General features: G+C 44.6%; 7 protein-coding genes, 1 long non-coding RNA gene and 1 pseudogene across 11 annotated transcripts; 4 read left to right on the forward strand and 5 right to left on the reverse strand.

Annotated features, from left to right (window-relative positions):
• Window positions 1–100: 100 nt before the first annotated feature.
• On the reverse strand, window positions 101–3674 carry LOC124708729. 2 transcript variants are annotated; one of them, XR_007005294.1, is made up of 4 exons: window positions 3537–3674; window positions 945–1105; window positions 519–768; window positions 101–441 (listed from the first exon to the last, which is right to left on the reverse strand). It is a non-coding gene; the product is annotated as an uncharacterized LOC124708729 (long non-coding RNA). The 2 variants fall into 2 exon arrangements; XR_007005293.1 differs by having other exon boundaries at window positions 945–3674.
• Window positions 3675–10481: 6807 nt separating this feature from the next.
• Window positions 10482–11614, reverse strand: LOC124647575 (annotated as a pseudogene).
• A 2986-nt stretch (window positions 11615–14600) lies between these two features.
• On the forward strand, window positions 14601–17105 carry LOC124706658 (mucin-19-like). The gene is made up of 5 exons (XM_047238332.1): window positions 14601–14652; window positions 14755–15072; window positions 15173–15830; window positions 16056–16585; window positions 16688–17105. The coding sequence occupies exons 1-5, from the start codon at window positions 14601–14603 to the stop codon at window positions 16777–16779; spliced, it is 1650 nt and encodes a 549-aa protein (XP_047094288.1). The 3' UTR covers window positions 16780–17105.
• Window positions 17106–21050: 3945 nt separating this feature from the next.
• On the forward strand, window positions 21051–22936 carry LOC124647576 (pentatricopeptide repeat-containing protein At3g60050-like). The gene has a single exon (XM_047187496.1). It carries the CDS (start codon window positions 21051–21053, stop codon window positions 22551–22553), a length of 1503 nt encoding a protein of 500 aa, XP_047043452.1. The 3' UTR covers window positions 22554–22936.
• A 553-nt stretch (window positions 22937–23489) lies between these two features.
• LOC124649245 (heavy metal-associated isoprenylated plant protein 39-like) lies at window positions 23490–24800 on the reverse strand. Its single transcript, XM_047188897.1, has 2 exons — window positions 24663–24800; window positions 23490–23916 (listed from the first exon to the last, which is right to left on the reverse strand). Exons 1-2 carry the CDS (start codon window positions 24715–24717, stop codon window positions 23687–23689), a joined length of 285 nt encoding a protein of 94 aa, XP_047044853.1. The 5' UTR covers window positions 24718–24800; the 3' UTR covers window positions 23490–23686.
• A 115-nt stretch (window positions 24801–24915) lies between these two features.
• Window positions 24916–35951, forward strand: LOC124647577 (valine--tRNA ligase, mitochondrial 1-like). Its single transcript, XM_047187497.1, has 23 exons — window positions 24916–24981; window positions 25131–25217; window positions 28359–28445; window positions 28609–28656; window positions 28757–28816; window positions 28924–29093; window positions 29208–29280; window positions 29520–29585; window positions 29686–29769; window positions 30038–30115; window positions 30473–30556; window positions 30660–30739; window positions 30851–30908; window positions 31019–31321; window positions 31449–31619; window positions 32496–32686; window positions 32804–33206; window positions 33528–33779; window positions 33859–34356; window positions 34593–34690; window positions 34877–34976; window positions 35255–35400; window positions 35536–35951. Exons 1-23 carry the CDS (start codon window positions 24916–24918, stop codon window positions 35690–35692), a joined length of 3360 nt encoding a protein of 1119 aa, XP_047043453.1. The 3' UTR covers window positions 35693–35951.
• A 372-nt stretch (window positions 35952–36323) lies between these two features.
• Window positions 36324–50620, reverse strand: LOC124705849 (SET and MYND domain-containing protein 4). 2 transcript variants are annotated; one of them, XM_047237544.1, is made up of 15 exons: window positions 50487–50620; window positions 50228–50362; window positions 49755–49841; window positions 49479–49550; window positions 49133–49343; window positions 48930–49045; window positions 48238–48624; window positions 47948–48082; window positions 47680–47817; window positions 37902–38057; window positions 37576–37809; window positions 37326–37489; window positions 37111–37225; window positions 36931–37011; window positions 36324–36575 (listed from the first exon to the last, which is right to left on the reverse strand). In XM_047237544.1, exons 1-15 carry the CDS (start codon window positions 50613–50615, stop codon window positions 36363–36365), a joined length of 2373 nt encoding a protein of 790 aa, XP_047093500.1. In that variant the 5' UTR covers window positions 50616–50620; the 3' UTR covers window positions 36324–36362. The 2 variants fall into 2 exon arrangements, with proteins under 2 accessions (XP_047093500.1, XP_047093499.1); XM_047237543.1 differs by having other exon boundaries at window positions 48930–49048.
• An 8-nt stretch (window positions 50621–50628) lies between these two features.
• Window positions 50629–52972, forward strand: LOC124705852 (serine/arginine repetitive matrix protein 1). Of its 2 annotated transcripts, none has more exons than XM_047237547.1 (3): window positions 50629–51641; window positions 51733–51797; window positions 52670–52972. In XM_047237547.1, exons 1-2 carry the CDS (start codon window positions 50905–50907, stop codon window positions 51743–51745), a joined length of 750 nt encoding a protein of 249 aa, XP_047093503.1. In that variant the 5' UTR covers window positions 50629–50904; the 3' UTR covers window positions 51746–51797; window positions 52670–52972. The 2 variants fall into 2 exon arrangements, with proteins under 2 accessions (XP_047093503.1, XP_047093502.1); XM_047237546.1 differs by having other exon boundaries at window positions 50632–51641; window positions 52663–52972.
• Window positions 52973–53116: 144 nt separating this feature from the next.
• LOC124705851 (vesicle-associated protein 1-2-like) lies at window positions 53117–57641 on the reverse strand. The gene is made up of 9 exons (XM_047237545.1): window positions 57514–57641; window positions 57346–57416; window positions 57156–57237; window positions 56932–57047; window positions 56628–56834; window positions 56490–56558; window positions 56356–56397; window positions 55592–55669; window positions 53117–53479 (listed from the first exon to the last, which is right to left on the reverse strand). The coding sequence occupies exons 1-9, from the start codon at window positions 57566–57568 to the stop codon at window positions 53375–53377; spliced, it is 825 nt and encodes a 274-aa protein (XP_047093501.1). The 5' UTR covers window positions 57569–57641; the 3' UTR covers window positions 53117–53374.
• Between the last annotated feature and the right edge of the window lie 12225 nt (window positions 57642–69866).

Genomic DNA, 69866 nt, shown 5'->3' on the forward strand with positions numbered 1-69866 from the left:
CAACTATGACGGGTTACCACATGTAAGACTCACTTTAGACTGGTCAGTGCTGATAAGTTAGGGTCGATGTTTAGGTTAAAATAGGTGTATACCTCTTACAAAATGTTATAACGGCCTTTTAAAATTAACAATGATCAATTTCCCATACAAGAATAAACAAATTGTGCAAAATTATTTTCTTGATTGTGCAACATTGACTACTCAATTCTGCTAAACTTAACATATTGTTTTTGCGAAACTGAACTTAACGTTGTTAATAAGTTATTTATTCCATGGAAGCAAAAAAAAAGGGAGTGACTAACTAGCAGCTGTCTGTTTTCCAATTCGTGGACAGACACATTTTTGCCCAACGAACTGTAGCCAGCTGTTCTCAGTTTTCCCTTGAGTTCCCACCACCTGACGCACTTAGTTTCTGAAATGAGCCCTTGGCGCACTCAGTTCCTGAAATGAGCCCACGAAAAAATGAGTCCCATCCTAATTTTATGTCAAAGCCCAGAACAAAAAATAAAAAAGCCCACCCCGATTCCCCATCTTCTTCTTCATCAAGAAACCAACAACCTCACGCCGTTCGACCCCCCAACCACCCACACCAACTCAAGCGGATCCATGCCTCGCACAGAAAACAAATCAAGAAGAGGATAGAGAGGGGAGGTGAAAGAAGATCTAAGATGGAAGACACAAACAAAACGAAAAGCAAGGAAGATCCCCTGTATGAAAAACCTGGAGATGATACTCGTTCACAGGTGTGCTCCCAATCTATGTATTGATCTGTTGAAAATGGAACTGTTAGATCAAGAAGTTTTAGAGCATGCCAGTAACAACTTATAATGCACCGAATATTGTCAGCAAATTTTAACCCCTGAGTGCTAACCATGAGACAATGTCAAGGCCGAGAAAGAAAAGTACAGAGCAGGAAATGCATATGATCTTTAAACAATCATGACCTGAAACTTGAGGTTGCAGGACATGGACAATGCTTATTGGTGGAAGTAGCATCGGATAGGGATGTGCCTGGACTAGGAGAGCATTGGCTGCTGAAAGCAACTGATACAAAGCTGGCCGAAGATGAGCAACTAGGTCAGTAGGTCGGATTGGGTCTCGACATCTAGGAATACAAATGTGAAAATTAATTGTAGACTGAATAAAGAGTATATAATATCAAACTGAATGACTAAAGAATGAAGAGTTCGTGGAGAACATGAATAAAAAACAAAGACTGAGAGAAAGACTGAGAGAATCATAAATGAGATATTATAACTGATCAAAAGTAGAAAATGAAGACAGAGACTAGAAATGAGATATTATAACTGATGCAAACTAAAATACTAAGTGAAGATAGTAACTGACCAAATGATGTGGACAAGTACACACTAGAAGAAACTGAAGTGACAAAGTGAATAGTTTAGACTAAAACTGAAAACTAAGGCTCAAAATGTAACATCTCTTACTGCATTCTATAACTGAGGTACTAAGTGAAGATAATAACTGACAAAATGAAGTGGACAAGTACACACTAGAAGCATAAATGAGATAAAATGTAGGGAACTGATCAAAAGAAGCAAATGAAGATACTAAGTAAATAAAGATGATAAACTCAGTGAATAAACTAAGAAACTAATATGATAAACTCAAACTGCAGTACATAGAAAATGAAGAAAAGATAATGGCTGAAGTGAACTCTGAAAAATAAACAATGAAGAAAGAGTAACTAGAACTGAACTAAATACTGAACATGAAACTGGGCACATTTGAACGGAGAGATAGAGAGCACTGAGAGACTGAGAGAATTAAATGACATGAACATGATAGATTGAAACACTGAACTGCAAGGTCAGGAATTAAGATGACTGAATAACTAATATGAAATGAAGAGTGCTGAATAATAAACTAAGAGACTAACACTGAAAATAAAGATGGAAGCATAAGACTGAGGCATGAATAATCTGAGAGAAGAATAACTCAGCAAAAAAAGATTCAAAACTGAGAACAATAATCTGAGAGAACAATAAATGAGACCTGATGACTCTACACTGAGAACAAAGGAGATGACAACAATTATCTGAGAGAAGAATAACTGAGAGACATAAATACGAACGGCGAAGAATGAAAACTGAGTGACTGAAAGATTAAGAAAAAAAGGGAACCTCCTCCTTTATCCGGGCTTGAAACCGGCTACCATAATGAATGGTAAGCGGAGTTACCCCTACCCAAAAATAAAAAGAAATGAAATGAACAAGAAATATCAGAAGAACGAAATAAAAATCAGAAGCACATTACATAAGAACTGAACAAATTAAAAACAGGAAAATTTAAAACTTAGGTAATGAAAGATTAGGTCATTACGGAGTGTATACAGAAAAATAACTACAAAGGGCAGTACATATATCATGCGATGAACCATACTCAAAGGTGACTTTCTAGGTTAAGTTATGAACCATACTCAAAGGTGACTTTGCAGGTTAAGTTATAGACCAATTGCTTGTCATTACATGGACCTGAAGGCTAGCCTTGTCCATACATCTCATAAAAAGCAGTTATCTACTAGAAAGTGATAATAGAGCAATTGCAAAACCCCTAACTGAACTATTCACTGACTTATACAACCACACCAGCCTAAGGGCCATTCGGAATTTCAGATACATGTAAAGCTCCCTCAGCGGGACAATTCTGAAGGAAGAAACAAGCCAGCAAAAACACCTAACCGATTCAAGATTTCAAGCTGTGAGCAGACAGTTCAGATTACAGACCATGAATCAAAACTAAACGCAAGTCTAATTAAGATGCTGGCCGATGAAACTGAGACGAATGAATATACACTAGCCCACCGTGCATATACAATAGCTAGCTGTCATTACTGATTTGGTAAATGGACAGACCAATATAAGTGGTGAGGGACACGGCAAGCAGAACTTAGAAAAGTAAGATAAGTGAAATATGAAATGAACCCAAACTAAGGGGAGCTCAAAAAACAAGCATCAAACCATACACGGCTCATCAGATGTGAGCACAAAAAATGGCATGAAGCAAAAAATAGAACATAACTAAAATAATTGGGCTAATCAGGGAGAGTATTTTCATGTGAATTCATGGGAAGAACACAGCTAAAATAATCTCAAATTAACTACAAGAGCAACGTTAAACAGGGCACATAAAACTTGCTGTTAGCACATGAAAACATAGACATTATCTAATGAACACCCAATTAGGAGAAGCTACCATGTGCATAACTAAAACCTAGCTTTGTTCAAGCCGTGAGAACAAAATCAAACTAATGGTAACGCTACAACAGCCAAAAATCCTACCAAACAGAAACAACTTCTGCCTAAATTGTACTTTCCAAATTCAGACAGAACACACACACACAAACAACCATACTCTGCCCAGAAGCACATAGCAAACAACAACGTACTTCACAGATCTAATCCCCTCTCGCCCCTCTGACGAAATTAGCGGCGACAACAACCTCAACAAACACATGGGATCTACAAAACGGGACTGACCAAAGCAAGGAAAGCTATGGAATATAGAAGGCATACCCCGAACGACGGCCATGTCCTCGACGCACACGAAAAATAGCTCCCCCCGCCGCGCACCGGAGAACCTCTTGGTCAGCAGCACTCCCCATGGCCTCCTTCACCGGGTGCTCCCCATTCGAAGAGGGCAGCACGGAATCCATCGCCGCGCGCGTCTGCTGCGTGGTCGTCTCCGCGCGCGTCCTGTGCGTGGTCGCCGCCGCGCGTCTCCGCTGCGTGGTCACCACCGGGCGCAGTGGTGGCGGATCCCCCGGCAACATCTCCACCATAGCGCTCCCCTTCCTATCCTCCAACTAAACCGAGGCAGAGAAGAATGAGACAAGCGGCCAGAAAAAGAGGAAAGGGGAAATTCGAAAATAAAAGAGAAGGCCGAACGTTGACTAAACCGGGACAGAGAAAATGAGAAAGAGATGTGCCAAGATTCGTGCAACACAGGACATCGATCTGACGGACCAAAAAGTAGCTGTTCACCAATTGTAAAACAACTAGCTGATAAGTAGGAAACCTGTAAAAAAAATGAATCAACGAATGGTAACGGAAGAAGAGTTGACAGAATCCGTGTAATCAAGTTGCTTATTCCCCAATAGTAACAAAAATAATGGAACCAGGCACGAAAGAAGATGTTTAATCGAAGGACTGGATAGGCCTATATTTATGGGAGTGTTGTTTTGGCACATGGGAGCGTATGCTCCTTTTAGTTTGAAATACATGTTAGACACATTTTAAAATGTTAAAAAAATTGAAAGAAAAATTTCGCACGTACATCTTCATGTGCTACGCGCTTACAAAGTCGTTTCATGAAAAATCGACATGTCATGTGGCGTGTGTAAAAATCACAAAATTCGGTGCTGAAACAAAGACTTGTCACAAGATAAATTTTCTCTTTTTCGCTTAGACTAAAGAAAATATCATTTTTTCGTGAAACTTGACGAATACACATATATTATGGAGATGTACATGTAAATTTTTTTGTCAAAATTTTTTAACACTTGAAAATATGTTTTTATGGTAGAGGGATCATACGCACCGGGAGCCGAATTGAGTTTCTGTATATTTATGACAGACCATCAGTAAACTAACTACCACATACTGCAATGTTCGGTCGAATGTTTGCAGATATCATCTTAGATTATCTGAGGTTATAAGTTTACTGCGGAGTACGTTAGTACGTAAGGTTTATGTTTCCTACTGTCATTTGGCCTTTTCTTTCTAGGGAAGCACAGGGCACACTCCTTGCTGATTGCATGAATACGTCCATAAAATTAACAAGAAAACTTCGCGGTTCCAACAGATGGGCGAGCATCTGGACCGATCGACAAGGTTTTGCCTGTGTGATTTTGTTTTTAGAAGACTAGTACAAATGCACGTGTGTTGCCACGGGTTTTAAAATTTCATTTCTCAATGTACATATATAATTCATAACTCACAATAAAAATTCAAAATCAATAATATCATAATGTACTACAACATGATAATACCGAACACAATAATACGACATCGTTGTTATGCATCTGCGTAGTTCCAAGTTCTAGATCTTTTTATTACTCTTCCGCGATCAGTCACACATATGTGTTCAGCGTCGTCACAAACAACCTATCCTTCCAGATGTATTATTGTCTCATGAAACGTGGATGCTGCAAACACAGCTATAACTGAAGGAATACTTCTTTTCTTATTAATCCAAACAACACTTTGAAATTCATAAATATCCGAAGACAACACTGAATCTCCGTCGAAAGGTTGGTGGTGCGGATGCTATTTTTTTAAGGAGCGATGTATCCTCATAAGAGCTAGAGAGCATTTATTATGAGGATAATTAAGAGCAAGAATTAAATTAACCTATACTCCAACTGATATAGGCAGCCAAACACATGGGGGACTGTAGTTCCTTCGAAATCGTAATTATCACAATTTTTACCAATTAATGGTGATTCTTTTTGTTGATTCCTTGCTGGTATTCCAAGCAATCTACCAACGTATATGAACCGGTATGACTCAATGTGTGTAGCAAAGTGGGACTATTCACTCAAAATCCAATAGAAGAGAGAAAAAAACGAATTCCTCAACTAAGTTTTTCTTTTGCCCAACCATCTCAACAGAGGCGATCTATCCATAAAAATCACAATTTATTCTATCCATACAACAGTGTGTGAAGATGGCGGCGTTACCAGACCTAGTGCGTGGATCTGATCTCAATTGATGTGTGTGGCTGCACATGGAGGAGATGTGGAGCGGCAGGCATGCCGAGATAGCTAATGGGCAGCGATAGCAACCAGTAGACACTCGGAGATAGGCACCATCGCTACAGGCTCGGTAGCGCATGAAATGGGAGAGATTTGGGGATCCGACCAGGCGAGGGGACTTTTCGGGTTGAGAATAAACAAAAGAATCAGTACCGTGATTCCTGTGTGTATTATGTAATTTGATGGAAGAGCAAACGGTCTAAAAAATCCACCGCATGTAAACAAAGTGGGTCATAGCTGTCCTGCTATTTTCTTTTTCTATTTTTTCACAGCTTTATTTCTTTGTTTCTTCTTTGTCCTACTATTTTCCTTTTCTATTTTTTCATAACTTTATTCCTATGTTTCTTCTTTCTTCTCTCTACCGCGTGTAAGGTTGACCAAATCAATCTGCCAATCCACCTAGAGCGTCTAAGAGCATCTCCAGCCGTTGGCGCTCCCCACGGCAGATTAGACGAAACTTTCGAGCGCCGAAGTTCCAGCCGTCTCCCCGGTAGACACCCGGTGTTCGGCGTTTTTCACAAACGAGGTGGCGACAGAGCAACGAGTGGGGAGGGGGGATTTGCGTCGACAAAGTGGTGGGGTTCGTGTGTTCTCTCGCCGATAGAGCGGGCCCGTCCCCGCTTTTCTCTCGTCCGAAGTCCCCGAGCGCACCCCGGGGGGCGGGGATGGCCTGGGCTCTCCGGATGGAATAAAGGCCAAATTCGACAGAAAACGAGGAGCCGGGGGCACGGCTGGGCCGAATAACGCCATCTGGATGTAAAAAAGGGCTTCCAGGGGCCTCATCGGGTAGACGGCTCAAGATGCTCTAAGGCCCTAGGAACGCTCAACTCGCAAGGGATCGGCCGCAGGCGCGCTCGGCTCACCGGTAGGAGATGAGTGTTGGCGTAGACTGCATGTCTGCACGCCGCACCATGGCCCTGCTCGCGCGCAGCTCGCCCGCGCCAGCCCCATGCTCGCCTGCACCGGCCCTAAGCTCGCCCGCCCATCGCGGAGCTCGTGGTGGGTGCCCACCCCCAGCTCGCCCGCCCACGCCAGCAGAGCTCGCGGAGATGACAGCCTGCCCACTCGGCCCTGCAAGGGCGCCACCAGCAGGCCCTTAATTTTCGTTCACTTTGATTGATATACTTTTATAAATTGCACATGTATAGAAAAGACAACCAGATAAGTTGATTAAAAATCTAAATGTGCATGAAAATTCATGTGGAAAGATGTACAGTACCAAAAGTCGATTTGTGAGTTATTTTGAAATAACAAAGCAACTTAGAACAAGTATCATGATACCGACGAAATATACATCTTCATTACCGTCAAAATATCTCGGATATATTATTCCTCAATATTCAACATGACCCCATGCTTCCGAATTTTGGGATCTTCATCTTTCTAATTGGCTCCCTTTTCTTTGGGATGCGCCTCCGTGAACTCCAGTAGCTGCAACTGTAATTAGTCAGAAACAAATCTTGCATTTATACGACAATTTATAGCTACTCTACAATAGGAAATCAATAACAAAAATAACACAGTGAGAATTCTTTAGCACATTCTAAGGAAGTTTAAACTCCAAGTAGCTCCACAGAATGTCAGACATTATGGAGTTAAGCACGCCAACGGAACAAACAAGTAACTGGTATTGGTGTTGCACAAGCCATGTATGAGAATTCTTTAGCACGTTCTAAGGAAGTCTGAACTTGCGAGCTGAAAATGTTCAGTTTATTTGTAACTGAACTGTAGCACCAACAAACTGTAGCAACTGTATTGTCAACTATTTTCTATGGGAATTAATATTTGAATCAGGAGGCTATGGTACCAACTGTATTACGCCAGTGTGGTTCCATAACCAACTGAAATACAAATGTACGAAATACAAGGTGAACTGGTTGTATTTCCTCCTAAAGATCACTTAGATATGTATATAAATACTCTAACACGAATTGCAAAAACAGTCACAAATGTTATTGTAAACCTGAAATAGTAGCTACAAAGTATTATTGTATAGTGGTGATATGTAATAAAGAGAGCAAGAATGCTGGTGTAAATCTTCACCATCTATTCACGGAAATTATTGTCAAGAGAACATTAATAAGGATAGCTGCTTCTATCTGTATTAAACTTTGTACTCACAGTTTTTTGTTTAATAAAAGGCCGTGTGCATCATCATGATGCGAAGTCGAGGTTTAATTCCCCATTTCGAAAAAAAAGCTGCTTCTATCTCTCTTGCTGGTTAAAAAATTGCTCGAGTGAAAAGAAAAAGGCACTCACAATAACAGCTATAGTCTAGCCAAAAAATTAGTCTAGCGAATTGCTATATCCAGAACTATGTGTCATGACCTCTTGATTATATTGATTTTCTCTATGAGGCGTCTAAATGATGGAAATGGCACTCACAACAATGTGCCAGGAAATGGCTTGCACTCGGTAAGTTCACCAAGCAAGAGATGAAAAGGAAGATTCATCTAAGGTTGGGCAAGAAAATGCAAGCTAGCATCGCAAGTAAAGGAGCTTCAGTTCATACATGCCCCATCATGATTCAGTGGCCTACTTGTCTTCCTACGGGTTAGGGTTGCTAGGCTACAACCTGAAAGTATGGCATTTGGGAAGCAAAATATCAACCCTGGTGGTACATGAGTTCCATCTCCCTCATGCTACCGCTCAGTTCAACTTCAGTAAATTTCCCTATTTCGAATTTTTATTTTCAACAAAGCAGAAATAGTGGTTACCATTCACTAAAACCGAACCTATGCAGTGAGTTGTGCCATTAGAGTTTGAGTTATTCACTTTGACTGGGTTATCTATGTGTTACTGAAATATATTATTTTCATGAAAATAACACTAAAGGTATTGTACTGATTAGGTTAACCAAAGAATTCAATTAATCTAGAGAGCCATTGGAAGGGCTCACATCATGGATATCAAGTTCAGTATAACGCCGATTCTCTTCAGAATATTTCGTTGAAGATAGCTCCAAGGGCTTCTGCTACAGCTCCACCCATCTGGTACACTCAATCCAGATGATTATATTTTCACAGCAGTACTGCTGAAATTTTCAGTATACTGCTGAATTTTTTTCTTCAAGCAACGGGAGGACAAGAGAAGCTGAAGAAAAGACGGCAATTTTCTGTCATTGTAGTAACATGCTTTCCTTCAACAGTCTCACCTTAAAATGCCCCTTTGAAACAGAGGCTGGTTTGGCATGAAGCTATAAATGGTATTTATGAAAACTCCCAAGATCTAGTAACCTGTTTGAGGTGCTTGTCCTTTATCTAAGATATGGTATTGGCCTACTAAATAGCTTTAGAAACAAAAGTGGTAATACTAATCTTGTCAGAAACACATAAAAGAAGGAACAATGAGGAATAAAGAAATCTAAACAAGGACTGCTGAAAATAGAAATAGTGGGGAAGTACGTTAATCTGCAATGGACCACTCCAACCCATACTGGGGTAGTATTATATGAACCTTTGATGTCTTATCACAAGTACTATGCTTGGAAGAAACTATATAGGAACCTATGACCATGATGGGCACTAATTCGCAGGTTCGCAAAACATAAATGTTATATATTCTGATTAGAAGGTTGATAATCATGTCGGCACATATAAATATCATGATGATAACATAAATCGTAAAAGCAAATTGCATTCTCAAACACTCTCCAGTTCCAGAGAAGCTCACTTATCTTCAACTTGTTTCTGAGGAATGTATGTCATGAATAGATGATTGCTGCAGTATTGAAGTTTGTATTCATTATTCATCTTGGATAACATAAATTGGAAATTAAAGGGCACTACAATTCAGTGGAGAGATCTACAGAAATATCGAAAAACCCAAGTTAGTTTGTGTCATGTATAATGCTGTTGATGATGATTCCTGTGCACATTTAGCATACGTAAGTTGACTGGAGGCTTTGAAATTTTCGACATTCTGAACTTTACCTGAATGTGTGGTAAAGAAAGCAACTAATTGAGACACTCCTATATGTTTAGAAAACCATCCTGCACCACATCTGTTATAGGGATGGAAATAGCCAAACAATCTCCTATAATACACTAAATTCGTAGCCAAGAGACTTCAAAATCAAGTATGAAACACAATGTATGAGACTAGTGTCAGAGAAGCTAAGATCATTCGTTAATCACTAAAGATACAGATGGTTGATTTGTCTTCACCAAAGAGAACTTGAGACCATACCTCAATTTGAAGACCAAGCTCTGAACCTACATCACACATTATGGCAACCCCAGTTTGGACCACCTCTCCAAACATAAATGTTCACCACTGCAGTCTTTGATTTGGATTCCTAGCACCAGATTTTTTAGATGAAAGGATAAAGATGGGTGAGGATTTGAATGTACACAGTATCAAAATGATATTTAGAACAGAGAAAACAAATATGCAGAAATACTGAGCCGTAGGATTCCAAGTTTCTTACATCCAAAACCAATCTAGCATACTGCAAAACCTCCTCCTCTTTGGTAGCTCCACTGTACCCTTCATAATTTCCTAGCTCTGTGGCATATCCCGAATCTCGAACAAGGAAATAAGATTAATCTGTTATCATCTTAATTAATTTTTACAACTTATCTAAAAGACTTGGAAGAAAGTTAAGTTTACCGTGTCAGCAGATAATTTTTACAACTTATCTAAAAGACTTGGAAGAAAGTTAAGTTTACCGTGTCAGCAGATATGACACTCGCACCACCTGCAATCAGTGTCCAAATGCAACCTTTCAAGTTCAGAGTGTTAAATTTTAGTGATGCACCTGTCTAAAATAATGACAAATGTTATATTACATGTATCTAATAATATTCAAAGGAAGCTGACTTTAGAAGAAAAAAATGAAAAGAACAAAATATGTGTATACCTTCTCATCCAGTTCATGGATATAACCTTTTTGAAAGAGGCTCATGACTCTTCCAAAAGGCAGCAGGAACTCAAGGTTACTCGACCTGTAAATTGAAAACAATGGTCAGAATGATATGTTCAGAAAAAAGACACTACTCCATAAGCTATACTCATACTTCTTCAAGTTCTTGAAAGCAGTTGTGTCATCCTTGTTCACCTATTTACCAGGATCAATGGATTCATCTCCATGAATGAGAAACCCAAGTCTTCAGTAAGAATAAATGGTTATAAAATGATTTTGATGGAAAAGCAATAACTTCAGTTTGTGTGCATAGGCAAGTGCAGGTTACCTTGGAATATATCAGTCAACCAGGCATTCGACGGAACAAAATTCAGTCAAACATAAACAGACGTACTTAAATAAAACAGTGGCACTGAAAAATTAAATTTGGGATAACTCACAAAAATTACATATATATGAATACAAAGTCTGCACTATAATACCAATGATTGCATCATGAATTTCGGCCAAAAGGCGGGCTGTTTTAGGCTTTTAGCATGATCAACTTGGCATGGATATTTTTTTCAAATACCTTGTATGCAGATGGTTGGGACATACACCTCTTCAATACTTAGCAGGAGCCTAAACTTACGTCATCACAAGTGGTGGAGATCTAGGGATGGCTGGTATGGAGCTGCACAGGAGAACGGGAGAGGGGATAAAAGAGAGATGCAGCTCGAACGGTGCGGCCGCGTTGACTTCGCTAGCGTCGGCGGGAGCGGCGCCCTGCATTCCTCGGTGATGTAGGCGGCGACGGCGGCGCGCACGAGGTCGGCGACGGCGGCGCGCACGAGGTCGGCGACGGTGGCATCGACGCCCAGCATGACGTGCACCGGCCACAGGCTCCGCTCGAGCGTCACGTTCACCAGCAGCCGCGTGAGCCGCGACGCCGGCCTCTCTGAAAGAACCGGGTGGCCCAGCAGCGCCGCCACCATCGCACGGGATGGGGGTCGCGCGGTTGGAGGAGGAACCAGATCGCGTGGGAGGAGGCAGATGCGGCTAGGGTTGGAATCGATAGAAATGTGAAGGGGACGCGACCAGGTCGCTCGAGGAAGGAGTGCGATATGCGAGAGGTGGGCCTGGCCCATGTGGCCTATGCGGGCGAGCGGAAGGTCGACGAGCGGGACGATGAAGGTTTTGATGTATCAAGAGATGGGCAGAATAAGAGCATGTCTAACAGACCCCTTAAAACGCCCAACCCCGTAAAATAACCGCCGATATACGGGGTAGAGCTCTACCCGGCCGTCTAACATACCCCTTAAAACGCCCAACCCCGTAAAATTTTTACAGTTTTGGCTACGGGCGGCTCCTCGCCCCTTACAAGTACAGGGTGGGAGGCTGAATACGGGCGAACCCCTCACCTATGGCGCGCTGAATTTTCACCAAATTGCAACCGCTTCCGCCATGGAGCCCCGCCGGAGAAACGTGCGACCACCTCCGCCACGCCGCCGAGCGTCCGTGGCCGCCGCGGCTGCGCGTGCCGCGCGGTCTTCTCGCGGGCGGGGGCGGGCGAGGGCGAACGTGCAGTGCGAGGGCGGTCGTGGCCGGGCGCGCGGCGGGCGGAGGCAAGGGCGGCGGCCGGCCGGCCGGCGGCGGCGGGGGCGGCGGGCGGCGGGCGGCGGGCCGGTGGCGGCGGGCGGGGTGGCGGGCGGGCGGCGGCGGGCCGGCGGCGGCGGGCGGGCGGCCGTGGCGGGCGGTGGAGACGGGGCCGTGGCGGGCGGGGCGGCTCGCCCACGGCCGGCGGCCGGCGAGGCTATGGCGGGCGGGGGCGTGCACGCCGGCGGGCGGCGGCGGTGGCGGCAGCGGGCCGGTGGCGGCGGGCAGGGGCGGCGGCGGGGGCAACGGCCGGCCGGCGAGGCAGGGCGAGGGCGAGCGGGGCCGGAGGAGGAAGAAGGAGAGGAGGAAGAAGGGGAAAAAAGAAAAAAAAAAATGATTTTGCATATTCTAGGAATATGCTCTTTTACAGTTTAGGGATACGGGTTCTGCTAGCTCGTCTGAGTTTTCGGTCGGCGAAAAGTGAATACAGAGCGCTTTACTCGTGTTTTAAGGGGCGAAAATATACGGGGCCTATTAGACATGCTCTAAGGAATAGGTTTACTCTTTTTAAGTAGTAGAGATTGTTTGGTCCCCTTGCTACACCCGCGGGCATGACAAACAAATGGGCCTATCCCTTTCACCTGGGCTTGGTATGTTCTTGGAAAAAGCTACTTACTAAAAAAAAATCTTAACTTCGTAGATACAAAGGTATATAGACATGTTTTAGCTATGGAATATCCGTAACTAGAAAAAGTTAAGAAGTTTATATATAATCGTAGAGAGCGTTTATTTAAAAAAGTATGTATTAAAAAGTGTTAAAATAAATTCAAAACAAGATGACGCATGCGAAAAGTGTATTTGGCTCATGGGCACAAGTGCTCCTGTTGTTTAAAAAATTTCGAAAATCATACATATTTATTTCAAAAAAATCTGAAAATAAATCTAGATATAATAAATGACGTAACCTACAAGCGTGTAAAATTTTAATATGAAATTCTTTATATTGTAGACTACATAAAAAAGACAAAATATGTTGAAATTTGGAGATTTGAAATATGCATACCCAGATCCACACGTTTGTTATTTTTGTGTAGCCCAGAATTTTTTATATTTTATTTTAAAATTTGCACGTTTATGGGACAATTCATTGGCTACACCATGATTTTTTTCTAGTTTGTTTAAAACACATAAATATGATTTTTATTTTTTCTAAAATAGCAAGAGGGCTGGTGCCCAGGAGCACCAAATCTCTGTCCATGATGCATGTATATTTTCACATTCTACGTGTTCACAATTGTTTTAGCAAAACTTGAATTTTTGTGTAGCACGTGCGAAAAGTTAAAAATCAGTCCTAAAAAATGTTAGAAAAATGTCCACTTTCATTGAAACATTACATGCGCACATAGAATACCGAGATATACAGACCTAATTTTCCTAAATTTCTAACATTTTAAAATTGTTTTTTTAATAAAAGAAGCGAACACAACTATGATCAAAAGTTAACTTCTTTTCCAAAGAGAATGATAGACAACATTTCGTCACTTAAAAGAGGAAAACAAAGTCCATTGAAAAGAAGGAAAACAAACGGGACACGTAACATTTCCGCTGCGAAGTGGTGAGCACAAAATCACCACTTATCTAGCCAAATTCCTATTTTGATACCACTTGCGGACACCACATATTGTGAGGTTTTCTCATGAAATACCAAATGTGAATTGACAGGAAGGTCCCACACGTCATGCTAAGATGGACTTGGTCCCACTAGTAGTCCAATAAGAATTCCAACCGTCTCCTCCCTACGGTCCAGAGTTGGTCTTTTTTCCTCTGGCTCCATCAGCTAAATGCCCTCTATCTCTGGTGAATTTTCGATCTAGCCTCTCTTTCTCTGGTGCCATTCCCTCTCTCTCCGACGAGGCCTAGGTGGAGGCAGTCAAGGCCGGGTACGCTATCGTGCCCCAGGACTCGAGGACACCGACCAAAGAAGCAAAACTCGACGCGACATATCCCGGCCACCCAAAACGGGGATGCCACATGATGACACGGCTAGTCGCCTTCATTCCACCTCGTCGGGGAAACGCGCAACCGAACCATGATCACCCCGGCCTCTCAAGAACAGGTGGACCTTCGAGTCGCTTCCCCTCCAAACCCAACCGCGTCATGGCACGCAGGCGCGGCGCCACGCGTCCAGCCTCCCGCTCCTGCCCACCCCCACGTATGCGTCGAGCTGGCTTCGTCTCCCCGGCCTGCTCCGCTTATATCCATCCTCGCCGGAATCAGGCTTTCACCATCTCACAAAGCATTAACGATCGAGCAAGCAAGAAGCCAATTCGCCAAGAGACCGATCAAGGATCAAGGAGTTTCCAGTTTTCACCAGCTGCACCGACGATGGACGCGCCGGCCATGTTCACGCGCAAGCACGTCCCCGAGAACGTCGCCGGTGAGTAGTGCGACACAGAGTCTCGTTTCTTGATCCGGCACGTCGCTAGTACCTGTTATGAATTCTTTGCTGACTTGCTTGCAAATGTGTGCGTGCGTGCAGCTGAGGAGGAGGGCGGGCAGCAGCAGCTGCACCGGGAGGAGAAGCCGCACAAGCCGGTGCTCAAGAAGGTCAAGGACAAGGTGAAGAAGATCAAGAACACCATCGCCGGCAAGGGCCACGGCAACGGCAACGGCGACGAGCACGAGCACGGGAATGACACCGGTGGCAGCAACAGCAGCGACATGGACGAGGAGGACGCGGCGATGAGGGAGGCCGAGGTGGAGAAGGGCGGGTACCAGGTGGAGAAGGGTGGGTACCAGGAGGACGCCGAGGACAAGCGCGTCATGGACTCCAGCCCCGAGCTGCACGGCGCACCCAGTAAGTATAGAAGCTTGGGATATCAGTCACTCATGTGTGCGTGCGTGTGTTCTGTTTCGGTGCTGATGGCTCGCTCGTCTCCTGTGACAATCCGTTGCAGTGTACGACTCCGAGAGGATCCCGGAGGTGAAGCGCAACGACGCCACGGAGGATAGGCTCGGCGACTTCGGCGTCCCGGCGGCGAAGAAGGGGGTGGAGCGCACCGACGACACGGAGGTGCGGCTCGGCGGCCAGCTGGGCGGCCCCGTCGTCGAGGACCCGATGGCGCCGAACTCGAAGACTCCAACCCCGCGAGGCGGGGAGGACATCGGCACGACGGACGTCGTGCGGGACTTCGAGGCGATGGCCGTGTCGGACGACCCGAAGCACGCGGGCGTGCAGAAGATGGACCGCGACCAGATCATGGAGACGGAGGCAATGCCGGTGTCCGACGGCACCGGGGAAGAGTGGACGGACGCGCCCGCGGAGAACGAGTACACGGGGAGCTACACGGACAGGCTCAAGAACACGGCGGCGGGCACCACGGAGTACGGCAAGAAGCTGGCCAGCACCGTGTACGAGAAGGTCGCCGGCGTCGGCACGGTCGTCGCGAGCAAGGCGCAGCAGGTCACCCCCGGGTTCGGCGCGGGCGGGGCCGCGCAAGACGACTCCGCAACCGCAGAGCCTATGGCCGTGGACGCCGGAAAGAGGGACCTCGACCTGGGGACGCCGGCGTCCTACACCGGCACGGAGGAACCGAAGAACGCGGCTACAGACGCCAAGACAGAGGGCGCGCCTGGCGGCGCGACCACGTACACGGACAAGATCAAGTCCGCGGCGGCGGGCACCACGGAGTACGGCAAGCAGATGGCAGGTACGGTGTACGGGAAGGTCACCCCAGTGTTCGGAATGGGCGGGAACGCTCGGGACGACTCCAGCACCCCTGCCGTGGACGCCAGTAAGAGGGACCTCGACCTGCAGAAAGAGGGAACGCCGGCGTCGTACACCGGCACAGAGCAGCTGAAGAACGCGACAACGGACGCGACGACAGAGGCCGCGCCTGGCGCGACGACGTACACGGACAAGATCAAGTCCGCAGCGGCGGGCACCACGGAGTACGGCAAGCAGCTGGCGAGCACGGTGTACGAGAAGGTCGCCGGTGTGGGCACGGCCGTGGCAGGCAAGGCGCAGCAGGTGATGCCGAGTTCGGCCGGAACCGCTACTCCTGGCGTAGGCGCGCAGGACGGCTCGACCGCGCGGACTGTCACCCCCGGTGCCGGCGGGCCGGGGAACGGGCAGGACAAGGGCGTGTCTGGCGTGACGGCGTACATCGCCGACTATCTGCGCCCGGGCGACGAGGAGCGGTCCCTGAGCGAGGCGATCACCGGCGCCGTGCAGCAGCGCAAGGAGGGGGTCGGGAGCACCGTTTCCAAGGCGCGCGAGGTCCCGGCGCAGGCGGTGACCAGAGCGCGCGAAGCCGTGACGTCGCTCACCGGCGGGAACCGCGTCTCCGAGACCGTGCAACCAACCACAGGTACGCACACCCCACATCACACTTGTAAGACTCCAAGCAAATTTCGCCATTGGCAGCATGAATCGCGAGCTGACATTTGGGTTCTTGTTCTTGGTCTTGCAGAGGGGAACATCGGAGAAGGCGTCGCGGCGGAAGTGCCGACGCTTCACGGGGAGGAGATCGGAGCCCCGAGGACCAACACCAATGGGCTGTAAACTGTGAAGCCTCCGCTGGTGTAGCGTGTGATCAGTTTGCCGGAGTGGTGGGGATCGCCGGAATAAGTCGCCTGGTTCGTCAGGTGTTCAGTGCGGGCTACGGTGCTTGGATCCATCTACGGCTAGCTGATTTTCCTTTTGTGTACTTTGGGACTTCTTTTCCAGGAGTGTTCGCGAGTCGTTGACACGCTCTGTTTGTCTGTAAACTATGTATGTTCATGTTCTACTTGTTTATACACTTCCATGTTTTTGTTTGTAAATTCTTCTGAACTTTGTGCGTGATCGGTATGTTCGAATAAGTGGATGTCTGTTTGAGGTGCTGCTACTCTGGATGTTCAGTGCTGTAAAAAGTTGCTAAATGAATAAAATCCCTCTGTTCAAGGAAAGCAAGTAGCGGATGTTTATTTGCCTGTTCGTGCTGCTGCTCGCTTCCAAATGAACGTCCCGTTTCAGTTCCCGCTGTCATACAATCAGGGCTCCTTTGAGATTTTTGGAGGATCTGGGTTTCATTTTTCTGATAAAAAAATATATTAATATCGAAGATACTAATTACACCTTGTCACATAACTGGTATTTTAGTCTCAGCAGCGACAATATATCTATCACCAAGACATAACTGGTATTTTAGTCTCAGCAACAACAATATATCTATCACCAAGATAACACAAGACAGCACCTGAAAAGCCCGATCCGAAGATGTTAAGTTTTTAACTTTAATCTAAAAACAATGCGTTTAACAAAGCTATTACCAGACACAACTAATTATTGGATTTTCAGTACAGACCTTGGATTTTCATTCTGAAAAGTAAAACTCAGAACTTTATCTATGTTGTCATCCCTACTTGTGCTGCGAAATCCAGAATACCAAGCAAATCCCTCAACTATATAGAGACTTAAACCTCCATTGTTAGTGCTTCAACCCGGCCTCCATTGTTAGTGCTTCAACCCGGCCTTGATGATATTCTCCGCCTATGATTTCTCTATAGATCTGATGTCAACACAGAACAGAGCTTCACGTTGTCCCTTTAAAAACCAAATGGTTGGAATAAAGCATGGATCACACAACGGAATACCACTTAATCTAGCAAACACCACACATAAGGATTTGGTTTCATAGGAATTGCTATTATTCGCAATCAACTATGATTGTAGTTTAATGTTTTTTTTTTGCAAACGTGGGTTGCGAACATGTAAACTGAAATTAAATTAACTGAGATTCCATAACATTGTAACTGAAAATTAACTTAACGGTGATTTCATAACATCGTAAACTAAAAATTAGCTTAATTCTCAGTTCGAGTGTGAATTCATATGATTGAACTTCTTAGGAATCTATCTTTCCTAAGAATTCAAACGTACACTCATATCCATGTTATAATTAAAGCTTTTGATTTTTTATGAGTCAATGATCTTCTAAAATTGAAGAGGACATGCCACTTTATACCTTGGTTTTCATGTTCCTAAGTTTTGAAAATCTTGCAAATGGATGTGAACCTATGTTTTAAGAACATTGCAACTGGAAGTGAGCCAAGATCCAGTTCAAGGACAAAGCAAAAGGTTCTTGCCTGTACCAAAGACAATTCATCAATATTTTTATGAATGGAAGAAATGTCCAAACCTAGAATTCACAAGTGATCGTATGAACAAGTGCAAAACAAATTCTCAAGTCAAATCACACTTGCATACAGTGTTCATGTTATTTATACTCCTATGTTGCAGCATGTTGACATGTATCTTAATTGTTAGGTGACCATAAAAATAATATTATACAACAAGATGTATAAGGACAAGAACTTTGGGTTGGTTCATTTTTAGACCAAGCTTAACAAGGCCCACATTTGGAGAACACTTGTAACACCACTTGGGAACCCCAACACATCATCCAAGAGGAAAAAAGGAACAATAATGCATCAAGCTTCCAATTAAGCCACATGGACGAAGATGGAGATGGGGTAGGGCTGGCAACCAAAAATACAAGATCACACATGAGCAAGAGCTGGAAAAACACTTGGGTAAAGATTATGTACAACAAAGAGCAATCAAGCTACAATAGAGAAGAAAAAAGGACAAATTATACAAGGGATTCATAGAGAGGCAAGCGGAGGAACATTGAGGACAAGGCATTAGTTAAGGCGAAGAGGTTTGCCATTGAGGAAACAAGGGTGGCGTGAGAGGAGGAGCAGGTTGGCCTCACCAGGTTCACAGAAGAGTATAGGATCATGTTAGCTAACGCGAGCCTCATGGATTCTAAGACAATTGTGGCATGACAACATTCATTTATTCTATCTTGGCACGACGTGCCAAATGGACATGTCATTTCATATTTTGACTATGTTGTAAGATCATGTCATCAAATATGTTTGAGTACGTGTGCTCATATTGATATGTTGTTTATGCATGGTATTGTGCTCATTTTGGTACTTTGTAATGCACTATGGTTGACTATTTGTGCTAGATGTAGTTCAAGTATATGTGTTCAATTATTAAACATTCATTTACTATGATGACAATGAAGTTGTAGAATAGAAAAAAGAAAGTTGATTTAGACAACTTGGGTGGTCATGCCAAATAGTGGACCCACAATGTCGATGAAGAGGCAATTCCGACTTCGACGAAGAGCTTCATAGAAGAAGTTTAAGACCTTGCACCGATGACATCCGCGCAGTTTCCAGAGAATTGTGCATCAGTACAACCTATCAAGTAGCATCGTTTTCGACAACCGCCCTACGACCCCACAACTCGGACTTAACCATTCACGGCACGACACTGTACATGAACCCAAAAACACACAACACGGACATGTCGCGATTCAGATCCGCTCCCCCACCATGGTTATAGTTCTCATGAGAAGTCCCCCAAATGTTCGTTCCACATTTTCATCTCAACTTCTCTTGACTCAGTTCTTTGTTGATCTAGTTTTCACTACACCCACAACGGACCGTCCAACCTGTTATTTTGAAGATGTTTATTTTTATGACATTTTGCAAGGGAATAAAAACAAATTCTATGTAGAGTTAGTTGGGAGTTATGACTAGTTACGACGATCTTTTTTGCATCCTAAGTTATAGTCATTTTAAACTACAAGTGGAATTTTTTTCCTGAGATCTGAGATCCCTATTATTTTTTCAAAAACGAAAATAATATTTACGAGTTCCAAAAAAAGGGAAAGATTTCTTGATGTTGCCAATGATGTATTCCATGAACGTGCAAATTATCAATTTCAAATATTTTGTAGGAGGTAGGCAATATAATGACAAAAAGTGTGATCTAAGTACGCATATTTTAAAATCTCCAAAAAGTTCAATTTTTTTTATTTTTGTGTCGATGTTGCATGTTTGTAGGATACATCATTGAGTATGCTCAAGAAACATTCATTTTTTTCCTAAAACTTGTAAATATGATATAAATAAATTTAGAATGAAGAGATATGGGAAAGGAACTTTTAATTCTTAGGGCACGGTCTCAGGCGAGTTAAGACTTAACTAAGTCCAAGTCACGTGAGAAATTATTATCAAGTACAGTTACAACTTAGTTGCAACTCATGTGTAATTCATAGTCTAACACGAACCTTGAAGTGAATTCAATGGTTTGGATTTTTTCTTACTTACTTACAACACACTTGCAACTAAGATAATCTTATTTGCAACCTATTTGCAATTACGAAAAATCTCAGTTACAACTCACCTACGCTACTAGAAAAAACTCAGTTACAACTCAAATTAGGGAAAACTCACTTACAACCTACTTACAACTGCCGTATTGGCATGAATCACGAGTCAAATCTAATAGCTAAGGGAGGCGACTGAGACATAATAAATATCAGACGCCCGATTTTTAGCAAATCCGTAACTTTTACAACTTTTATATCCATACTTACTAAAAAAACAAGTAATATGGGACAGAGCAAATACAAACTTTTTTCTTTAAACTTTTTGGGTGAAGGAGGCTTCGAGCTAGGAATTCCATGTACAGTCAGCCTGTAGTGGGCTTAGACTAAGACCAAAACATAGTCCTTGTGGCCCAATTTGTTACGAGCCTATCGACGGCAACACACCTCGACGTTTCCTTCACCTGAAAAACCAATTCTTGGGCGTCTCCTGCTGCTCCTCTTTCACGCCGCCGCTCCCGCCTCCTCTTCCCCAGTCACCCAACACAAACCAGATCGAGCTAAAGCCATACTTCCTGCCACTGCACTCCGAAGCTTCCCACCACCTCTCCCGCAGGAGATCGCGGGAGATGCGTTCGCGCGAGCTCCTGAGCGGTGCCTCCTTATGATCCCGGGCGCTCGCGCACCTCCCCTCCGAGCAGCCCGGTGGTTCTTGCGTTGCCGCCGACTATGCGGCGACCATTCAAGAAATGGCGTCGAGCGGCGCAACATTGGGCAGCAGGGTGATGGCTCCATCGACGAGAGAGCGGGCGAGGGCGGCCTAGATGCTGGGCCCGTCTCGCCCGACTTGCTTCTCCAGATTCCGCCGCCCCAGCCCCCTCCCGGCCAGCCGGAGAGCGACGACGATGATGCCGAAAATCTATCTTCCGGTTCCGGTTCCAGGAGGATTCCCCGCGAGGAATGGAGGCTGGCAGACAGGATTCTCAGGATTCTTCTACAGGACGGGCCAGGGTTCAGCGCCCGCCAGGCGCTCGACGAAATGAACCTGAGGGTGACAAACAAGCTGGTCACGGAGGTGATGTTCAGGTTCGTCGTCTCTGTCGATAGCGTCAACCGCGAGCGGTACCCGAGGCTGGCATACAAGTTCTTTCTGTGGGCAGGGCAGCAGGAGGGGTACCGCCACAGCACGAGCATGTACAACCGCGTCCTCAAGGTCTTCGCCCAGTGCGGGGAGGTCAAGGCGATGTGGGGGCTGCTCGAGGAGATGACGGAGAAGGGGCTTCCTGTCTCTGCGCGCACGTTCCACCTCTTGATATGTACGTGTGGGCAGGCCGGGCTGCGGCGGAGGCTGGTGGAAAGGTTCGTCAAGTCAAGCAGCTTCAACTACCGCCCGTTCAGGACTTCGTTCAATGCCATACTGCACACGCTCCTGACGATAAAGCAGTACTCCCTGATCGAGTGGGTTCACCAGAAAATGCTCACGGACGGGTACACGCCTGATGTATTGACATACAACGTGGTCATGCGTGCAAAGTATTTGCTCGGGAAGTTGGATCACTTCCATAGGTTGCTTGATGAGATGGGGAAAAATGGGCTTACCCCTGACCTTCATACTTACAATCTCTTGCTTCATGTGCTTGGCAAAGGAGACAAACCCCTTGCAGCCCTCAATTTGCTCAACTATATGAGTGATGTTGGTTGTGTACCGAGTGTGCTCCATTTCACAAACTTGATAGATGGCCTTAGCCGTGCTGGCAACTTAGAAGCCTGCAAGTATTTCTTTGACGAGATGGTGAAGAAAGGGTGTGAACCAGATACTGTCTGCTACACTGTTATGATCACAGGCTACGTGGCAGCGGCTGAATTTGAGGAAGCTCAGAAGCTGTTTGATGATATGCTGGTGAGAGGGAAGCTTCCGAATGTGTACACGTACAACTCAATGATACGTGGGCTTTGCATAGTAGGGGAATTTGATAAAGCTTGCTATATGCTGAAGGACATGGACTTGCATGGATGCACACCAAACTTCTCAGTGTATAGTACTTTAGTGTGTCGATTGCGAAATGCTGGAAAGGATTCTGAAGCTAATAATGTCATTAAGTACATGACAAAGAAGGGCCAATATCTTCATTTGTTGTCGAGGTTTGGCGGATATAGAAGATGCTGAGATGAGTGAGAGGCCCTGTACTAAAATGCAGAGTTGTTTGTGATTTGTTTTTTCATAGTGAGAAAGAGAGATCATAAGGGAGCTCATGTGAAACTAGTTGCACTATAATCGTTATATACTTCGTGTAGGATTACTTATTTTGTGATGAAGTGCACAAATGTATGTTGTATACCAGAGTTATTTATGCAAATGCAGTAATTTATTTTGACAGATAATGGGCACTAGTCATAAATAGTTCTAAATCCGACAAAAAGATCCATCTCTTTTGCTTCAACTGTAGTTCACGCTGTAGTTTTGCTCCTGCTTTTAGTCTCCTGAACCAGATGACAGCGATCCTTTGTCATAAATATTTTTTTGTAGTGTCAGATATTTATGCTAAGTACAATATGAAGCATGGTGGTTTTAATCAATGATGCAAGAACATTTTTCTGTTGAATGGTAAGTAACCTGCCCTCAAATTTATTTTCCTCTGTTTAGATAGCATTCAAAGCACTCAATATTGCTCCCTAGTTTCATTTCTGCCAACCCTAGCATAGACTTAGACTCATAGTGGTTTACATGTCACAAATCAGAAAAAAAATAAAACTGTAGATGAATTGTGCATTATCTTGTAGCACCAAGACCTTAAAGCTTACACAATGGTTTGACTTGGTGGTTCTCATTTAGGTTATCATATCATATTTTGCCGTTTTTAAGGTATAACAATAGGTGCAGCATGGCAGTTCAGTTATTTATTATTGTTCAGACCTCTAGTCAATGTCAACCTTCTGTATCTATGGTCCTCTGTTTCTCTTGATAAAAGATTATTTCAGAACTGATTTGGTAGGTACACACCTTCGATGATTAGCATATTATACATAGTTTTAGGTATGAGTTGCCAATTTGATGTTGGCACCTTAACCGCTGAGCATTTAGGCATGGATGAAGAACTGAAGATAATTCGATGAGGTTGGGCGCGTAAATGCAGAATGCTGAGAAATAGATGAACAGTGTATTTTTCTTTGAAGAGATTACTTATCTGTACTTTAAAATATAATGTTACAGATGGATTTCTCTTAAAAACATTAATCTGTGGTCAAAGCTATTGCAACTGCACACAGGAGAAAGGCCACACAATGATGCTGTATGCTTAATCATTTCTTCTCTTCTTTCTTCTCTTCCTTCTTTTCTTCTTTCTTCTCCTCTTTCTTTTCTTCCTTCTTTTCTTCTTTCTTCTCCTCTTTCTTTTCTTCTTTTGCAGGCCCCACGGACACAATGTCAACCTTACCGATCTTCTTTAATTTCTTTGCAATCGCCACAGTGTCCATGTCGCCTATGATGATCATCTTATTCTCCTTCAGATCGGCAACTATGGAATCAACACCTGCGCACAAAACAAGGTGCGTGTTGAGTCAAATTTTCTTGCTGGCGTACTAATATTTGTCCAATACAAGTAGGGTTAATTGGATCTATGTCAACACTCTTCCCAGCAATGTATTCAAGTTTTCCTTTAGTCTGATGCCAAGATATGACACGCATAATTAAACTAGGCAGGAAAGAACTTGTTTGAAGGTCATAATATGTATAGTGTTCCGAAAATAAACCTTTTCCCATAGCATAAGCATGAAGATTGAAGATATGAGTTACGTAGCATTTTGTTAATATGCAAGTATTGGAATTTTATCTGATAATATTGGGTATGCGAAATTCCAAATCTGTAAAACGGACATCAACTTTAGTTACACTTATTCACACGCTTAGCTATGACGCCACTCTACTCACTGGTCCTCCTCCTCTTCATGTTATTATGTGCGGCAACCTAGCATGATTTTTCCTCTCTAGTTTGCATGCTCCATTGTGTTTTGATCATCTCTAGGTTAATACACGCGACAGAATAATTCCGCTTAACAGGATTTCTGCTCTCAAGCTTAGCTTCCACCTAAAACCTGTGCCAATGCTCTCAGATATGTGAACCACGGATTGAACGGTAAGCAAACGATGCAAGAATCGCTATGCCAGTTCATGCCAACTATCATATATACTGTGTTGTTTGATCAAATAACCAAATCGTAATTCCGAAGTCCAACAGCTACACAAGCAGTAGAGCAAGGAGGCACAAAGTGTTGATACCATAGATGTCGGCGACAGCTTCGATGGCCTTCTGCTTCACCTTGTCGTCGGTCATGGTGGGAACCCTGAGCACCACCTTCTGCTGAGAATCGGCCAAACCATCCGAGGGTCAGGCGCGAGAGCAATCCAAGGAATTTACTGGAGAATCCAAAGCCATCAGCTACATACCTGGGCAGCCATCCGGAGCTGAGTCTGTGAGTGGAGGAAGGAAAGGAGTGGAGAGTTTAGGAAACTCTGCTGAGGTAGTATGTGAATGAACAATGGGAAGAAACCAGAGCTGGTGACGGCGTCGGGGTATCCTTTACATAAAGGTGCAAGCGTATGTGCACTTGCTGAACAGTAGGTTTAGCACTGACGTTGATCGATGGGTCAGATCAGACTCCTTTTCGCCAAATATATCCACCTTGCCGGTGTCTGCATTGCGGAAGATGTACGCAGCTGTTTTGCTGATGTTTGTGGTATATGCAGGATCGTAGGGTCTGGTCCGCGACGGGTCAGTGCGTGCCAACCGGGCACCGGCAACCGACCGGCGGCCGCCCCACCCACACCCACACCGTGCGCAGCGCACGACGACGAGATTTTATTCCGGAAGAAGAGGGATATGGTTGGCTTGACGTGGGGCGGCGGCAACCGGGGTCTCTGTCGCGATCGGAGGAGCCGAGTTGTGACGCTGCTTGACGGCGCGCGGCCGCGGCCGTGTTGCTTTGCTGGATTTCCTGCATCGAGCGATGTGTGTGGCAGAAGCCACTAATATCTGGGATCTTTTTTTTTTTGAACAAACAGAAGGGTACTAGACACCTGTGGAGCTTCATTGTTGTAACATGTGGCAGGTACAATTTGCAAGAAGGCCTTTTACAATACTCGCCGGAAAGAACCAGCTATTTGAAGATAAGACCTTCTCAATTACAAAAATCACCCTAGCAGAGAAAAATAAAAAGCAATCAAGGACATGGGTGCCTCCATGACCAAACGTCGGCGATCTCCAGGCGTCTCCGCCGAGATCCGAGAGCGAGTTGCTCGTTGGCTATCCTCCGATGAACATATCCAACCATCGGCCACCTCTAGGACACCGGGGATGAACCACTTGGCACCCTAGCCGCGTCGAGCTCCGGCAATGGATCAAGCAGGCCTCCACCATGGGGGTTGAAGACGGGCCACCATACCGGCCGAAGATCACAACAACAAACATCGTCATGTGTTGCGCACAACGAACAACTCTGAAGAGAGGTTGAATCATACCCCCACCGATCGAAGAGAGGTCCTTTGCTTCCGCCGCCACCTCGACAACAATGGAGACATAGTAGCTCCACAAGATCTGAGCAACACGATCCACAACAGCGCTTATTAAAGGAAGCCTCAACCTCCACCACGCCTCCACCTTGGAAGCTCGCCGAAGAGCTTCACCGGTGACCGCTTGATGCCGCACCATGACACCAGAGCGATGAGCTTCCATGGCATTACGCCAGACTCCATAAAGGTAGACCGGGGACAAGCCCAAATCCTAGACCTAGAGCTACACCTACATGGACAGGGAGGAGAAGACCTAAGAACTACACTAGATGTAGAACCGGCACCATTTCTTTGCCTACTCCAACTAGCAACGCCGGCGAGAGTGGCTCCGGTCCGGCCCGGAGTCACCGAGAAGAAGACCAAGTGGGTCAGATATCCGACACGGGTTTTGCACCGCGGGTAGGGTGGCAAGCTGCATCCGCAATCCATCCTGCATATAAGCAAAATTAGACCAAAAGGTTAAGGAATTAAAGCATGCTTAGAAGAAAAGTTTGTCCGCATCCCGCCCCGCTTGCCACCCTAACTGCAGGTGAACATATCCCAAAATTGTACCGGATAATTTTTGCAGTATGAGTTTGGTATTTGTTCGGACCTGAACCTGTGTCGGTACCTCAAATCAGGATTTATTGCATACAGCTCGAACATATAGGAGTTTGAAGTTGCTGATATTTCACAACACAATTATCTTTTGGATCGTCCAACGTAAAGAATTCTCCTTTCTTTGATGGAGCTTCTTGATCTCTTAACTGCCATTTCTCACCATGCTCAAGCACCTTTGAACAATGGTGGAGCGGAAATGGCTTGTTTTTGGGAGCCGGCATTTCCTCATACCTTTCTTGTGCCATGTGATCCTAGTATCCTACATATATCAAATGGCAACACAAATGTTAGCACATTTGCTTTCAATGCACAATAGCACAAAAACTCAAGCTATATGATCGAAAAAAGTTACATAGTCATCAATTGTGCATTCACTTGGGGGTGCATTCCTCACTTGCTCCAAACAACCACTCCAGCGGCTACAACATTGCTTGATCACATCCTAACATCCTTGAATTGATATCAATGAGCGGGTATATGAGGCTGGCATCTTACAATGGAACTTGTCCTCAATATATTGCCAACATTTCTTGCCGGTTTGGTCATTGCCGGCCACCGCATCGAGTGATATCATGTCCCATGCCTTCGCCAGATGGAGGTCCTCGGTCTCCATGTAGTTTGCACTATGTATTGCTTTTCCGCTTGGTTGAGAAACATCGAAAGCCTCCTCTCCAATCTCCTCCAACTCCGGATCCAACCCGTCATCATTCCCCTCCACCTCAACCCCCATCTAACTCTCTCCAATATCAATGTCGGCATCAAAATCATCAAGTGGTTCGATACCAATGTGCACCTCATTCTCCTTCAACATATTCACATACGAGGTAGGAATTGTCAAGCAGGATCTGGTCAGGACGTTTTTTTGGTCCAAAAATCCGAATACTAGTGATCCGTATCCGTTAGACTGTGACCCCTCGTCATAAGAACTCGGATCATATGTAAGCTCATTTTGTAATATATCCCAAAGTTTTTATCTCGGTAGGCAAAATATACTGGTAGGTAACAATATTTTTGGTATTTTGGAAATATCAGCCAAATACCGGCCGAGATTTGTCAAACCAGCTATTTCATTCAAAATTTATTAACAAAATAAATTTGAGAAAATAATCTAAGTACCGATTTTTTTGTTTGGTATTATTTTTTCAAGGTGGTAACCGTAAAACTGGTTTCCGCCCAAATATCGGAAATAACGGCAACGAAAAATAACCGTAAACTATCCTAAAAAGCTAGGCATACAAGTTTTAAAAAATTGGTCTAGTGACCAACAATGTTTTACATAGCGTCTTGTGACAAAATAGCGCGAATATGGACAAAAGCTTGCTCGATAATGGGTTCATCATCATAATCCAACAAATTGAGCTCCAATTCGCCATTGTTTCCGCCTAAGCTCAGTTCTTTTGGCGACTTCTCCGAGGAGCTGCCCTCCCTCCAGCTTCCTGGGGAAGTCGCCCCCAAAATTTTGAAAGGCTTCCGAAATGGTTTAGATTAGACTAGTCCGAAAGCCTCCCTAAATTTTTGGTGTGACTTCTCAAGGAAGCTGGGGGGAGGGCAACTTCTCGGAGAAACCGCCAAAAGAACTGAGCAGCCACGGACGTTGCAAGACTGCTTTCCGGTTCAAAGAACATAAAACTTGACTGTCAAGTTTCGTTTCCACCCGACTTGGTTTCCAAGTCGTCTTCTCCGTCAGAACCTATATTTAAGCAAAATTTCGCACTCAAACTAAGCAAAGCCGGCGCGCCCAAAGCTCTGAACCCAGTCCGCAGGTGCGATTCAAAACAACATTCGAGTTGTTCGTAATCGCAACAGCCTGCGCCGGCCGGCTGCCGTGGCGATCGAGGCGGTCGCGGCGGCGGAGAGCTCGCGCCCGAGGGCGCGATCCTCGCCATGGAGCAGGTGAGTTAGCCACCCCCGCCTGCCTCCCTCGCGATTTTGGTATCACCTTGCTGGTCGCGCAACCCTAGCTTGTGTCTTGGGGTTGCGCTTTTATTCCCCTAGCCAGATTTCTGTGTGGCCTGTTGGTCTGAACTCTGCACTGAATCGTTTACTGCGTGCGCAGCCGCTCGATGAGAAGGATTTGGAAAGGAAGCTGAAGAAAGAACACAAGGTAATGTAGGTTCTGTGCTGTTCACGACAGAGCAGGGGAATGCTATAGCCGAGTTGCTTCCTGTTTTACCCAGAGGTCAAGTGTGTTCTGTCTGTGACAGGCCAAAGAGAAGGAGGAGAAGAAACTCAGGGCGAAGCAGAAGGAGGCAGCTAGGCTCCAGGTAGGGCTGGCGAGTGGCGAGTCCTGATTTACCCTCTTTTGCAATAAGTTTGGCTGCTCCATTAAGAGCATAGATTCTGTTTTGACTGATGTGATTGTCGACTGTAGGCCCAAGCAGCATCTGATGGAGCTAGGAGAAGTGAGAAGAAGCAGAAGAGGAAAGGTGCCATCGATGAGAATCCCGAGGATTTCGTTGACCCGGATACTCCTACTGGACAGAAGAAGCTGCTTTCTTCTCAGATGGCCAAACAATATAGCCCGTCAGCTGTCGAGAAATCGTATGCTGTCTTTCTCGCTTCCATGAATCATGCCATTAGTTTCCCTAAAACAAAACGAATCATGCCAGCAAAACTCACTGAACTATATATTTTACTTCTCTTATTGCCATGTAGATGGTACAATTGGTGGGAATCATCACAGTATTTTGAAGCAGACGCGGCAAGCTCAAAGCCACCGTTCGTGATAGTTAAGTCCCTCATAACCCCAAGGGTACATGATTATATTCAGAATAAGCACCATCACCATGTGAATTGTTCTTAATCTGGTTTCACGCAGTAAATTCTATTTAGGAAATGTACAAATGAGTACTGATTACTCCCTGCAAAAAAAAAGAAATAGTACAGAGTATTGATTAATTATGATGCTTGTTAATTATTATCTCAGCAGTACACAAGAATGAGAAGAATTAAAATACTTATTTGCAGGTCTTGCCACCCCCAAATGTAACTGGGGCCCTTCACATAGGCCATGCAATTACAGTGGCTATTGAGGTAGTGATTATTTATGTTCATACCCTTCTGTTCGTACCTATCAAGTAATTAAGTATTTATGTTCATGTTCTTTTGTTTCTTTGTGTTGCCAACAATGCAGGATGCTATGATTCGCTGGCGGAGGATGTCAGGTTATAATACTTTGTGGGTTCCTGGAATGGACCATGCTGGCATAGCTACACAGGTATGTTATGCTTCAAGTTGGCTGAGAAGTGATAAATTTTAATGCATAGAACATGTATACTATTACTAGATCTCAAGGCAACATAGTCTATCTTCTGCAAGAGTTACATTTTTGCTGTTGCTAGCAGCCTGATATTATTAGCCTGAGTTCAGACTGACATGTACTCAAATATTATATTGGTTATTATTGATAGTTATCTGATCGATCCTTTGTTACTATGTTTTACAGTAGCAAATTTCATCTAACAAAATTGTTCCCTCCATGTCAGGTGGTGGTGGAAAGGAAGCTCATGCGTGAGAGAAAGCTGTCAAGGCATGATCTAGGGCGTGAGAAATTTCTATCTGAGGTAAGCACTTGATTTCTGACCCACTCATATTGTCTCAACAGAATGAGCTCGTGTTTGTTAACAGAGTAAATAATCATAGTGATTATTGGTTTTCTCAAGTTTAGTGGTCAACTCTGTCTTTTGTTCAATTCAAGGGGAAGTTATCTATATACCAGTAAAAAAACTGAAATTTTGTGTCATGAGGCTACAAATGGTAGCTCACTGCCAATGAGGCCAAAACCTTACAGTGCCATGAAATGAATTGCCTCGTTAACTTAAATAATTGAGACGATTTTTTGTTCAGTGGCATCCCATACTTTTGTATTCTGGTTGATTTTCACATTTCCTCATTTCTTGTTCCAATAATCATTTTGGCAGGTCAACAACTGGAAAGATCAGTATGGTGGCACAATATTGAGACAATTACGTATGCTTGGAGCCTCGCTTGATTGGTCACGTGAAGTAAAGTTCTTTCCTGATGCCTCCATTCATATAGCTAGGGAAAGCAACATTTATGTCTGAACAATGTTTTTTTTCTAACTCTTCAATTCCCTGTTGTTTTCAGTGTTTTACAATGGATTCACAGAGATCAAAAGCTGTAACAGAAGCTTTTGTCAAGCTCTACAAGGAAGGTTTAATATATAGGTTAGTTTTCCATAACAGAGTGTGACGCCATTCTTGGTATCATGACCTTGTGTTTATTTGGTATCCTCTCATTTTATTTTATCGCCTCTTGTATGATCTATCAATTTACAGGGATATCCGGATTGGGCATTGGGATTGCACACTTCGTACAGCAGTCTCTGATATTGAGGTGCATGAGACATGCAATTTGGCACTATGCTGAACTGTTTATTTTCTTGCATGTGTATAAAAAATTAAGAATGCAGCACTATATCTTACATTTCAATCACTGTTTTTCAGGTTGACTATTTGGAACTTAAGGAAGAGACTCTGTTAGTGGTCCCTGGTTATAACATCCCAGTTCAGTTTGGTGTTTTGATATCTTTTGCCTATCCTCTGGAAGAAGGGTTGGGTGAGATTATCGTTGCAACAACAAGAATAGAAACAATGTTTGGTGATACCGCTATAGCTGTTCATTCTCAGGACGAAAGATATAAGCATTTGCATGGAAAATATGCCATCCATCCTTTTAATGGCAGAAAACTTGAAATAATTTGTGACGATGAGTTAGTGAAAACCAGTTTTGGTACTGGTGCTGTAAAGGTAGGTATGCTCACCTGAAGAGGTTGTTTTGATATCCTGATCCATAGTTCAGTATTTGCGCTAATTACGTTCAGCAATCAGCGCTCACTCTTATATATATTTCTCTTTCACTGCTGTCTGTATGCAGATCACACCAGCTCATGATACCGAGGACTTCAAAGCTGGGAAACGGCATAACCTTGACTTTATCAATATTTTCACTGACGATGGGAACATAAATGAAAATGGAGGTTCACAATTTGAAGGAATGCCACGTTTCACTGCTCGAGCTGCTGTTATTGATGCACTGAAGGCAAAGGTAGTATTTTTAATATTCAGTTTTTACCTTTTTCCATCTAATTGATTCTGTGGTGTTCATGCAATGTGCAATCAACTTTATTGCTTATTTTTGATGATATGGAAAGTTGTATTAATGTATCCTCATAATGCGATAAAACTTCTTATTACAAAAAGCTATGGTAGTTGCATGTTTGTTGCTTATCTTTCAATACTATGGAAAAGGTCTATCAATGTTTTGTCATAATGCGATGACAACTTCTCATTAGAAAAAAGCTAGTATGATAGTTGAATACTGTTAACTTATGTTCTGAAACATCAAGAGTAATACTGATATGATTTGGTTTCCACAAAGTTCGGCAATTTTTCAGACTAAATTTAATTGTGCATGTATGAGCAACAATTTCTATTGACAAGCCATTTCACAGTGTGAAAACATTACATTAACAGTTTTCATCCTTAGAAATATAATACCTTGGTTTGCATACTATGTGTGGTATATACATAGCTGGCTCTGTTCAAGCTTGTAGCGTGCCTCAGCTTTGTTTTTGAGCTGGCATTTCCATAATATATCAGTCCTTCATGCTACATAAGATACCTATGTGAAGATGATTGGTTACATTGTTACTTAAGTCCAAAGTTTAACCTTTTGACCTGGTTATTTACTTTTCTTTGTTGCTCATCCTTTTCTGTAATGTACTCCCTCCGTTCCGAATTATAAGATGTTTTGAATATTTTAATGTGGACTACATACGGACTGAAATGAGTGGACATACACACTGAAATACGTCTAGATACATGCGATTCAGGAAAAAGTTAGAACATCTTATAATTCGGAACAGACTGATATTGTATTAGTAATTGCCAAACTATAATCAATTTGTACTTGTCGATGAAGGGTCTATACAGAGGCATGAAAAATAACGAGATGAAATTGGGCCGTTGTTCAAGAACTAATGATATCGTGGAGCCAATGATCAAGCCCCAATGGTTTGTTAATTGTAATACAATGGCAAAGGCAGCTCTCGATGCTGTGAAATCCAAAGAGATCGAGATCATTCCACCACAATATGAGCAAGACTGGTACAGGTACATCCTATTTATTTTACTTTAGGCATGTACACTTTAGGTCATTTTACACTAAACAATTTCTACAAAATGAGTAGACGAATAATCTATCCATCAATACTATTCTGAGCGTTGCAGATGGCTTGAAAACATTCGCGATTGGTGTATTTCGAGGCAACTTTGGTGGGGACACCGTGTGCCTGCTTGGTATGTAACATTAGAAGATGACGAAGAGAAAGACATGGGTTCATACATTGACCACTGGATAATCGCAAGGAATGAAAATGATGCAATACTGGAGGCAGAAGAGAGGTACCCAGCGAAGAAATATCAGTTAGATCAAGATCCTGATGTGTTGGATACGTGGTTTTCATCAAGCCTTTTCCCATTATCCATATTCGGTTGGCCAGATGATACAGCTGACCTTAGTACTTTCTATCCTACTTCTGTCCTTGAAACTGGATTGGACATCCTCTTCTTTTGGGTAGCAAGGATGGTGATGTTGGGAATACTATTGGGTGGTGATGTGCCATTTCAAAAGGTAATATGAAGGTTACAGTTTTATTAGATAGTTCAGGCTCCAATTTATGGAATTGCAGCTACGCCAAATTGTTGTCAATAGCTATTATGGCGCATCATCCATTTGCAAGCAGCAAATTTCATCAATATGATAACATAGCATTGACATAAATAAAGACATCTAGGTTCCTAGTCCAATTATGGCAACTTTACTCACACTGAAAGTGAAGCACACCAATTCTTCAGCGAGTTCTCACTGGAAACTTCATCCAAACTTGGTGAATCATGATGCTGTAACTCAAAAATTACTTGATTAAACCTTGCCTCATCTTTTTTTTCCCAGATTTACTTGCATCCAATTATTCGTGATGCACATGGCCGTAAGATGTCCAAGTCACTTGGAAATGTCATTGATCCCATTGATGTAATAAATGGTATAACGCTAGAGGGTCTTCAGAAAAAGTTGGAACAGGGCAACCTGGACCCAGACGAGTTAGAAAAGGCAAAAGAAGGCCTGAAGAAGGATTTCCCTGATGGTATTCCTGAGTGTGGTACTGATGCCCTTCGTTTTGCCCTGATATCCTACACTTCTCAGGTTATACTTATCGCTAGTTTTATCATTATTTTTATTGTCATTGCAAATCTCTGTTACTAAAATTTCTCGTATTTGCCAGTCTGACAAGATAAATCTTGATATCAAGAGAGTGCATGGCTACCGACAATGGTGCAATAAACTATGGAATGCAATTCGTTTTGCCATGATCAAGCTTGGAGATCAGTACACTCCCCCAACAACTGTTGTGGTGGATTCTATGCCACCTGTCTGTCGATGGATACTATCAGTACTTAATAAATCTGTTGGCAAGACCGTGTCATCATTAGAAGCGTATAAATTCTCTGAGGCAACATCATCTATATACTCTTGGTGGCAATACCAGCTTTGTGATGTATTTATAGAAGCAATTAAACCTTACTTCAATGACTCTCAAGAGTTCGAAGCTGCAAGAGGTGCTTCTAGAGATACATTATGGCTATGCCTGAACACTGGTTTGCGTCTGCTCCATCCATTCATGCCTTATGTAACTGAAGAGCTTTGGCAGCGCCTTCCTCAGCCTAAGGAGGCTTGTAGGAAAGATTCCATTATGATATCAGAATATCCCTCAACTGTACAGGTAAATATTTATTTTCAGGACAACTTAGAAATGAACCAGAGGATTTGATAGTTTCCGGATAACAGCAGTGTAGAGCCTATGTATGAATTTAAAAGGAATCCACTTGATGATGACAATATACAAAAGAAGACAAATAATTTTTTTGATGTGATATCTCAATTTGACAAATCATATGTTTAAGCAATATTGTATCCTGAAATACTATTTTACCTGAGAGAAGTTTCCTGTGATGACAGGAATGGGAAAATGATCAAGTTGAGAATGAAATGGAGATTGTGTTAGATGCTGTGAGTAAGCTGAGATCTCTCCGGCCACCAACAGATATACATGAAAGGTGTGTTTCTCTTCAACAAATATGTTCTTCTACGAGTTACAGACTGTATGACAGATGCTATGCTGAAATGCACTAAGATTGCCATTTTATTTAGTCTTGATTCATATGGTTTTTTCTCGTCTTCAGTAGAAAGAGAATTTTGCTTGTTTCTAGCAGATACCTTATTTTCTGTTTACACTTCAACAGGCGCCCGTCTTTTGTACTCTGTCGAAACCAAGAGATTGCAGCCACTGTTCAGTACTACCAGGCTCAAATTGCAACGCTTGCTTCCGTGTCATCTCTGAAGGTTTGACAGATCATGTGTCTTCTATGCTTTATTTCTGTCTTCTCTTGAACTTTCTTGTCCTCTTTAAGGGTAAAAGGATCTGTTGGGAATGAAGATAAGATCTATGTACCACAAGTAACCATATATGATATCTGCCTTGCTCTTGCTGTATGCACATTTCCTGTTTCAACTCACCTTACTTTATCAGTAATGTGCAATATGCATAAATTTTTAGTACAGCGAAGTTGAAAGCCCCTGAATAAAAGGGCAAAGTTCTGACCCTTTTTGCAATTTTCCAGATCCTGATAGGGGATGATCCAAGTCCACCTGGTTGTGCCACAAATATTGTAAACAAGGATCTAGCAGTGTATCTCCAGCTCCGGGGAGCTCTCAACGCGGAAGCTGAACATGAGAAGCTTAGGAAGAGGAGAGAGGAAGTTCAAAAGTATGTTCAATTACCCGATCATTGTCTTGTTCAATTAGCAAATCACCAGTTATGTTAATACATATATTTTCCTTTTGAACTTCTATTCGTTTTTTTTAATATAGTAACATGCTCTGTTATCCATCACCAATGCAGGCAACATGACACCTTGTCACAGAAAATGAATGCTTCAGGCTACCGTGAGAAGGCCCCTCAGAGCAAGCAGGATGATGATATGAAAAAACTTGCTTCTTTATTAGAGGAGCTCGAGATCATCAGTGAAGCTGAGAGTAAACTGGATGCTAACAACTGATGATGTTTTGTGACTCAAATCTTCTGAAGTCCTGCAAAATCTGATTTACGCGCATTTTAGAAGGATGATCCTCTGCAACCTGATACACTAGCTCCCATAGTTACATCACTGAAGACATGCTCACGTCATGTAGAAGACCTCACTCAAATCATTTATTGCATATTGGAAGAAATTGTGCATATGTTGTGTGACTACACTTTTGGGCACTTTGTTGGTTGGTACGTGAGAGAATATACATTTGGAAATGTGCTCTGCCAAATGGAACTATTTTTTCCTCACACAACGGGTACATAAAATGGTTACTTCTAGGCTTGGTTATGGACCAATAATTAGCAGGTGTTTATGCACAAAGTTCTAAGTGATACACATAATAAAGTGTAGTAGATGAAGTTTATGCCACTGTTTCATGGAGGCAGTTTTAACTGGCCTTGAGCAGTTTACACTGCCAGATGGTAAAATTTTGTAAGCTCTAAATTATAGGAAATCATTAGAAAAACTGAAATTCAGAAGTTTAAGAAAGCCCGGAATCGTAGATAGCACTGGCAAAATACATAATGGGTCAACTAATCTGCCTGTCCTAGATTTATATCTTTAGCTCACAGAAAAAAAAAAACTGCACCAAGCAAGCAAAGTGGTGCATATCTGTGCGGTTCGTCTGCTCCTGAGATAGTCAAGGAGCTTCACTAACAGTTCTTTTCAGTACATCGATATAAGGTAAAATCCTTAGAGCATCAGGTCCATAATAAAGCGAGAATATCGCCTCTGCCTGGGCGAATGTAGCTTCTGCGCTTGCCATGTCCCCCATGGACAGCTTGATGGAAACGAGCTTGATCAGCTCATGCGCGATGGCTATGTGTTTGGGGTGGTACAGCTTCTTGAGGATCTGCATTATCATAAGATGCAATTCAGAACAAGTGAAAATTTCAAAAGTGGATTATTTGAAGCTGTAAATGCGCTTCTTAGCATGAATTTGGCAGTTTATCTAGGGATAGAACAAGTTTCCAGAGGCTTCCTATGATTGCAAAGTTGCACGACGAAGTCTTCAATCGTGAATTTGTGATCACATCAGCACCCAGAACCTAGCTGATAATTTAACTATTGCTTGTCAGAGAAGAGAGTAGCGAGCACTATGCGTCCCGAGAATACAATGGCTCGAGACCGAAGTACAGTTCTCCCCTTATATTTCGACATAGACCAGTTAAAGATTTGAGCGATAATTGAGGATGAGAAATGACTACCTTAACTGATTCTTCACAGTGCTTTTCTGCTTGTCCTTGATCTCCTATCTTTGCAAAAGCCTCTGCGATCATGTCTTCTGCCTGCATGTTTCAGTTTCAAAACATATTTTTCAACAGCAATTGCAAGGAGAATTTGGAGCCAAATTTCTATAAAAATCAAAGTAACATGAGCACCCTAACCTGGGCAAGAGCCTTGCTATATGGGTGCCTCAGCTTCTTTATCTGTTCTAGGGATTGTAATGCATCTGTGACGAAAACTTCAGAGACTTTGTCTATAACTGTAAGTTCCTTAAACCTGTGAGTGTAATTGTTATCCAACTTAGCTATGAATAAAAATCCACTGATGAAAGATGCATCAAATTCCAAAATGCCACATGCAATAGTGCATGACATACCTGTTGATCTTTGATGCTGCCCTGTCTGATGTAGCAACAGCAGAAGCCAAGTCAAGTTGTGATCTACAGCTCATGCAATATCCAGGATCTATCTTCAAATCAAGATCATTTCTGAAAAACAATTTCCCAACTTTCTTTGTATCCTCGTCAACGTTGGATATATGCTGAAAAAAAAATCAGGTTGATGCCACCAAACTAACTAATTAGGAGATTTTGGGTTCAAAATGTTGGGAGGGAATAATCATCTTACAGGCAGCGATAGTTTGCAAACATCAGATTCTTGTAGGGAAACATGCATAAAATTCTCTTTGGATCTGGAGTAAGTTAATTCTGATACGGCACCAAGACAGGTACTTTGTGGACAACGGAATGAATCAATGACAAGGTCCGACAGATGTAGCTCTGAACAACTTGAACACCGGCAACTAAATTTGTAATTCTCCTGAAGTGACTTCTGTCTCTCCGGAAGATTCATCTTGCCAGCCTAGAATGAGAAGGACAAACAATGCAAAGCATAAACTCATAATTAACTTTCAGAATGTCACACATACACAAGAGAGGAAGGGTGGGAAAGACCTGTGGACCATATGATAGCTCGACTGGCCTCCCTGATTCTATGTATTCGGTAGATCTCAGAAAGAGAGTGCGGGAATGAAAGTATGTGTGTACGTTTGGACGGCACGAGTGATTCAAGAAGCTACCAGACATGTAAATAGCTTGAGCAACCCTGACCTAGAAGTAAGCAAAACAAAACACAAGTAATAAGTAGTAAAAGAACAAATGAGCACCAAGTGCAGAAGCCACAGAAAGCAAAGTAGACATCTTTACTATTAAATGGGAGTTGGTCGTTTGACACTCAACGCACTTTGGTGGTCGTCATTGGAAGCATCCTGTCCGTCCAATCAATCTCACGGTCACCGCTTCGTCTGATTTAATTTCACCATATTAATTATGGAATCATAAATCACACAGTCAATTGTTTAGGAAAGATATTTTTCCTTGCTTCAAAACCCCAGATCCGGCGCACTAGGATATGGTGTCATAAATCCCGCAATTAACTGATTAGGAAAGATATTTTTCCTTCTTTGGAAACCCCAGAACCATCGCACTAGGATCGTCCAATGGCTTCTCAAGCTAAGTCGCCTCGCCACCTTCCTTTCTTGCTGCTAATCCAATCCTGCCCCTACCAGAAAATTGGGACAGAATCCTCTCTTTCCTATTATAATTACAGCATGATCCGTAGTTTTTGCTAACAAATGTAGGGCTATCTAAAAAATCAGAACATGATGCCGTCTATCCCCTTGATCTATGGAATACACGCTATCTTTACTATTATATGTGAGTTCGTACGTCGTCAAAAATGTTTGATATCAAAGATTAGAGACATCTTGACCGTCCCATCACCCTCACAGATGCCGAATAAGAATCAGTACCGTCCGATCTTCTGCTGACCTTCTCTACCCGTGTGTCACAAACATGGAAAGCAATAACAATTACTCGGGCGCTGCCACAATCAGGGAAAGTAATTGCCAAAAATAAGGATGTCCACAATCACGGAAACTTAGAAAAACATGGAAAGATGGCAAGGGAGTAGCATGGAAAGCAATCATGGCCAATTGCCTAGGACCGAATCAGGCTTCGCCGTTCCTGCCGTTGCTGATGCCCATGTCATTCGCCCGCCTACCACTACATAGCCCTGCCACTCACACCTCTACGCCATGGCGCCGTTGACGATGATGACGAGGATGGATAGAAGGCGACAACATTCCCTCCATTGCTGAGGCCCTCACACGTCCGAGGTATCCCATTTACCCCCTTTTCTCTCGCATCGCCCTCCGTCCTCTCGCTTTTATCCTCTCCGGTCAAATGGCGTGGTGAGGGCACGTAATACAGGCCAATGGGAATGAGGGCGAACATGCATGAGGATGCAATGCCAGAACGCACAGGGGGCTGTTCGGTTGTGGCTGAACCGCATCGCCTCTCCTCTCTTTTTTATCTGATATCTGCCCATGTATCTCTTCATTTCTATGATCTTTTGCTCGTACGGTGCAGATGGAAGGAGAGGAGGTTCCGCTGCGCCGCCGCCTCGTCGTGTGCTTCCTACACCGTGGCGATGTTGCATTCCTATGTCTTTGCGATGTTGCCTTCCCACGTGCCCCACGGCGCTGGATCCCACATGGCCTCATACTGCGACGCACCCTCTAGCATCGGCATCCGCTCACCATGTTGAGGACCGTGCGTGCACGATAACATGTAGGCACGGACTGTCCTATCCCAACCCCGACACCCATAGCAAGGCCACCCGACTTGACCTCCGTCTTGATTGTAAGTTCCGTCTTTTTTTGCTGAACTCGTCTGTATTTTCGTTATCTCTCTGATAATGGAAATTCGATCCCCTGGTGGATCGTGTGGAAAAAAAAACTAGACGTGTTCATGTCTCATGGATTAGAAGGATTGGAAAACATATTTCTGTCTTCAAACGATTTAATGTCCAGAGACATTTTCAAGACTAACATAACAGTCAAAAGTGACTCTGGTTCTGCTGCCAAATTGTTGAGCATAATATAAAATTGGGCATTAAGTATTGATTTCCAGGAAGAAGCTGAATGCCCAATTTAAGCTCACATTCCAGTCACAGTCAATTGCAGGTCATTATGCATTTCAGCACAAATTACCAACCTCTTTTCTTATGGACAAATCACCAACCTCTAGCACAGGTATGATACCACTTCGACTGATTCCTAACTCCACACTGAAGTCTTTGCAGTGATCTAATCCGGGATGTATCACAACTATTTCTCCTTCCAGCAGTGATTTTCAGGTCAAAAACAACACATCTCCATACAGAAAAGGATGTTACATTTGTCGGTGATGTCAAACAAGATGCACATCGTCCATGGGATTTGTATTTGTGGCTAGAACCAAGGATGACCTAGAGTTTTGGATTTGAAATTAGGAATTGCCGAAGTTCAGTATATGAATAAATACACGCTTCATAATTCTAGCAGACACGCTATTGACTGATTGCTAACTTTCTCTTATCAGGAAAGCCCTTGGAGGTTAGCGATGAACTTGCTGAAGTCCCACAAGGTAAGATATTGTACTCGCAACCGCCTCCCTGCCCGGAAGTGTAGCATGCTTCCTCCGCCAGCCATCGCCTGATGTGTGAAGCCATCGATAGCAGGTCTAGAGACTGAGGCGGAGGGAGAACTTAAAGAACATGGAACCTCACGGGTACCAATTTCGCCACCGCCTCTATCGCGAGCACCTGCTGGCCAACGCGATTTCAATATCGCTAGGTGCGTTCTCCAGTGCCTCGGCAGTTGCTCTTTTTTTAACCATGCAAAAGAGTTGCATGTAATATATTAGGAGAAGAAAGCCACAAAGGCGGAGTTCACGACCAAGACAGACCAATTACCAAAACTAAGAAGGCTACAGAAAAAACAAAACAAAATAAAAGGAAGATGATTGACTCGAGCAAACTAGCTGCCTAACTACTCACACTCTTTGAAAAAGGAAACGACCCCCATTTGCCCAAGTCCATGGACGTTGCTCTATTTTTTTCCGAATAGAACACTGGCATTGACGTTGCTCTTGACGGCTAATATCTTGACCCCACTTCATATTGACTTTGTAAGGAGTGTTTGACTGAATGCCATTATGCATATTTTGTTTTCAAATATTAGTGTATCCAACGCAAGATAAGAATGACAAGCGCCCCCCCCCCCCCTCCCCCTCCTAAGATGAGATGTTGATAACTCCACCTGGATGATCACTATTGTTGAGCGTTGGACAGGGTGCTTACTAACGTTTACATTTTTTCAGTCCAAAAAACCCTCGCCTTTCTAAGCATTGGATATTTTATGTTATCGTGTTTAATGCTTTTATGTCGGCTTGACGAATGATGGTAGATATATATTAGTATTCTTAAATTTATTTTTGTGAAAAGAGGTATTTCTGATTTTGTTGCTTTCCATTGCTATGAAGCCTTTTGCAATGATAAATATTGTGTTCGTCATGATATAATAATTTCTAATTCATTTTACTTATAAATAAACTCACGTAAAACTATATGACACACTCATGCTAAATTGAGTTCGTTTTAATAGCGTGTATGTGTGCTCTGGGCAGAATAAGTATGCTCGGAGATCAAGAGCGTTAAAATCTCAAGGAGATGGACAAGCTGCTTGGCTTGGGGCAACTCCTCCAGTGATCAGCTCCTCAAAGCATGATGAAATTAAGGCTGTTGTCTCCGTTGCGAGAACTGATTTTGTTGTGGAACCTCAGTAAGGGCTACTGGTTGATCTGAACCTCAATAGTTGCTCTTGTGATTCATAAAAAACATAAAGTTCAGTGAATTGGCAGTATAGCCAATTCTGAATCAAGAAAAAACACCTTTTTGTCATGTGGTTACTTTAATACGCACATTTATCCATGTTTATAAATTATTAGGAAAGCTGGTTATTTACCCAAAAATCAGTAGCCATTGATCATAAACAAAAAAAATATAATATGTCATTGTGAAAATTTGGGTGTGACACACGAATTTCGAGGATCATAGTTGTGAAAATTGGTTTATTCTAGAGTATCAGTGAAAATTTTAGTGTGACACACAAATGTCGAGGATCATAGTTGGGAAAAACTGTAGTCAATTTTGAAATGATTTTCAACTCTTTTGTTCTAATAGCTATGCAAGACATACAATCATGGAAGTAATATTTTCCTTACTGACTTTTCCATGTAAAGCATGCCATTTTGAAGTTCCCGGTCACAATTTCTAAGATATACATATTCTCATATATTTAGTAAACATGGTACTAATTGCATATGTTCTCAATTATTTCAAGCTAAGCGTTTTGTCATATTAAGTTCCGTCATAAGGATCTTTGTATGTGATTCACACTCCTCTATTTCTTATTCGTGTCTGGAGTTTCTAAATCAAAGGGTTGCATGTTTGCTCACTGGAGGGTGTTGTTATCTATAATGGGCGATTCCAATTCTGATTTTTCGGTACTCTCTGTTTTGTAGGATGGATACTATTTTAATAATGCTAAATGCATACTTCAGATAGCTTTTCTATTCGAAACTTCATCTTAATAAGTGTGTGCTTGGTGTTTCGAACCTGGAAGGCGATGTGTATTTGAAACTCTCTCGGTATTGTAGTAAGATATATTCTGTACAGAGTAATAGTTTAACAAAGTCAACACCTACATGGGAACATGTAAGTTTTGAGAGGGGCGATTTACACAAAAATAACCCAAAAGTGGAAGAAAAGCACAGACTGACCCTCCGGCGAAACTATTTCACCAATCTAACCCTTTTGTGTGGCGCCCCTCCCGTGGGCGCCACACATGCCCATGTGGCTCCCTCCTGCCGGCGCCACCGACCCAGCCGACGTGGCTCCATCGACGCCGAGCTGGTGCGCCCATCCGACGTGGCAGCATGTGTGGCGCCCCTCCCAACGGCGCCACACATGCACTTGTAATCCCCCAAAACATACTGTAAGACAATTCCTCTGGGACTTAGCCGTTTTGCGAGGCTCGATGTGTGGCGCCGATGCCACGGGCGCCACACTAGCATGTGTGGCGCCGATGCCACGGGCGCCACACATCCACTTAAGTGTGGCGCCCGCGCCCGCCCCCAGCCCGACCATCTTCTTCTCTCGTTTCTTCTCCTCTCTCCCTCTCTCCCCCAAGGCGGCCGGCGGTTCCTCCTCCTCCCTCTCTCTCTCCCCAACAAATCGGCCACAAATTCATCGGATCCGACCGGCCAATCTCTTCCCCATCCATTCCTCAAGGTAATCCCCTTCGAATCCCTCACATTCATCCACTAATTTCATAGATCTTGCTAGATTTACACATGAACCCTAGACATGGAAACTAGATTTGAAATGGCTATGTATGTGTTGAATGTGTATGTGTAGGAACCCTAGATATGTAGGAACCCTAGATATGTAGGAACCCTAGATATATAGGAACCCTAGATGTGTTGAATGAAATTTTACATGTATGTGTTGAAATCCTTATGTATGTATGTGGTGAAAGGCAAAATTGGAGCTTAGCAAATGCATTCTATTGTCTTACATATGTCTATTATGTGCCTAGGAATGGTATGTCTTACGAAATTCATATGTGTGATGTATTTGGATATGAACTCTCATGTATGTGTGATGTATATGTGATTCGAAAGTTAGATATATTCTCATGTATTCTTGATGGAATAACTCATATTTGTTAGGAATGTATGTGTGATGGCTTATTTGGATATATTCTCATGTATGTGTTGCTCATATTTGGTATGAATGGCTCATAATATGTTGTATGTGTTGCTCATACATGTAGGATGGTGTGGCTTCCGGATGAAGAGTACGACAGGGAGCACCGGGCTGTTCATATGACGGAGAGGGAACGGATCTTCACCCTTTGAAGATTCGTTACCATGGCACACCGGATATACCTTATGACGAGAGGTACACGGAGTTCATCCGGCCTACCGGTCTTATGCCGTTCATATCCCTTGTAAGCCGTGGGGGGCCACACATGAACCCCTCGGCACTCACCGCCCTTGTCGACCGGTGGAGGCCGGAGACTCACACCTTCCACTTGAGGGCCGGCGAGATGGCCCCTACTCGCGGGATGTTTCCATGATCCTTGCACTACCTATTCGTGGCGAGCCACCGTGTATGAACACAGACTTCCGATGGGTGGCGCCAGCGAGATGGTGGGGCTTATTGGCGGTGGCTCCTCCGCCGCCAGAAAATCCAAAGGAGAGAGTTCCCGCCGGCGCGTCTTTCACTTGGATCGGAACTAACTTTGCGGAATGCCCCATAGAGGCCGACGAGGACACTCGGAGGACGTACGCCCGCGTGTACTTATGGTACATGATTTCCAGGACTCTCTTTCCGACAGCTGGGGTAAGTCGGCCCATTGGTGTTGGTCGAAGGCGCTTACGGTGTTGGACGCCCGGTGGAGTTGGGGAACAGCGGCACTTGCCTACCTCTACCTAGCAGGTGATGATTTGTTCTATGTACTATTTTCCTATAGTAGTGCGCTACACAAAGTAGTAACCAAATATATTATGTACGCAGTTGGACGAAGCTTGTCGCAGGATCGGGAGCAAGACTTGTCGCGGGATCGGGAGCAAGACCGGGAGCGGCGGTATTGGTGGATGCATGCTCCTACTTTCCGTATGGAGCCGGGACCGCCTATCGGTTGGGCGTCCCGTGGTACTCAACGAGACGCCATGGCCTCATTTCCCTCACTTTCTCGATCGGGAGCCCACTTGGGCATACCTTTGGGACAATGTCTCGGAGATGACGAGCGATCCAATGGTCATGTACGGGCGAGTACATCGCGGAGTTGGACACTCTTACCGCCGAGCGGTGTAACCGATCACCTGCGGAGTTGCAATCCTAGTTTTGATTGATTCTACTGGCATCTACTAAATAATTGTATCGTCGCAGGTGGAATGGGAGCCATATGGTACCTACTACCGTATTGGCGCGGCGATGACCGACCTAAACCCCAAGTGCACGGAGGAGGCGCGGTTCGGCGTATGCGCTGCCCACTCATATGCATGTGGCTTGTTGAACACCACCGGCCGCAAAGAGTGATGAGACAGCTTTGGGTCGTATCGTGAGTGCCCACCAACGTGGCAAGACACGGACAAGGCGCTTCACGTGTAAACTTCGGAATCATGCGATGGAAGATTCTTGATAGAAGAGGTACAAACTAACTTGTTGATTCTTGCAGTGCTTGATAGGCAGCGGCAGAGGAAGATCACAAATTGGCCAGTCCATCATAGCGGCCACATCACGGCGTTCCAACACCGCTTGGAAGCGGCACGAATGCCGGCCCCGAGCGGATTGTGCCTCACGACTTCACCGCTTTCAACAACTACCTCGAGTGGTTCCATCGAACACGCGTATCGAGTTAGTGAAGCGCGCGTATCGTGAAGAGATCTTGGACGACCCCATCCGGTTCGATGAGGTTGGGCAAAGCCAGCACGACACTTTTGCTCGCGAGAGGAGATCGACTTCTATTGCTTCCGAGCTGAACTTCGTGGTAATGGATTCTCTCACTAACTAGTACATCATCTAGATTGCCATGTGCTCGCTTAAATTGTGTATGCTATGTTTGTCACAGCGGGAGGAGATCCGGAAAACGACTGAGGAGTGCGAGGTTGTGTGGGAGCAGAGCCACACGGATGAAAAGCTCGTCGGACCGTTGCGGAATTTCGTTAAGGTATGATCAGCAACTTTGAATGTACGCAATTATGTGCCGGTGGCTTTGTAACCGTGAGTTCCATGACGCGTAACACCGCACGAAAGATGCGGCGGTTAGCGAACTTGCTAGGTTGCCGCGAAGGCGAAATCCCTACATCCTCCTCTTCGAAGAACATGTATGGACTATTTTGTTGTCTGCGAAACATGTTCTTACTAATTTCAACTTTTGTAATCTCATGTGTTCATGTTTGTGCAGATTCCTCCCGAGGACGACCTAATTCCGAGTCAAGGCGTACTTCCGAAGCGTACCTCCAAGCAACGGTCAGCTTACCGCTTGAAGCCAAGGGGCAAGGCTCCAAACCGGTACACTCCGGAAGATTATGTCAACCGAGGAAAGAAGGTTGTCACCGATGACGGGCCGCCGCGGAGATCAGCTATGTCGAGGATGAGGAACGACGAGCCGTTCTCTTCGGAGGAGGAGGACGAGGAGGAGGAGGAGGAGGAGCAGGAGCGACAGCGAGGAGCGAGCAGCAGGAGCAGCGAGCGAGGAGCAGCAGCAGCAGGAGCGAGCAGCAGAGCAGCCAAGGCAGCGGACGAAGAGGATGGCCGTCCGAAGCGGCCCCACGAGGACGGCACGTCGAGGACGCAACTAGGATGTGCTACGTGTTGTTGTGAACTCTATATTCATAAGTATCGATTTGTGAACCCTATGTCATTTCGAACCATGGTCCGTAATGCTACTTGTTGTTTGAATCTACGTGCTACAATGTGACCTATGAAGTGTTATATGTGTATGTCATGAAATTGCTACTTGTTGTGTCCAATGTTGTACTCGTAATCGTTGGAGTTTGGTAGGATTTTTCGTGTTTTTAACAAAAGTCAGTGTGTGGCGCCCTCCACTCTGGCGCCACAAGTGCTAGTGTGGCGCCCCTGGCATCGGCGCCACACATGCCAACCTATATGAACTATTGGGTCGAAAACATCCAGGGGCTTCGGACGATAAGTCCTTAGCCGTTTTCGCGAGCCTCTATGTGTGGCGCCCGTGGCATCGGCGCCACACATGCTAGCGTGGCGCCCGTGGCATCGGCGCCACACATCGAGCCTCGCAAAACGGCTAAGTCCCGGAGGAATTGTCTTACAAGTATGTTTTGGGGGATTACAAGTGCATGTGTGGCGCCGCTGGGAGGGGCGCCACACATGTCGCCACGTCGGATGGGCGCACCCGGCTCGGCGTCGATGGAGCCACGTCGAGCCGGGTCGGTGGCGCCGGCAGGAGGGAGCCACATGGGCATGTGTGGCGCCCCTGGGAGGGGCGCCACACAAAAGGGTTAGATTGGTGAAATAGTTTCGCCGGAGGGTTAGTCTGTGCTTTTCTTCCACTTTTGGGTTATTTTTGTGTAAATCGCCGGCATTTGGGATCATCTGAGTGGAAGAATCGAGAGAAAGACGTTGACATTTGTTCTCTGGCGTTTAAAAACCATGCTTGACACTTACTTCCTCCGTCCACAAATAAGTGTACATGCAGGTTTTTCAAGATAAATTATGAATAAAACAAAGAACATATGGTCAATATTATTGGATTTGATTTCCGTACGATGAGAGAGAAACAATTAAAGTGCATTGGAAAGATAGGAATACACTCTTTTGTGGACAAAGTTTAGAGCTAGATGTACACTTATTTGAGGACGAAGGGAGTATATATGTTCTAAGAGTACGAGTCTTTTATAAAAACTTCGAGCATTGGTTATGTCTTCCGTAGCAACGCACGGGCATTAAACTAGTTGTAGCAAAATTGCAGTTAGCAGCAACATGCAATGTATACCAATCCAACAGTGTCAGGTAGTGCAATCTACGAGTACCTATTTGACATAACAAGCTATAACACCAACACTCCACAGAATTTCTCAATTTTATGAATTTAAACATTTTATTTAAATTTTCTTCGCGGATCTTATCAAGTTTTTTAAACTTTCAGCGTAACAGCATGCTTTAACAAATGTTACTAATATTTAAAAGTGGATGATACATTTAATAATCAAGAACATTACATTGAATAGTAGGAAAAAAACATCCCTCATTTTTTATAGCATGGTGTATGTTGATCCCAGAAAAGAGAACTAAAGGATATACCTGCTCCACACTACACATAACTGCATCACCAGCTGCAGAGTACCCTTTGTTCTCTGTACGTCCCTGGCCTTCATCCATGGATTTCATACGAACGATAGCAATTGAATTGACTTTGACTTGACAGATCAAAAGAACAAGCTGTATAAGATCAAAGAATGCTTAGTAACCCCTGAGGACATATATCAAAGCAATAACGATGTACATAAATAGGAAAACTCTGAAAATATTTATGGAGTCAATACGATAGCAATAACGATGTCAGATATACCTGAGATAAAGTTTCCTCCTTCCATGAAAGGTCTGATCTATAATACTTTTTGAGGCATAATAACAAGACAATCGCATATATATGTGATTCCAACTTGTTAGTAGGAGAATCTATATCATAGTGGTGAATGAGATCCTGCAATATGCAGTTTAGTTCATTATTTCCTGGCCTAGCAGTACTTAAAATACTTGTGAAATAATATCTTGTTTTATAGAGATACTTATGGTATAATACTTAAATGCTACAATACCAGAAAATGTTAAGCTCAAATGAAAATTAGATTTTTTTACCAAATTTGGCCCAGAGATGGTAGAGTTCTTTCCAGCCAGCATTCTTCTATCTATGTATTGTGCCATAATTCGCCCAGCTAAAACTATATCAGCTGGCAAAACAGCTGCCCAATGTGCACCACCACATTCATGCCTATGTTCAGCAATCTGTTTAGAGTCTGGAGCCTTGTGCTTTGGAGAAGTTAGGCTCAATTTTCCAAGATCAATCCCATTGCTGTTAGATTTAATAAAAGTATCTTGATTCAAAGAAATTCCGCCAACAGCTTGCTCCTGGCACTTTTTTGAACAGTAAACTGGTATTGTACACAATGGGCAAAACACAGCATCTGCGGGTGCTTCACTAAAGCAATAATGGCAATGAGTCTCCCGGCACGGTTTCAGGATAATCTGCATAAAACTGTTGCAAGTAAGAGACACACAAAACTTCAGCTCAAGATTTTTGACAGATTTGCAATAAAAGACGATTAAAAAAACATGTATTGCAAATAAAGCACATAGAGGATAGATAGATTCCTGGCTTCGTAAAAAAATCTTTGTATGCACCTCAAATAAATACATAACTTGCCCTATTCATATGTGAACTACACAAATTAAGTTGGCAACTTAATGTGGCCACAGAAAATACAAAGAACTACAGAAGGTTGAGACACAACATTTGTGTAAGCAATTGAAGAGATAGGTCTGAATCATACCGCAGCAAGAGGATCCTCAACATGAATCAAGGAGGCCGGAGAAATATCATTTGGAGATGTCATTCCTCTACCTTTGTCGGGTGTTGAGACACACTCTAGAACAGACATATGTGGTTCTGCTGCGAGTGAACCACATATTATCTATGAATTAGTATTAATTACAAATCACACAAAAAAGGCTTATGCGTACCCAAGGTTCCAACCTGTATGTGGCAACCCTGCATCCTTGCGATCACTGCTTGGTCTTCCAACTTCATTCACATTTCGATGATTTAGCAAAATCAACTTCAATTCTTGCTCTATGTTGCTCTTTCCAGAAGAAGTCGCTTCCATGCTCAATGCAACCTCCAGATCATGCATGGCAGATGAATAATTCTTCAATGATGCATTTATCATTCCCCTCCTGTACCATGCCTGAAACATAGAAATAAGGTGAAACCAAAACAGTAACTTGGAGTCCATGCTGTAGCTTGAATTCTCCAAAAAAAAAAACAGAGACGCACGCAGTATAAATAAGATGCATGCTTATAGCTGTCACGATCCTACTACCTTGGCATAATTAGGTGAAACGGAAATGGCCCTGTCGCAATCCCGTAAACACTCTTCCAGGAGGCCCAATTTCTGCAAAGTTTGACAAAAATCATTGTGGCATAAGGACACCTCATTCAACAGGATAAAATAAAATCATTGTTAGCAATCTAACTTAAATATAGCCGAAACAATTATACTAGCCACCTTCCAATATCTTCACTATTTTCCAAGATATTATTCCAAGTCCTAGAATGAGAAAACTGCAGGAAACAAACAGATAAATAGAAGACTCACATGCATAGTGGAGGCACGATTGACATATAATGTAGCCAGCAAAATCTCATCAGTGACATCAGAACTAATCGGGACGTAACGTAGCGCCTGTAAAATGCAATGCAAAAAAGAACTTATTATCGCCGAGAAAGAATATTAATCAATGAGCTAAATCAAAATGGCACTAAAAATGGTGTGTGGTGGATTGGTCTAAATCAAGGTGACACTATTTTAATATTCCCTCCGGCCCAAATTAATTGAATCAGTTTAGGGAGTAACTAAACAAGTGAACAATCCCACATGTTTTCACTCTGCTGAACGATTGAGTTACTCTTGCATGAGATGATAAAAGTGCAAAGAAAAATGTGGCAAATTGTAAAATCCCCCATTTTGCATATGGGTTAGAACAAAACTCTCCTTTTCGCAGCACGGTTACAAGGTGTGGTGTGCAAATCATTAGCCGCAATTATCAATCTTGTGGTCACAAAAATTACCTGCGAATAGAAACTAAGCGCCTGTTGGAACTCCCTCCGGGAGAAGCACGCATTGCCCTGGCCCTTGAGCTCCACCGCCCTCCCCTTGTCCTTGCTGCACAGCGCGAGCTCCGGGTCGGTCAGCTCGCTGATGACCTTTTCGACAGCGCAGCAAAGACACAGCCACTGAGTGAGACCACAGAGCAAGACGGCTAGCTACGCTGGCTGGTGGCCAGGAGCACAAAATAGAGTACAGCGAAGCGGCGGGGTGGGTAGTTACCTGGTGGAAGAGAGGGAGACCGTCGAGGAAGGTGAGAAGCAGGGAGGTGGTGGACGGGAGGTCGCGGGTCGTGCCCTCGCCGACGGCTCGCCGGAGGTCGGCCGGCACCGCCGATTTGAGCCGCTCCATGGAAATCGAAAGCGGGGCGGAAGGAAGAGAGCGGGTGACGTCACAGCCTTGAACCCCCAGGTCGGCCCGTCGGGCTGTTGGGCCTCACATATCGAATCTGGCAACAAATGTGGCCCAGTATAGTGACAAATAGCCCATACATGGCCCATCTTCTCCTCTCTCTCCACCGGCACGGGCGCAAAGCAAAATCCGTAGAGAACCGGCAGAAATCCCCAATCTTTTCCGGTCGCCGGAACACCCCACCCGAGCGCATCGGCAGCCGGCGAGGAACCCGCTCCGGTAGGCGGCGATGGGCGGGCACGGCGGGCTGAACATCCTGCCGCAGAAGCGCTGGAACGTCTACAGGTTCGACAACCAGGAGAAGGTCCGCGTCGACGAGGCCGAGGCCGCCCGCCAGGACCAGCTCCAGCGCGAGGCCACCCGCCGCCGCGAGTCCCACTCCCGCCTCGTCGCGCTCCGCCGCAACCGCGGCCTCCAGGCGAACTCGCCCTCCCCACCCCGCGCCCCGTCTCCACCCCCGCCCTCCGTCCGGCCCGCCCCGCCCCCGCCCCCCGCCGCCCGGCCCGCGGATCCACTACCCGTCGCCTCCGACGGCGACCACATCAACCTCTTCTCCGGCCCCGCCGCCGACTTCGCCGCGCTTGCCTCCGCTAGCGGCGGGAGGGGCGCAGCTCGGGAGCGGGAGCCTGCGGCCGACTCCAAGCCCAACCCTAAGAAGCGGAAGAAGGAGGAGGAGACCAGGACGGCGGGGCCCGACGATGAGAAGTACAGGCTGGGTTACGGCCTCGCCGGGAAGGGCGTTGCGGCGCCCTGGTACGCGTCCAAGCCCTTGGCTTCCTCGTCTAAGGATCGGAGAGATTACGCTGAAGGCAGCGGGGAGAAGAGGAGTGGAGGGAAGAAGAGCATCGAGGAGCTTAGAGAGGAGAGGAGGAAGAGGGAGGCCAAGGAGAAGGAGCGCGAGCGCGCCTTGCTTGCTGCTACATCGAGGAAGAAGGAGAGGCAGCCGGACCGGGGGTACTCGTCAAGGTAGCGCCATTGGAAGGCTTTTGCTGTGGTTTCATTAATTTTCTGTTTGCGGTTCCATTGTAATTGTTGTCTGTGTATTCCTCGGCTGCAGGTATGTGCGTTGATGCGATGGTTCGTGTGTTGGTGTGAAGGATTTGCAACGGATATTCGCTGGAGGTACGATAGTGCAATACATGTTAAGGTTCTAATTTTGGATTAACGACTAGCATGGATAGTTAGTTTCTTATTGGTTGCAAAGGGTGCACACCAAAATTATATAGAATCGTCAGTTTGTTCGTGGTTTATGGTGACCCTGTTCTTAGGTATTGTACTGAGCATTAAGTTTGATGAATTCATGGAACAGCATGATCATGTGGACTTGTACAAACAGAAATGCAATTGTAGTGACTTATTTATGTTTTACTGCTACTGTGCCATTCCTCTTTGTTGGCTATGTTGTCAAGAAGCTCTTTGTTGGTTAATAAGTTGTTTTTAAGAGCTTTATATCCACTCCACCCCTTAGGCCTTAACAGCTTATCTTATTTGCCAGTGATCTATCTCCTATGTTGAATCTTCATTTTTTTTACCTTTCATTTATATATTTTGATATTTCACTTTACAAAAAGATTTGCCTTCCAAAATGTTCGTTTGAGAGTGTAAATATGCCACTCCGAACAATAAAATAAAATAAAGAGTTCTTACATGCAAATTGTGGGCTCCTATGTTTCATGCACAATTTATTTTTTCACTCCACTTATAGAACAAATGTTAGATCGTGAGTGTAGTACATAGTGAGATAGTCATCCTCCTAGAAATTGAGTGTTGTAACTTCGTCTGTAAGCTAGTTTTGCAATCTTAAGCATCATAAGCTTACAGCAATATGCAATTTGTGGCTTTTGCTAGAAATAGGGAGTCTTTGAAATTTTCTATGGAATGTTGATAGTTTGGCTTATTATTGTGATTCCACTTGAGAAAGAACAATCAAATTACTTAACATGTCTCCACATCATTTTCTCTGTCCGCTGATCTATCTCTTCCCCAGGAAACAGAAGATGTCGTGACTATCCTAAGCGAAAAGATTGGGAAAGATCAATGGGGAGGCCAAGAGCCATGCTGCTCAGGTGCCATTGCATGAACTTTGAAGCAGTTTAAGATCATCTCAGTGAACAGCCTAAGATCTGTTAGAGATTAGTTTGTTTGTGATTTAATTCTGTAAACCAACAAGTGTATTAGTAGTGTGCCAAGCTGGTGATTGCATATCCACTATTCTTGTAAATTTTACCAACTCTTTCCTGCTGTACATACTTGGTTTGAGTTTCTGAATTTCACTATTCAAACAAATGTTCCAAGTTAACCGATGCTTTATGTATCAGCGAAAATCCTGTAGCTAAGGTGCTTCCTTTTGGAACTAACTAATTCGAGAAAATGTACTTGGATTCGGACAATATCTTGTTGGTTATTAACGACATGGTTACACTGAAACTGACAATCAACAATTCATACAACCACAGACTACAATCAATAGTATTAATGATATTAGTTAAAATACATCATGGATCAAATTAGATGCCAACTTGTCCTATCAATTGGATGATTCACTTGCAAACTTCAACAAGCTTTGTTTGATCTGGAGTTTCAAAAAGAACAAAAAAAAAACTCCGTCTGATCTGTTCCGTGTAACCTTGGAACACCACAAGGTGTTGCTTTTTATTTACTGTAGTAATGTCATTGGACAAGACTGGAAACTGAAATCCTCATTTCTTTACAAGATAGCCCAGAATGATACTAAGCAGCCCAGCCACCAGTACGAATAACAGCGAGAAGCCTCCTTGCTTGCTAGCTTCACGTTTTACCTGCTCCTGCATGTTGAAGAGACGAATATTTCACATTGAGTTCGTAAAAGGACCAATGGGGGCGCGGATATGAATATTTGGCAGATCAATTCCTCCTAAGGACTTTGACTAAATTTGTAACCTAAACTTTGCATCTTGATTGTTCAGATAAAACTGAAGTGGAGAAGCTAGAAATTTGTGTCCCCTCCGCTAGCAAAGAATTTTAATTCTGGTTACAGAAATCAACTAAGAGCATCTCCAGCCGCGTCCCCCAAAAGGATTTGGGGCGCGCCGGACCAAAAAACCGTTCCAGCCGCGTCCCCCAAAGCCCATTTTTGTCCGGCGCGCCCCGATACGGTGTCCGGCGCCCCGAGCCCGTCCCCGTCCCACAGGGGACGCACCGGGGACACCGGACACACCGAAAAGCGAGGCGGGGAGTGGCGGGGCTGACTCGTCAGCGGCACAATAAATTTTAACCTAACCGTCGCCTACCTCGCGACGGAAGTTATTGGCGCGCAGCGACGGTGCAGCTTCCCGCGAGCCGCAGCCGATGCGTCCCGTCGCGCCTAGCTCTGCGTGCCGGCGTTAAGCGCCACCGCTCCTCCGCCTCCCTTCGGCCTATAAAAGGGCCGCCTCTCATCGTCCCTCTCACACACAAACCCTAGCGCCTCTCTCCCAAACCCTAGCCGCCACCATCTCAACAAGACTCGACGCTATGTCTGGTAGAGGCGGAGGCCGACCTCGCGGCCGTGGTCGTGGTCGTGGTCATGGCCGCGGCAGGTTGAATGCTCGCCGTCGCCTCCCACGCCGTCGGCTTCATCGTCGGAGATGGACGTGGAGCCGGACGTGATGTTCGAGTTCGTCCTCGTCCTCAAGGGCGACCCGCGCGGCATCCAGAGGCTGCCAGACTCCTTCGCCGACTACGTCGCCGGCGATGACCGCCCGAGCATGATGCATCTGCGGGAGGCTGCGTGCGGCTACTACCGGTGGATCGTCGACGTGATCTACGACGAGCGCGGCAAGATGTACCTCAACATCGGCTGGGAGAAGTTCGCGCGGCACCACAACCTCGAAGCCGGCTTCATCCTCCTGTTCTCCTACTTCAGCGACAGGGACATGAGCGTCAAGGTCTTCGACGAGACGCGCTGCCGCCGGGACTACCACGGCGACAGCACCGACAAGGAGGACAACTGAGTGCTGTTTCTTCGCAGCGAACACGTGCACGGAAGTTTCTGGATGTTCGTCTCATCGGTAGAACCAACAAGGGCACCATCCTCCCGCTGGATTTTCCAGTTTAGGTGACTGGGTGTGCCCTCGAGTGTTCTTTCTTAGCAGCGAACACAGGAAACCTTCGATGCACGGCCTAGTTAGGTTTAGTTTCTTTGCAAAATTTTATATTTGTGTCCACCATGGTTCAAACTATGTATTAGTTTGTGGAAAACCATGTTCCAAACTGTGTCTTCGTGTAAACCTCGTTCCCAATTATGTATTAGTTTGTGGAAATTGAAATAAAAATGTCAAAAAAAGTATTTTAAATGTTTGGGGGAGGCGTTTGGGGGACGCGGCTGGGGAGCGACGTCCCCCAAACGCTCAATCCGGCGCGGTTTGGGGGACGCTTTGGGGACGCGGCTGGAGATGCTCTAAGATACATCACCAAGATGCACCAGCTTTGATCTTTCTACGCAATAATTCTCATCTACTAAGAGCAGGGAGAGCCCTGCAGCATTCCATTCAGAGAAGAAATAAATTTTCTTCTTTAGGGAAAATTCTACTTCAGCCAGAATTTTTTTGTGTTGATATATATGAATATCTAATAAAAGTAATGCATAATGAACAAACTGCAATAATTGATGGCATATACTGCTACAAATATGCAGCTTGGAGCCCCTTCAAATGGATTGATTCATTTAAGTTCTGTACTGACATCTATATTTAATTATTTCATGATAGTTGGGTTATGCGACAAACCGGAATACTTCGGAGAAGATATGGATTTTTTCCTAGTATTTTAACTATGAGGAAGGAAATATCGCATTATTAAATATATCGGCTTTGAGTACTAAACTGCTAACGGTAGCCCATGGAAAGAGCACATAATTTGAAGTTTCAAGCCTAATACAATACAGAACTAATACTCACCAACTCATATTGAAGCTTTTTATTTTGCTCAAGTGCAGAATCCTTTTCCTCAGTCAATTTTGCAATTAAAGCCCGCAGCTGAAATTAGAGAAATGGATAAGTAGTTATTCAGCTCAGAAATAACAATTACAATTTCCTCTAAAAAACTTACAAGTAAAATACCCGCAAAAAAACCTTCTACAAGTGAAATGACAAAACAAATTCCATTTTTTTATTGAACAAGTAACATGGAACCTGGAAGGCTGGGACAATCATTTAGTGAACACAATAAAACAAACTAAAATTTAAAAGATGTCCATGTTACGAACGCCAGTTCTATGATTTCTATTGTGAAGGAGAACGATGGCCTGGACTATCTAAGAACAAACAGTCCCAATAACTGTTAAGCAAATTAACTGGATGGACAACAATAAGTGTTTGCTAGTAGCAATGTTTGCACAGTTAAAAATCACAAGTACACTTGGTCATACAGTTCCAATATAAAGCAACTAAAAATCAACCATATGCATTATTGTTGGTCAAGAAAACCTACTATTATTTCAATATTATTCCTAGACAATAACGCTTCCCAGGTTATAGAACAATGAATGAGTAGAATCTGGAAAGATCAAAATGTATTCTTTTGTCTACATCTCTCTTCTGTCAAATAAGCATCTCTAGTAATATTTTACTAGCCCTGTGATGTAGCTGTCGTATTCCACAAAAAAATAACAACTATGAAACAAAAACTCTCGAACTGAAATTTGGAAGACAAATGGACTCACATCAAGGGACCGTGCACCAGGTCCTGCATATGTTCTTGTTTCCTATAGTTCCACATCAGAAAGGCAAACAACCAGCATGTTAAAAATTATACAAACAACAAAATTATAGAGCAAATAACCTATATAGCACATACCGCAGCACGTCCTGTAGGCATGAGTAATTCTTCAGTCTTTCCAACTGGTCCGGTTGGTGATCCCACCTCCTGAAAATACACAATCATCTCGTTACAGAGTCACATTTATAGACAAGCATTACAATTCAGTAGACTTACTGTCCCCAGCTCAGCTGATCTCAAGGAGAGCGAGCCACTCGACAGCTCCGAAGCACTCCCCCCATTATCCATAGTTCGCTGCATAGGCACCAAGATTCGCTGTGGACCATCGCTTTCCTCGGCGATCTCTGATTGTGATTCGTGTGGCATCACATAAGCGACCTTCATCCTCACCTCCTCAACAAGGTTGCCCTCTTCTTTCAAGAACTGGGCAACCAACACCAAGCCACAAATTCATTATGAAACAAAAACAAAAAACTGTGAACTAGTAGTACATCAAACTACACTCTAGTAGCACCATTACCATTTGAGGGGTGACGTCTTTGGCCGATAAGCCGTCGCCGACGACCACGCTCTGTACCAGGAATTTGTCCTTGCACTGCAAGTCGGGAGGTGCAACAGTCTGCGCTTGCATCGTGACTGGTCCACAGATAATATATTGAAACATGTCAATTATAATCGAGAGAAGAAAAACTCTTAAAGCCTGAATTGAGCAGTTTAGCTGGTTCAGTGAACACAACAGGCTACCTACAACTTCGCAGGTGGACCGCGGCAGCACGACACCATTGTTGGGGCGCACGCAGTACTTCTTTGGGCTCGTCGTCTTAACCTACTACCCGCACGCACCACAGGGTCACCAAGAAAAAAACATAAGACAATCCCTCAAGAAGAGATAGGATTTTGTAGGGTTAAACACCACAGTTAACAAGAGAATCACCTTAAAGGCGACGGTTCTATCGGTCTTGTTGGTCATCTTCAGGGGGCAGGAGATCTGCTTGTCGAGTTCGACTGTGCATGACAAGAAATTGCAGAGGGGTCAGCAGGGGAAATCGGGAGAGAAGTGGTCTGAAACTAAGGCGAGGTAGTAGAGGAGCGAGGATCTTACAGGGGAACTGGAGCTCCGGCGGGTCGACGTCGAGGAGGTCGCAGGAGGCCGCCATGGATGATATGCCCGGGGAGGAAGGTGGAAGTGGTGGGAAAAGGGAGCACAAGGCGCTGGACTGCTGGGGCCGTTAGTTCTTTGCCTCTTGGTCTGGGAACATACAAATTTCCATGGGGTTTTTATGTTTTCACTAAAATGTTATAAATTTCTAAACGAGGAGAAATTCTTTTTGTTTATTTTATTACATTAACCAAACAATATCGGCGCTTTTTATATTAACTGTGCAATCTGCTTTGCTCTCATATGTTGGCATACAACATAGTCTTCTTCACCAAGAGTTTGAACAATATGCTCAACTTATAATTTGTGAGAACTATGAATAATCATGTGTTACCGTCGCCATAAGTTTAATTGCCTGATTTTCATGCTCTACATATTTAACTGCATTTTTTCTAGGATCGCCTTGTGGAACCAAGAGAGTAAAGTATTTTTAGGAGTGCTCGTCAAAAGGTCATATACCTTTTTTGTTGTCCAGTCGTTTTCACTCAGTTTGCATCACATTCTCAATAAATATAAAGCTGTCCATACATCCTCCAAAGAGGTAAGGTCTCTTTTTTTTTTTTAGGAACACACTACAAACGTAGATCCTCTCGGTACACGCGCAACCATTATTCCCACGAACGCATGCATACATCCTACTAAAAAAATCTATGAGTACCTTCAAAAAACTAGGCTGGCGGGTTGGGTTTAGAGATTGACGAATCACCAGGAGCATCTCGCTATCGACGGGTCAATCGTCTCCTACTAAAAAAATCAGCTTTTAAGAGACACACAAGTGTCAAATTCAAAATTTGAACTTTGATGGTACAACCACCCTCCTAGCACAACCAACCATCGGTTGGTTGTGCTCAGGAGAGAAGTTGGAAAAGTAAGAAGTGCCCATACATGAGTGTGCAAATGGCTTATCAAACGGCATGTCAAGAGCACTTTTTTCTATGGCTTTGACCAATTTGGAAACATCTAATTGTGCCTTCATATTTTGTCATGCTCCGTCTAGATAAATTGATAGCTAGTCTCAACTATTCTTATTATTTAGTCGTTGTCGTGTTGCAAATGATTATCCCATCTTCATGTTTTGTCATGTTCCGTGCCATCCACATATGTGCACTTTAATGGAAAAAAGAAAACACAAAGTTAAAATAAGCAAAGTAAACGACATGACTTGAAGGGATAAAAAGTCTTGCTCCACTATGACTCAAGGTTTCATTGGCAGCAACAATTTGAAGATCCTTCTTGATGCGGGGTGGCTTTCGGACACCTCCACCTCAAGACCGTCAAGTGCAGCCCCGCCTATCGTCGACGCTACACCATGGCCACGGAGTCCCCCAAGTGGACCAACAACACAAAACCCCGCCATATATGTCAAGGTGAACTCTTTCCGCTCTATGGTCGACCTCAACACCAACTTGAATGGTATGCTACCTCATGCCTATCATCATTGTGTCTATAGGTGCCGACATCGACAAGGACCAAGAGAGAATGAACTCCCATGGTGCAAGGAAAGAAGAGAAGAAGGAAGAGGAAGAAGAGGCGGGAGGAAGAGGCCCAGCCTGGCCGGTCCAGGACCCGGTCAGACCGGACCCACAACCGGGTCATCCGGTCCCAGGCCCGGTCAACCGGGCGCCCAACCGGATTCCCCGCCTCGTACCGGAAGGCGACCGGAAACTTCGCAAGTTCCCGGTTGGCGCCCGGTCGACCGGACCCAGGACCGGACCACCCGGTCACGAGCCCGGTCCGACCGGATCCCAAACCGGGTTGCACGGGTTCGACTCGACCGGAACGGCCCGAGTCGGTCCACCACTTACCTGTTCGACCCAAGCTGCCTTGTATGCCTATATAAGCACCTAGGTCACCCCCTTAGCTCCTTAGACAAGATTTAGGCTTAGACATGGATATGAGCTTTGTCTCCCTAGGGTTTCATCCCCTTTGTATCAAGGTTACCCTTGTTGGATGTATGGATTTGGTGTGTGAGATTCTAGTGCTACCCACTCTCTCTCCCACTCCTTGATTCATCTCCCTCACCGATCTCTCACCTCGGAATTCTACCGCGCGTCTCTTCCGGGTTGATTCTATTGGCGTGGTCCATCGAGCCACGGGGGTAAGTATCGATTGTATCGGGTTGGTGTGCGTGCGTGAGTTCCTCGTGTTCTTCGTGTTCATCGTGTTCTTCGCGCTCTCCGTCTCTTTCCCTTTGGATTTCGGGTCAACCGCAAGATCGGGCCACAAACGGGGTCTTAGACCTCATCATATGGTATCAGCAGCCTTTGGTTTCCGCGGATTTGACCCCCCACCCATCCAATTTCGTCTCTAAAAATTTTCCCCAAAAATCCCCAAAAATAGCTCTAATTTGCCTCTTGACCGATCTGCGATTAGGTTGCGTTTTGAGTGGTTTTGGTCCATGGATTTGGTGTTGGAGTGCTTGATCTACTATCTCCCCAACTTTTAGCCCCCAATTCCATCATTTCCCTTCGTTTTGGTCGATTTGGCTTGATTTCGCTCAAGAACAGGAGAGAGAAAAACTGTGCCCCGCGAAATCCGGTCGACCGGGCGCCAACCGGGCCAGTGACCGGACAGCCTGGCGCCAGGGCCGGTCAACCGGGCGCCAGACCGGGCGCCAACCGGGCCAGAACCCGGTCAACCGGGCTATAAACCGGGCAGGCCGGTCCAGGGCCTGGTCAACCGGGCGCCAACCGGGCGCCACCTCCACCACCACCTCCGCCAAACCGGAGCCAAACCGGTCGCCAACCGGGAAAATCCCTCGGACCGGAGGCAAACCGGGCCGCACGCCGGATGTCCGGCCCAGGATCCGGTCAAACCGGCCTCCTGACTGGATTTGACGTTTTTGATCCAAATTTCGCCCGATTTTGACTCCACTTTTTGCCCCAAATTTTGACAACTTTTCGGAGCCCGTTTGACTCCAAATTTTAACAGCATCCCCCAAATACTCCACATAGTCTACCCTCAATTTTTGACGATTTTTGGAGCCCAACTTTTGACCGCTCGTTTCGACCCAACTTTTCGGGCATTGACTTAATTTGCCCGGTTTCCGTTTTGGAGTGCCTTTGGTCCGTGAGAACCGCTTCCGCGCCTACACCAACCGCGGCGACACCTTCGGCACCCGGATTCTGGCGCAACTTCGACACCGCCATCGTCGACACCATCGCAAGTTCGTGTGCTTGACACCGCCTAACCTTTTCACTAGGTATAACTTGCCCCCTCACCCCTTGTAACCCCTCTTCTTTTGCGATCTATCCTATCGAGCATTGCTTATTGAGTGTTGCGAGACATTGCACGTGGCCCCGATTGTGAGGTGTGTGTGTAGTGTGGAGTCAAGCTTCTAAGCAAAACTCGTGTGGCAAGATAGCAAGAGCGAGCTAACGCTAACATAGAGCGTGAAAAAGAAAGAAAAGCACAAAAAGAGTGCAAGTGCCATCATACATACAAAAGAGTGCAAGTGCCACCATAGATACAAAAGAGTGCAAGTGCCACCAAATACAAAAAGAGAAAAAGCTTTTAAGCAAAAGAGAGAAAAGAGAAGAGAGGCCGCGTGCGAATCTAGTTGTCTCTCCATTTGCAACCGAAGCTTTGCCTCTCCTTGTGTTAGTGTGACGCCGAGCACCCTTACATACACTTTTCCGCTCACTTTTGGTTGCACTAACCCCGCTTATCTCGTGTGTGTGTTCCACATCTTTTCCGTGTTTATAGTGATCATCGCTTTGACATTTGAATTTTTGGATTTCACCCACTCTTGACAATACACTTGATTTTGGATTTCGTCTTTTGGCTTTCCACCATACTCACCTAACACCATATTTGCTAGCTTTTGCGTGTGCTTTTGTGTGAGTGCCCGATACAATTGTTCTAACTCTCGGTTTGTTGGATCACCCCAATCTTGTCATACCACGGTAAGGTTGCGAGGTAGCGTTCTTCCACTAACATACACCATATAGATACCATCGTGCTAACATGGATAGCGAAGATGAAGATACGGAGGAGTACACGGAGAACTTCGAGGAGGATTCCTCTTCAAGCACCGCGGATGTGGAGGAACATGTGGAGCTCTACTCCGACTATGGCTCCCCAAGCATCACCGACATCTCCGACATCGAGGAGCTCGACAACGACCATGGCTCCCCAAGCATCATCGACATGGACGACATGGTGGAGCACCACCTTGAGGACGACTTCGACGAGCTCTACATCGACAATGGCTCATCAAGCATGGACGACATGGTGGAGCAACGCCACGCCTACGACATCGACACCATGGCGGAGCCTCACCTAGTCACCTACTTGGCCAATGGAGCTACATATGAAGATAGAGGACCTCCACGAGGGCACCATCATATGGATCATCAAGAGCGTCCCCATCATGAGCGTCATCGACACACTTCTCCGAGCTCCACTAGGCGCCACCATGAGAGTGCTTATGCACAAGATCGTCGACTTCAAGTACATCATATGGAGCATCAAGAGCGTCCACAACATGATCGTCATCGACACTCTTCTCCAAGCTCCACAAGGCGCCGCAAGCAACATGCCAAGTCGCATGAGCCATCATCTCGGCATGGCAAGGACCGTCATCGACTCACACCATCTCATGATAGTCGTCGACCACTACCACCTCATGGTCTACATCGACATACGTCACCACATGAGCTTCACCGCCACAAGTCACTTCATGATCGCCATCGACCAACATCCCCCAAGGATCTTCGACGACACTCATCAAGACATGGTGATGAAGCACGACTACGAGAGCCTCGACATGAAGGCGACAAACACCATCTTAGGGTGTCTACCACTCCAAGGATGGAGAGGGCACATCAAGAGGGCCTTCCTCATAAGGCGACTTCTACCTCTTGTGCCACCACCACAATGGCCCCTACTTCGCCATACGCCTATGGACTCCGATGCTACAAGTGCAAGCAACAAGGTCATCCTCCACGGGAATGTCCCAATCTCCTATGTGAGGTGTGCAAGGCAAAAGGTCACATGGCATGGCAATGCACAACGCCAAGCGCCAAGAAGCTCTACTTCGACGAGCTCAATACACAAGTCTCCAAGATGCCGCCACTTGCGGACGACTTAGGAGGCGAGGGAGTTGAGCAGGGTGAGCATGGGATTCTCCCTTCACCTACGGAGGCGGATGGAGTTGAGATGGTTGAGCATGGGAACTTCCCTTCAACCAAGGAGGCGCATGGAGATGAGAAAGTCGAGCCTACTCCTATATGCTTGATCGATGAGTTGGTACCAATCCCATGTGAGCATGAGAGCCACTTAGCCCACTTGAGTGAGAGTGATAGTGAGTTGAGTGACTTCCACCCCATATGTGAGTTTGAGTGCTTCCGTTTGGAGGACATGAGTGATACACTAAGTGAGTTGAGAGAGGTAGATGATAGGTCCACGGAGGACATCGCTTTGGCTAACACCTTAACCTCTCCCTCGTTTGTGTCTTCTTATGTTGCACTAGGTTCCCCGGAGGACGAGTTCCCGATCATGGAGACGATGTACATGGTGCATGAAGATGATGATATCTCACCATGCTTGCTCCAAGACGGACATGTCGACCACATGGATCCTCCTACTTCCACAACACCTACCTCAAATGAGTCGGCCTACAAAGGTAACAACATAGGTGTTGATGATGCCATGATCCCACTAGTGGACATGATGACTTATGAGTGCATGCATGATCTTGATGATACATTTGCTACGTCACATGCTACTTTCATTTTCCCATGCGATACTTTGCTTGATAACATCGTTGATCATGTGGAAGTGAATGCTTGTGATACCATGACCATGCCATGCTATGAGAGTTTCAATTTTTCCACCATTGATTGCAATATGTCGATCACTTGCTCTTTACCATGTATTGCTTGCAATGATAATGACAAGGATGACATTAGCTTCCGCATGCTTTGCCCCAAATGTTTACATTCTTCCATGATCCTTGCATCCAAGATTGCGAACAATTTCTCTTTCTTATGCTTGGTATGCAAGAATGCTTATTTCATTGTCCACGAGATGGCCCCCATAGCCTTCTCACTTTTTGATGATCATGAGTTACCACATGCCATGAATGCACCTTCTTGCCATATGCACCATCGCCATGCATTCCATACTATCTTGATTGACACTAATGGTGATGTGCACAAGACTTGGACCATCATGATGGATGATGTGTTCCTCTACCATGCACACACGCTTTTTGTTTTGCTTCTTCCATGTGTAGGTACACGGACGACCGCTACCACCGCCACGGAACATGAGTTGACGAAACGCGCAATTGAGAGCTACCCCAACAAGGACCTCACCCGCGGGAACCACACCAAAGGGTATGTTCCCACAAGCCTTCGCCCTCGTGTGTTTCCGACTTGCCTTGTCGAGTTTCCGGTTTGGTCCAATTCCTCGTCACCTCTTTTGCTTCTTATGCAACATATCTTGACACATCTTGTTGGCACAATGGTTGTTGTATGTCGTGATGATATCATCATACACTCCGAGATTCTCAAGGACCATGTCATACATAAGAGAGACACCTTATGCACCTTGTGCTACATGTCACACAAAAAGTTGCTCTTCTTTGGATTTCTCATTTCATCTTTGGCAATTGCAATGGATTCTTTCACACTTGAGGACACTCATACTCGGCTCAAGCCAACCATGCTCTCCCAAGTTCGAAGTCTCCATTGTTTTTCCATTGCACATAACAATTTTGCCCCAAATTTTGCCGCCGACACTTGCCTTTTGTTTGTTCCACTTGTTTGGGACAATGCTACACCACACACTTTTGACACCTTACAACTCTTACATGCACAAATTTTTGCCCTACCACATTTTGGATACATCCACACTCTTTTGGTTCCCATTTTTGCCAAATGCCTCTTGGAGAAACGACTTGATGCTTCGTATTTGCTTAAGAGCCTCTTGTTCGCCGATCACAAAATTGGCATCCACAAGCTTTCCATTTGCAAGTTGTTTTTCCCCAAGTTCTTCTTCGACCGAGACTTTATCCCTCTACCACAACATGGGAGAACCGTCATGGACTACATCATCGATGAGGAGGAACAAGAGTCGAGGACGACTCTTCCCCAAGGGGGGGGAGATGATGCGGGGTGGCTTTCGGACACCTCCACCTCAAGACCGTCAAGTGCAGCCCCGCCTATCGTCGACGCTACACCATGGCCACGGAGTCCCCCAAGTGGACCAACAACACAAAACCCCGCCATATATGTCAAGGTGAACTCTTTCCTCTCTATGGTCGACCTCAACACCAACTTGAATGGTATGCTACCTCATGCCTATCATCATTGTGTCTATAGGTGCCGACATCGACAAGGACCAAGAGAGAATGAACTCCCATGGTGCAAGGAAAGAAGAGAAGAAGGAAGAGGAAGAAGAGGCGGGAGGAAGAGGCCCAGCCTGGCCGGTCCAGGACCCGGTCAGACCGGACCCACAACCGGGTCATCTGGTCCCGAGCCCGGTCAACCGGGCGCCCAAGCGGATTCCCTGCCTCGTACCGGAAGGCGACCGGAAACTTCGCTAGTTCCCGGTTGGCGCCCGGTCGACCGGACCCAGGACCGGACCACCCGGTCACAGGCCCGGTCTGACCGGATCCCAAACCGGGTTGCACGGGTTCGACTCGACCGGAACGGCCCGAGTCGGTCCACCACTTACCTGTTCGACCCAAGCTTCCTTGTATGCCTATATAAGCAACTAGGTCACCCCCTTAGCTCCTTAGACAAGATTTAGGCTTAGACATGGATATGACCTTTGTCTCCCTAGGGTTTCATCCCCTTTGTATCTAGGCTACCCTTGTTGGATGTATGGATTTGGTGTGTGAGATTCTAGTGCTACCCACTCTCTCTCCCACTCCTTGATTCATCTCCCTCACCGATCTCTCACCTCGGAATTCTACCGCGCGTCTCTTCCGGGTTTATTCTATTGGCGTGGTCCATCGAGCCACGGGGGTAAGTATCGATTGTATCGGGTTGGTGTGCGTGCGTGAGTTCCTCGTGTTCTTCGCGCTCTCCCTCTCTTTCCCTTTGGATTTCGGGTCAACCGCAAGATCGGGCCACAAACGGGGTCTTAGACCTCATCACTTCTAGCCAATGAACTCATTCTCATACTTGACATCGCCATAGAATCTAGGGAGCTCTCTCAGGAAGAGCATGGTTTCAGGTTGCTCCTCAAGCGCAAATTCCTTGGTCTTGCCTCGTTGGAGCGGATTGTTGCTAGGTAGATATCCATAATCATGTGGCTCTCTGAGGAAGATGCATGCACCAAAATTTTCACTTGCATGCCGGCCATCGACGTCACAAGAAGATCATCGTGCAACTAACGTTGGATGGGGTGCTCGTTTCGGACCAAGATGAGAAGGTCAACGATGTGGACTCCGTCTATGGAAATCTCTGGGGTTCCTCCCCGGAGTGTGGATTTACTATGGACTTCGATTTCCTAGGGATGCAATCGCATGACCTGTCGATTTTGGGATGCCTTTCACAAAAGAGGAGGTGTGGGGCATTAAATAGGAACTGGACAAGGCTCCTAATTGTTTCTCTGACAGGTTCTACACCATGTGTTGGCATATCGTCAAGCACCACGTGATGGGGACTTTCCAAGCCTTGTGGTGGGGGCGATGATACGTCTCCGACGTATCGATAATTTCTTATGTTCCATGCCACATTATTGATGATATCTACATGTTTTATGCACACTTTATGTCATATTCGTGCATTTTCGGAACTAACCTATTAACAAGATGCCGAAGAGCCGATTCTTGTTTTCTGCTGTTTTTGGTTTCGAAATCCTAGTAACGAAATATTCTCGGAATTGGACGAAATCAACGCCCAGGGTCCTATTTTGCCACGAAGCTTCCAGAAGACCGAAGAGGAGTCGAAGTGGGGCCACGAGGCGCCGCCACACTAGGGCGGCGCGGCCCAAGCCCTGGCTGCGCCGACCTATGGTGTGGGGCCCTCGTGTGGCCCCCCGTGTTGCCCTTCCGCCTACTTAAAGCTTCCGTCGCGAAACCCCCAGTACCGAGAGCCACGATACGGAAAACCTTACTGAGACGCAGCCGCCGCCAATCCCATCTCGGGGGATTCTGGAGATCTCCTCCGGCACCCTGCCGGAGAGGGGATTCATCTCCCGGACGACTCTTCACCGCCATGGTCGCCTCCGGAGTGATGAGTGATTAGTTCACCCCTGGACTATGGGTCCATAGCAGTAGCTAGATGGTTGTCTTCTCCTCATTGTGCTTCATTGTTGGATCTTGTGAGCTGCCTAACATGATCAAGATCATCTATCTGTAATACTATACGTTGTGTTTGTCGGGATCCGATGGATAGAGAATACTATGTTATGTTAATTATCAAGTTATTACCTATGTGTTGTTTATGATCTTGCATGCTCTCCGTTATTAGTAGAGGCTCTGGCCAAGTTTTTGCTCTTAACTCCAAGAGGGAGTATTTATGCTCGATAGTGGGTTCATGCCTCCATTGATATATGGGACAGTGACAGAAAGTTCTAAGGTTGTGGATGTGCTGTTGCCACTAGGGATAAAACATTGATGCTATGTCTAAGGATGTAGTTGTTGATTACATTACGCACCATACTTAATGCAATTGTCTGTTGTTAGCAACTTAATACTGGAGGGGTTCGGATGATAACCTGAAGGTGGACTTTTTAGGCATAGATGCATGCTGGATGGCGGTCTATGTACTTTGTCGTAATGCCCAATTAAATCTCACTATACTTATCATGACATGTATGTGCATTGTTATGCCCTCTCTATTTGTCAATTGCCCGACTGTAATTTGTTCACCCAACATGCTTTTATCTTATGGGAGAGACACCTCTAGTGAACTGTGGACCCCGGTCCATTCTTTTATACTTGAAATACAAATCTGCTGCAATACTTGTTCTTTACTTGTTTTCTTGCAAACAATCATCTTCCACACAATACGGTTAATCCTTTGTTACAGACAAGCCGGTGAGATTGACAACCTCATCTGTTTCGTTGGGGCAAAGTACTTTGGTTGTGTTGTGCAGGTTCCACGTTGGCGCCGGAATCTATGGTGTTGCGCCGCACTACATCCCGCCGCCATCAACCTTCAACGTGCTTCTTGACTCCTACTGGTTCGATAAACCTTGGTTTCTTTCTGAGGGAAAACTTGCTGCTGTGCGCATCATACCTTCCTCTTGGGGTTCCCAACGAACGTGTGAGTTACACGCCATCAAGCTCTTTTTATGGCGCCGTTGCCGGGGAGATCAAGACACGCTGCAAGGGGAGTCTCCACTTCCCAATCTCTTTACTTTGTTTTTGTCTTGCTTTATTTTATTTACTACTTTGTTTGCTGCATTATATCAAAACACAAAAAAAATTAGTTGCTAGTTTTACTTTATTTATTGTCTTGCACTCTATATCAAAAACACAAAAAAAAATTAGTTACTTGCATTTATTTTATCTAGTTTGCTTTATTTACTACTGCTAAAATGGCCACCCCTGAAAATACTAAGTTGTGTGACTTCACAACCACAAATAATAATGATTTCCTATGCACACCTATTGCTCCACCTGCTACTACAGCGGAATTCTTTGAAATTAAACCTGCTTTCTTGAATCTTGTTATGCGAGATCAATTTTCTCGGTGTTAGTTCTGATGATGCTGCTGCCCATCTCAATAATTTTGTTGAATTGTGTGAAATGCAAAAGTATAAAGATGTAGATGGTGATATTATTAAATTGAAATTGTTTCCTTTCTCATTAAGAGGAAGAGCTAAAGATTGGTTGCTATCTCTCGCCTAAGAATAGTATTGATTCCTGGACTAAATGCAAGGATGCTTTTATTGGTAGATATTATCCCCCTGCTAAAATTATATCTTTGAGGAGTAGCATAATAAATTTTAAACAATTGGATAATGAACATGTTGCTCAAGCTTGGGAAAGAATGAAATCTTTGGTTAAAAATTGCCCAACTCATGGATCGACTACTTGGATGATCATCCAAACCTTCTATGCGGGACTAAATTTTTCTTCGTGGAATTTATTGGATTCAGCTGCTGGAGGTACCTTTATGTCCATCACCTTGGGGGCGGCTACAAAGCTTCTTGATGATATGATGGTTAATTACTCCGAATGGCACACGGAAAGAGCTCCACAAGGTAAGAAGGTAAATTCGTTGAAGAATCCTCTTCCTTGAATGATAAGATTGATGCTATTATGTCTATGCTTGTGAATGATAGGACTAATGTTGATCCTAATAATGTTCCGTTAGCTTCATTGGTTGCCCAAGAAGAACATGTTGATGTAAACTTCATTAAAAATAATAATTTCAACAACAATGCTTATCGGAACAATTCTAGTAATAACTATAGGCCATATCCTTATAATAATGGTAACGGTTATGCTAATTCTTATGGGAATTCTTACAACAATAATAGGAATACACCCCCTGGACTTTAAGCTATGCTTAAAGAATTTATTAGTACACAAACTGCCTTTAACAAATCTGTTGAGGAAAAGCTCAATAAAATTGATATTCTCGCTTCTAATGTTGATAGTCTTGCCTCTGATGTTGATCTTTTGAAATCGAAAGTTATGCCTAATAGGGATATTGAAAATAAAATTGTTACTACAGCAAATGCCATCCAAGTTAGAATTAATGAAAATATAAGGTTAATGGCTGAACTGCGTGCTAGGTGGGATAGAGAAGAAAATGAAAAACTAGCTAAAGAGAAAAATGTAGCTAAAGTTTGGACTATTACCACCACTAGCAATGCTAATGATTCACATGTTGCTGCACCTCCTACTATCAATGATAAAATAATTGGTGTTGGCAATGTTACTACTCCTAGTGCAAAGCGCGCAAAAGCACTCGAAATTGCTAAAACTGCTTTGAAGCTGCTTGTGATAAAGCTGCTGAAATTTTTTCCAACCTTAGGGATGATAATCCCATTGCTTTAGATTGTAATGATTTAGATTTTGATGATTGCCACATCTCTGAAGTTATAAAGTTCTTACAAAAACTTGCTAAGAGTCCCAATGCTAGCGTTGTAAACTTGGCTTTCACAAAACATATTACAAATGCTCTCATAAAAGCTAGAGAAGAGAAACTAAAACTTGAAACTTCTATTCCTAGAAAGCTAGAGGATGGTTGGGAGCCCATCATTAAAATGAGGGTCAATGATTTTGATTGTAATGCTTTATGTGATCTTGGTGCAAGTATTTCTGTTATGCCTAAGAAAGTCTATGATATGCTTGACTTGCCACCATTGAAAAACTGTTATCC

Source organism: Lolium rigidum, chromosome 4 (assembly GCF_022539505.1).
Source record: "Lolium rigidum isolate FL_2022 chromosome 4, APGP_CSIRO_Lrig_0.1, whole genome shotgun sequence".
Lineage (NCBI taxonomy): Eukaryota > Viridiplantae > Streptophyta > Magnoliopsida > Poales > Poaceae > Lolium > Lolium rigidum.

Coding starts and splice junctions, on each gene's coding strand:
- LOC124706658 (XM_047238332.1), top strand. CDS start 14,601: ATGGACGCGCCGGCCATGTTCACGCGCAAGCACGTCCCCGAGAACGTC. Junction 15,831..16,055: donor AAGAACGCGGCTACAGACGC/CAAGACAGAGGG, acceptor GCCGGCGTCGTA/CACCGGCACAGAGCAGCTGA. Junction 16,586..16,687: donor GACCGTGCAACCAACCACAG/GTACGCACACCC, acceptor TTGGTCTTGCAG/AGGGGAACATCGGAGAAGGC.
- LOC124647576 (XM_047187496.1), top strand. CDS start 21,051: ATGATCCCGGGCGCTCGCGCACCTCCCCTCCGAGCAGCCCGGTGGTTC.
- LOC124649245 (XM_047188897.1), bottom strand. CDS start 24,717: ATGACCGACGACAAGGTGAAGCAGAAGGCCATCGAAGCTGTCGCCGAC. Junction 23,917..24,662: donor AGCTGTCGCCGACATCTATG/GTATCAACACTT, acceptor TTTTGTGCGCAG/GTGTTGATTCCATAGTTGCC.
- LOC124647577 (XM_047187497.1), top strand. CDS start 24,916: ATGAACAATGGGAAGAAACCAGAGCTGGTGACGGCGTCGGGGTATCCT. Junction 29,770..30,037: donor ATGCTGGCATAGCTACACAG/GTATGTTATGCT, acceptor CCTCCATGTCAG/GTGGTGGTGGAAAGGAAGCT. Junction 35,401..35,535: donor AGGAGAGAGGAAGTTCAAAA/GTATGTTCAATT, acceptor TCACCAATGCAG/GCAACATGACACCTTGTCAC.
- LOC124705849 (XM_047237543.1), bottom strand. CDS start 50,615: ATGGAGCGGCTCAAATCGGCGGTGCCGGCCGACCTCCGGCGAGCCGTC. Junction 49,551..49,754: donor ATCGTGCCTCCACTATGCAT/GTGAGTCTTCTA, acceptor CAAACTTTGCAG/AAATTGGGCCTCCTGGAAGA. Junction 37,810..37,901: donor AGCTATCATATGGTCCACAG/GTCTTTCCCACC, acceptor TTCTCATTCTAG/GCTGGCAAGATGAATCTTCC.
- LOC124705852 (XM_047237547.1), top strand. CDS start 50,905: ATGGGCGGGCACGGCGGGCTGAACATCCTGCCGCAGAAGCGCTGGAAC.
- LOC124705851 (XM_047237545.1), bottom strand. CDS start 57,568: ATGGCGGCCTCCTGCGACCTCCTCGACGTCGACCCGCCGGAGCTCCAG. Junction 57,238..57,345: donor ATAGAACCGTCGCCTTTAAG/GTGATTCTCTTG, acceptor TGCGGGTAGTAG/GTTAAGACGACGAGCCCAAA. Junction 57,048..57,155: donor GTCCACCTGCGAAGTTGTAG/GTAGCCTGTTGT, acceptor TCTGTGGACCAG/TCACGATGCAAGCGCAGACT.